The following is a 60,948-nucleotide window of genomic DNA, read 5'->3' on the forward strand; positions in this document are numbered from 1 at the left end:
GGTGCTGATGTTGTACTAGGAGTCCAATGGCTACAATCCTTGGGTACAATAGCTTTTAATTTTCAAGAAATTTTCATCAAATTTTCCGTGGAAGGAAAGGAAGTTGAATTAAGGGTATTGCAGGGAAACCAGGAAAGATAATCAGCTCTAATGGTATGACAAAGCTTCTAAAAAAGGAGCAAAGGGGTGTAATTGCACAATTATGTTCGCTAGATGTTTCCACATTAGAATCATCTATTTCTCCAGATCTCCAAAAAGTCCTGGACAATCATTCCAAGGTATTTGAGACTCCCAAAGGTCCCCACCTATGCGTGATCATGATCATGCTATTCATCTGATTCCAGGAAGTGTTCCTCCAAACATCAGGCCGTACAGATATCCCTATGTCCAAAAAAGTGAAATTGAATGTATGGTTGCAGAAATGCTAGAGGCTAGTATAATTCAACCAAGGCAAAGTTCTTTCTCTGCTCCAGTAGTATTGGTGCACAAGAAGGATGGATCATGGCGCATGTGTCCGGATTATAGGGAGCTCAACAAGTTCACTATTAAAGATAAGTTCCCCATTCCTGTCATTGATGAATTACTAGATGAATTGCATGGATCAATTTACTTCACCAAGTTGGATCTTCGTTCAGGATATCATCAAATCAGAATGAAGATTGAAGACATTCCGAAAACGGCATTTAGAACTCATGAGGGTCATTATGAATTTTTGGTCATGCCTTTTGGCCTTACCAATGCACCTTCAACATTTCAAGGTTTGATGAATTCAATTTTCAAGCCATTCCTTAGAAAATTTGTGTTAGTATTTTTTGATGATATACTTATCTACAGAAAGTCCTGGAAGGATCATGTTGAACATGTTGACAGGGTGCTACAACTATTGGAAGAGAAACAATTATATGCCAAAAGATCCAAATGTTTCTTTGGAGTCCAGGAGGTGGAATATTTGGGTCATATTGTATCTCATGAAGGAGTTAAGGTAGACCCTACCAAAATTAAAGCCATTAAGGAATGGAAAATCCCCACATCCATAAAGCATTTGCGCGGATTTCTTGGGTTGACAGGGTATTATCGCAAGTTTGTTAAGAATTATGGGAGAATAGCAGCACCTCTAACAACATTATTGAAGAAAGATGCATTTTCATGGACTCCGGAAGCAACAAAGGCCTTTGAACATCTTAAAGAGGAAATGTGCCAAGCACCGGTCTTAGCTACACCGGACTTCACAAAAACCTTTATTGTGGAATGTGATGCTTCAAGAAATGGAATTGGTGCTATTCTAATGCAAGATGAAAGACCCATTACTTTTGAAAGTCATCCAATCAAGGGAAAGTTTCTAAGCAAAGCTATTTATGAGAAGGAAATGTTGGCAATACTCCATGCACTTAAGAAATGGCGACCCTACCTAATGGGAAGACACTTCAAGGTAAAAACAGATCATGATAGCCTTAAATACTTTTTAGAACAAAGATTATCCTCTGAAGAGCAACAAAATTGGGTCACAAAGATGTTGGGTTATGACTTTGAAATCATCTACAAAAAAGGGAAGCAAAATGTGGTGGCAGATGCACTCTCAAGGAAGGATGAGGATGTGGAAGCATTGTTGTGCGCTATTTCTATCATCCAACCAGATTGGAGAAATGAAGCAAGGGAGGAATGGAAGAATGACGAAGAAGTGTGGGCACTTATTCGAAAGCTACAACAAGATTCCAGTACGTCTGATACATTTAGCTGGAAAAATGATTCGTTATGGTACAAATATCGCTTATAACTCTGTAAGAATTCCCAGCTAAAACAAAAGATTATTATGGAATTGCACACTTCTCCCTTAGGAGGGCACTCAGGATTTTTAAAAACTTACCACAGGGTTAAGAAGGAATTTTTTTTGGGATGGCCTTAAATCAGATATTCAAAAGTTTGTGGCAGAATGTTTGGTTTGCCAACAAAATAAAGTTGAAACAATTAAGACACGGGTCTATTACAACCTTTATCCATTCCAAGCCAACGTTGGGAGGAGGTATCAATGGATTTTATCACAGGTTTACCCAAGTCTGAGGGAAAGAGTGTCATCATGGTGGTAGTTGACAGACTTACCAAGTATGCACACTTTTGTGCATTATCACATCCATTTAAAGCCAGTACAGTTTCTACTGCATTTATGGAAACAATTCAAAAGCTACATGGAAACCCAAAGATTATTGTAAGTGACAAAGATCCCATTTTCACAGGAAATATTTGGACACAATTATTTTCTTGTCTTGGTACTCAGTTAGCTCATAGCTTATCTTATCATCCTCAATCTGATGGGCAAACTGAGATAGTAAACAAATGTTTGGAAGGATATCTTCGTTTCTTTGTATCTGATAAACAGACACAATGGGTCAAATGGTTGCCTCTGGCTGAATGGTGGTATAACACTTCCTTTCATACAGCAACAAAAATTACCCCATTTATGGCACTTTATGGGTATCAACCACCATCCATCACATCATATTTAAGAGAAAATTCTAAGGTTCATGCAGTGGAACATCACATCGAACATCAACAACAAGTCCTCCAACTCTTAAAGGATAACCTCGTGTTGGCACAAAATAGAATGAAACAACAGGCAGATCAACATCGCAGTGAAAGAAGTTTTGATGTAGGTGATTGGGTATTCCTACGGCTACAACCATATAAGCAAATGTCCCTCAAGAAAGCTAAGAAGTATAATAAATTATCACCAAAGTATTATGGTCCGTACAAGGTGTTGCAAAATATTGGTACTATGGCATACAAATTGGAGCTTCCTGTAGCTTCTCGATTGCACCCAGTTTTCCATGTTTCATGCTTAAAGAAGGTTATAGGCGACAAGCTCCCAGTTGAAACAATATTGCCAGAACTTGATGAGGAAGGAAAAATTATATTGGAACTGGAAGCAGTTATAGAAACAAGAACTCGACAGCTACGAAATCGATCAATTTCAGAGTACCTTATCAAGTGGAAGAACTTATCCGCTGAAGATTCCACATGGGAGGATGAGAATTTTATGTAGAAGTATCCTGAACTACTCAAGTGTTGAGTACAACACTTTTTTGAAGGAGAGGGGCATGTTGGGTCCCTATAATACTAGTGATTACCCCATTACTATTGTAGTTATACCCCTTATTTATATTGTTGTGCCCCCATTACCCCCATATTGTTATTAATGTGCCCATAGAATCCCCCTATTGTTATTTTTGTGGCTTTATATTATTATTGTTAGGTCGGCTGGATTATATTGTGACTCCATAGACTCCTATATATAGAAAGGAGGTTTTGTTATTTGAATCAGCCAAGAATTTTTCATTTATGTAATGTAAAGGAGGTTGCCCCCTCGAAGAGGCTGAATTCTAAGGTGTGGATCTCTCTTTTCTATCTTTTTGTGAGCTGGTTTCATAACATAATTGAACATTGAGGATACAATGCCACATAGCTGACCTGTGGCCAGGTAGAGTCTACCTGAACACCTGGAACATACCAAGGGGCATTATGTAGTAAATTCAAATTAGGGGGGTTATTATCAGATGCAAGTTGATAAATAGTGACAATATTTCCATTATGAGAAAAATGCATCACTCGAAAGAGTGAAGACACCACAACATTCATATCATAGAAAAATCACACCCAAGTAGCATATTAAAGTCTAAAGGCTGATCAACCACCATCATATCGATAAAGACAATCTTCCCACCTAAAGTAATAAGAAATTAAGGAAGAACACCCATAGATTCACTAGGTCTTCTATCATAGGCTAACAACTGACTATTAGATGCCAACAACTTTGGAGAACCCAAAGTTTTCCAAGTCAATGAGGATTAATACTTGCACAGGATCCTTTATCCACCATACATCGATAGAAATTTGTGGAATTAACTCTGACCCTTATTCGGAAAGGTGCAACAGAAGGAAGATGAGGCTCGACAAGATTATCTCAATCAAAGGAAAAACTCCTAGAACTTGGAGGGGGTGTTATCACCCCAAGAAACTCTCCTAGGTCGTATATCAAATATGCTCAGGAAACTATGATTAACCCCAGACATGGGTGAACACCCCTGACTACAGGGCTTTTAACCACCAACTACTCACAGTTTGAGGAGAATTTGATGATGGAGAATACTGATCACACCAGCATATGCACAGGACCTTGTGATGGTCAGCTACAACCAGTTAAGAGGTCTGTAAATCTGTTTCCTAATGCATAGACAGGATGACAACTCTCTGGCATTAAAATACAGAAACCTGCAAACAACTTCAATGATACATGCTAAATCCTAAAATAGAGGTGGGATCATAGCCCCTATAATGCTAAACATTAACAACACATGAATAAATGCAAAACATGCACAGCCTAGAACAAGAAGGAGAAGCCGAAAATGAGCAATCAATAGCAAAAGAAGCTTGTATTAGCTGGAAATGTAGACCAGAAGCTGCAAGTTACACAGTAGTTACAGTCTCCAGAAGTTGAAGCTTACAACAGAATAACTCTCATCAACCTGATTACATCTTTTTTCTGAGTATATATAGAGTTTGTTTACAAAAAATCTCTGCTAGCCTATGTGTGGAGGTGTCTTAACTGACCACCAACCGCATTTACAGTTAGATATGGGTCTTTTGCTACAATCTGAATGTTTTTAATGAAGAAAATGACTTTCTCTGTACTTTAATGTATTTATGAACAGTTGAAATATTATCTTCATGATTTTCAATAGCTGCTGCTATCATTGAACTGCTCAAGGTGGTCCTTGTTGTCCTTCGGAGGTACACTGTGTTGAATGCAGTAGCTCGGGGATTTAATGTGTAGGCTGCTAGATTGTGGCTTCCCTCTTTCTCTACATGAACAAGACAGACTGAAAACACTGAAATGCATGAAACTGGACGATGACCTGCAAATGAAAACTGATCGTTGAATAGCTCAGATGGACAACCATGATCACTTGGCGAGCAGCATTGGGAGCAAACAAGAGCATGATTAAATATTAGTTGTGGATTTAACAAATCGGATGGCGGAAATCAGCATATGGAAGCCATCGAGGGCAAACAGGAATGGAGGGATGAGGGTCATCCGATCGCAAGATTGATGATCGGACGGTTGACGGGCTGCAAAGGTAATGGGCAGTTAACGCGCGGGGAATCGGGTATGGTGGCGGGAAGTGGTTTCCCCACACTGCCTTTCGGGGAAGGCGGTAATAGTACATGGAGGAGTGATGCAACAATATATCGACGTGTGGCTGACAGGACGGCGGAGAGAACCACTTTCCCGGGGGCTAATGAACAAGCGATTAACAGGGTGAAGGCTTGCAAACACCGTCAGATGTTGACGCGGGCACGATCGGACGGTCGAGGTAAAGAACATGCACTCCGAGGTTGATGTGATAGGTAAGGGGCGGGCCTGGGCTTTTTTAAAGCTTAGGGTTGTGAAATTTGCGATATGCGCGGGTTATAATAATTTTATTATATGTGCGCGGGAATTAAACACAAAAATGTTTATACAAGGTTTTTTAGAAAACTTTCGGGCTTTATAAAGGGTTAATGGGGTTTGGAAGCAAAACAAAGAAAAACAGAGTGGCGGTTGTTACAAGGATATACAACAAATTAATGGGGAAAAGATTAAATTCACTGCTGCTAGCTCCTCCTTACCAAAAAAAAAAAAAAAAACACGGTCAAGCTGTCCTTGACCCTAAAAAATGCTCAAACAAGTAGCAAAGCTAACAGGGGGTACACTCGAAGATACTGGAATGCCCCCTAGAGAAAAAGACTCTGTACTAGAAATCAAGAAGACTTTGTTGTTAGGCACTCCACCCCCAAAAAGAAGAGTGGAATCAGCCAGATATTATGCTAGCTCAACCACATCATAAACCAATGGTTGATGAGGCTGTTGAGAAACCATAATAGACTTAGGAGTAGAAGAACCTTCAAACTCTGAACATATCCTTTGTACCAACTTAGGCACAAATGGTTAAGATGGTCTCCCTTACATATATTAGAAAGGAACTTAGGTTTAAACCTTATGCACCTAGGTTTCTGATCAACATCCATTTTGCCAACATGACTAGCAGTGGTTGTTGGAGAGTCCCCAACATGACTCATATAGGTTAGTGAATATAGGTTAGTGAATATTTTCTAGTATGAATTGTAGTGACTAGACTTATGCCCCCAACATGACTTGCAGTGGCTGAAATCTCATCTCCAACATGACCTACAGCGGTTGGTGATGCTTTGCTAGTATGACTTGCAGTGACTAGACTTGTGCCCCCAGCATGACTTGTAGTGGCTAAAAGCTCATATCCAACTTGACTTGTGGGGGTTGGTGATGCTTCAAGGATAGAACTATTAATCTTCTTCTTCTTCTTCTTTATCATATTTTTATATCTCTTATTACAATAGTGAGGAGAAAAAGGAATCCTAGATTTCTCTTTTGAAGAAGATGAACAATTAACACCCATTTGATGCCCTTGAAATAAAGCATTCATTTGAGAAGATTCAAGATCATTTGGAATATTTTGAGTAGATGACAACCAAATTGGTAGTCCAACATTCAATCCAGGAATATTCAAAGTGCCCATCAAGGGGGTACCAATATTTCCAAAGAAAGGAAAAGAACAAGGATCCCCTTTTGGAAGGGTACCTTGGTTGGTCTCCATAGGAATATTGGTCATACCCAACTTATACATAGATCCTTCCCTTATGGGATCGTACAAATGACTTTCCAAGGAAGAGAGGTGCACAGTCAAAACCTTTTCCCTTAAGGAGGCAACTCCACAACTTTCAAAAGAAATATAAAATGCCTTTCAAGACCAGTGGAGTGGTTGGTCAGTCACTGATAGTCTAAGTTCCAAAAGTGACAAGAAAAATCCACCTAAAGCCAACTAAATACAAAGATAAAAGAGAACTCCACTATAAATTCCCTAAAGATACAACCAATCAAGCAACTTCCAAGTATTTCTGCTCCGAGTGATGAGGGTCGGACACTAAAATAGAAGAAAGTGAAGTAAGGGACCTTTTGAATATAGTTTGGGATAATTACGGCCTAAGCCTACTAGCGAAGGTGACAGAAAAAGTGACACTAACCTCGAGACAAAATCATTTGTCAGTGCAAGTACTGAAGCTTCACAAGGATACCCTCCAGAAGTACTAATGAATGTGATGCAATGTCTGCCTCGGGTGCCACGGATTCCCCTCCGCAGTGACCTATGTGATCCCTAGGAATAGCAACAATGGAGACCAGTTCATGTCAAAAGTAGGGCAAAACATTCTTGGGGAAGGATCCAACAAGTAGGAGAGGGGGTATCTCTCTTTCCTTCTCTTCACTTTCCCTTGTGCTTGACTCCTAGTCACAGTGCTTTCTCGGTCTTTCTAACGATGCTGGATTTCACTCATTATTCAACATCTATGTTTAATAGTTTGAGTGGCCTTGGAGAGTTAAATCTCCACTCACCTATTCCGAGGCCCTAAAGAGCTAGACTTGTTGATGGAATTAATGACAAATCAAAAAATGTTCTAGTTCTTTTTAATTAAGCACTTGATTTTAAAGGGTTTTTCTTTAGGTCACGAGTAAAATGAGAGTGAAAATTATGGTGTTTTGACACAAAATAAAACAATAGAAACTTAGATATATGAAAATGAATCTATTTTCCTTCAATGAAAATATATTTCTTTAAGGTTCTACAAATAAAATTATAAAAGAAAAAAAATAAAAAAATTCAGGATCACGCTCCACACACTCAAAATCTAACAAAATGACTAAAATGCTTACAGTGCAAACTAACTTAATTCAAGTATAATGAGGATGCAAGATTCTATGGATGCTCATATAATAAGAAAATGTGTTCCTTTACAAGTTCAATAGGCCAACTTGAATACAAGGAGGGTGCAAATTCAATGACAAACATCCCTCGAAACCAAGAAAAACCAATCGAAGAAAGTTCACAATTTCTCAAAAATAATGAAGAAACCACAAAGAAAAACTGAAAAAGAAAAAGAAAGGCAAGAACTATGTTTTTGTCTTTTTATTTTTTAAAGGACCCAAAGAATTTTTTGAGAACACAAAGACTACTGAACTTCAAAGACCAAAAACAAGCATAAAGGGTCCCAAAATTCGCAAGTTATGCACATCATTAATATAATGAAACTAGAAATGACAAAGGACTACAGACTGGCATAGATTGATTTGAACAACAATATAAAAGAATTGAACAAATACAAAGAACATCAAAAAAGACTCTCAATATTGCCAAAGAGGCACTCAAAAAACCATGAAAAACAAAATAGGTCAACCAAAAAAAAGGAAAGCAAAGCAAAGCAATCTGAAAATTGGGTTATAAACAAAACTGCAACCAGTTTCTTGTTCTGAAAAGTTAGAACAACCAAGAACTTCTACAAGAAGCCTTGAACCTAAAGCCCACACTGAACTTTTACTCAAAAGGAAAATGCTTGGTTGATTATGTTTTTCAACAAGAAGAATATTAGAAATTGAAAACTTGCAAGAAAGCAGAGCTTCACTGATAGTGAACAACCAGAAAATAACAAAAACCACCAGGCAACAATCTTAACTAGGCAAAATATTTTGAAAAATTCATTCAAAATAAGGTATACGTGACTGTGCAAAAACACAAAAGTGTGTATACACGACTAAAACACAGAAAATTTGTGTATAGGCGAGTCTATTTGAAGAAACTAACGTGCATATGCTATTGTATCCTCTGAGAAGTGTGTATATAAAGGTCAATCAAGAAAAAAAAATCAGGCCTGATCCAAAAGATTAGACTTGATTTCCAGGAAGCAAACAGGTCACAGACACTACAAAATCAAGAAATGAATCAAGAACGCCCTGATCAAGAAGAAACAACCCAATCTAGGAAAAACAAGAATGCTTTCCCCAGTGGAGTCGCCAATTATGTTATGGTAGAGTCACCCTAGGGTCTTGGGTTGAGAATCCCAATAGAGCTGAGGGCATACAACATAAAGATACACACAAACAAGTAGTCCTAATACTTAAACCACTGAAGTAGGAAGAAGAGGTATTACTCGGAGGTCCTACATTTGAGGTCGTTCCTGTAGGGTCAAAATCCTCTGCTTCTTCCTGTTATCACTGTAAAACTTCCTTAAAAAATTTGGACAACTTACATGGTTTCTCAATTCTTGTATCAGTCATGGTCAAGTCATGGTGAAGTCATTTTTATGTTTTAGAGTCTAAGTCATAGGGTTAGAGTCTCATGTCCATATTCAAATAATGTTTGACAGCCTCATTCCATGTTTTAGAAGTCTTACCAGGTGTTTATAAGTCATATCTCACATAGCGCTACGAAAACTCCTGTAGCAGCCTGTTTTAGCATAAAAAACTTTGTTTTCTGCTTTTACTAGTCAACTTCTAGAAGGGTTCCGGAGCAGCTGCGAACTGAATTTTGAAAACTAAAAGAGGCGTTTCTTACTAACATACCAAAATACAAAAACCTCTTTCAGTTTCTTCAAATTCGTTCTGAGGTGGGAGACATTTATGGTTAAACTTGCGCTATGAAACTACTGAAAGTCAAGCTTTGTCTTCTGGTTTTAGCAGCCTTTTTCAAGATCAGTTTCTGGTCACATGAAAGGGTATTTTGGAATTCTGAAGGAGGTTTATCTTCATAAACTCCCCTACTACAATAACCTATCTCAATTTCTTCATAAGTGTTTTCAGTTGGGAGATAATAAGCTTTCTTTGAAACCCTAATTTCAGAAAACGGATTTTTCCTGTTTTCCACGTGTTTTTCAAGGACAGTTTCTGGACAGCTGGAGTAATGATTTCAAAAACCAGGAGAGATTTTTGTTCTGGACAACATGGGATACAAAAACCTCCTTCAGTGTCGTAAAATGTGTCATGGATGAAGAGATAAAGGCTCTGTCCCACGTGCCAATTTTCAAGGATCTAAACCTAAAAACAGGGAAACATGTTCCCTAATTTTTAGGGTTTGTCTTCAGCAGTCAGATGGCCACGTGGGAGGCTTCATCAAATTCGACTTCTTGAGGTTGCAAGTTGTCAAATAATGCTTTAAATACTTAGATAAGGTTGTTGAATCATGATAAGGAGTTACACTCCTAGTTGCATTAGGTCTCTAGGACTGCTAGTTAGGTGTCATTTGCATTTAATAATTAGTTTTATGTATCAATAGGTGTCATAGTAGGATGAATTCGAATTCCCCTCATGCTGGAGGAGGAATCTCAGTTATGTAAAGAGCTCTATATATAGAAGAAGATCTAATGTACAAAGGGTTGGAAAATTTATACAAAAGCTTGTATTTGGCTTATGTAAGACTCATTTTCAGTAATACATGCTTGACTTTACTTCTCAGGATTTTTTATGTTTCAGAATATGTGATGTTGTCCTTTTCTTAATTCTTACAATGGTATGGATGTATAATCACTCATAATTCACTGAATGTGCTCTGACTTCCTGTATACATCTATAAACTGTGTGGTCCCATATGAGTTTATGTTCTGAATGTTTAAATGATGAATGCCCTGACTTCCATGTAAGGTTGAGTTCATTGTTATATTGAGGTGTTGTTGACTCCATAAGCCCAATGGATGTTTACTGATCATGTTCAACCATTCATATTTTTCACTTGTTTCATAGAGTTAGCCATCTAATCTTTATCAAAATCATTAACCTTTGAGAGAGCCCTCTCAGGTTGAGGAGGCTAAGCCTCAGCCAAAAGTTGGTTTGAAAGAGTTACATAAGGTCTTCCTGATCAGCAGCCTATCAGGGGCATGATTTTGTGATAACACTTCCAATGCCTTAAAACCTACAACTAATTCAAGAAAAGCATGTATAACAACAATAATAGAAAGAATTTTCATGATATAAGTGATAAATCATATAAACATGTAAGAAAATAAGCATTAACATGAGATTTTATAAGCAAATCATAACATAAATTAATGCATAAAGACCATAATATTCAGGAACAAAACAACGCCTATTTACTGATGTAATCTAAAGAAAATACAGAAGAAATACAACCTAACTCATCTATCGGATCCAAGTGAAACCGTCCTCCTAATACATCCTTCCTAGGCCTCAACAATCCTCCTCCATAGCTTTAAGGACTTCATGTACTTACCTCGTAGACCTTTGAAAAATCAGTGCTCAACTTCACTGTAGGATACTGATGTGTCAATTGTGAATTCAGTAATAAAGTCTCCGATAATACTATCAATCCAGTAGTAAACAAATATTGTAACCTTATTTTTTGTCTCCTTAAGTCGCTTAATCAGTTCTAGGATCCACACAGGAGGATTGTCCTATTTCCAAAAGGGTTCATTTGCTGCTAGTTTTGAAAGCCACTCATGCATCTTGTTAGTGAACAATGTGAGAAAGATCTCATGTTGTAATGTATAGATATACCTGTGTAACCACCATTCTATCGATTAGCACATATTTATATTTTCCTATGATGAAAATTTGTGTAACTTCAAATCTACCCAATCTTCGATCTCTTTTATAGTCAGTCACCACATCACACATCACTCAGATAGATCCTAGTCTCACCAATGGAACCATTTTTTGGCTTCAAGGGCTTAGACCCAGGTTTAGAGTTAGTCTGCGCTAACCAACAAAACCCTGTACTACGGGCCCTTTCAGCAACGATTTGCATAGTGCAGATCACAATCTCACCCAAGGAAATATTGGGAGATGCTAGAACTAGGTTTCTGCATCCATAGGGGCTATGTAGTGTGGTTTTAAGGATTCTTCTAGTCCAGGGCTTAATCTAACCTTCGTGAATTGCTAAACTTATTTTTATAGTTGGATAGTGTTTCCTTACTTAACAGACTTCCGAGTTGCACGTAACTAGTCTAACATGCATTATTCATCATATAAAATAGTATTTGAACCTTCACGATGCAGTTATAGAAGAAATATACAAAAGCGAACCTTAATCAAGCAGAAATACAAAAACCATGCGAACATATCAAAATACACAGATATGTTCCAAATTCTTCTTTATTATTTCAAATCTTCATTGCTACAATCTTTTTTACCCTGCTCACGCATCTGCAGTGGTCTGTGCACACAACTGTAGACTTACCAAGGTCTCCACACACATAACTGAAGAGCCTTCCCCTAAACCTGAATACAGAAAGATATCACAATTACAGGCTCAAAATCATAACAGCAATTATTGCCTTTGAATCACAAAGGCAACCCTTTATATATCATTTTCCTTACAATACCATGGTCCACAAACGATCGATCGACCTCAAAATAGCTGAATTTGTTCCATCCCTTTATAAATTAAGGGGCTTTGACCCACCTTAAAGCCCCTTTGACTCCTAGAACTCTGCGCAAATCACACTCTACTCCTCAAAATTCAGGGACTTTACATGACTTCGAAAAAACTTGGACCCAGGGGATCACTACCCAACATGTCACGGGATAATTTCTTCCCATACCATGTAAACATTACAGTTTTAGGTACTTTGGGAACTTATTCCAGGAGGGCTCTGGTGTTGTTGGGAGGGTTCCTACTGAGTACTTACCGCTTCTTGATGGGGGAAGGGATGTTGCATTACTGCAGGTTGTTGGTTTTTCACCCCTTTCCCCCCACCGTATTTCATCCTTTTCAACTCAGGGAGTTGACGACAATTATGGGTGTAATGAACGTATTCTCCGCAAATGGAAAAAACATGATTAATCCAAAGACTCGAGTTCTTGTTTTTCCTCTATGGGTTGTTATTCGTTTATACATAATTTTTATTCTAGTTTGGATTGCCCCCAGCTTGTGTCAGTGGAGGTTGTTGCTGATTTATGCCCCCTATCTAGGCTCTCCCTTTGGCTTGCTCCATTTTTCTTAGTAGACTTAGGTGGGTTAACTATGTTAAACTATTCAACCGATTGTTGTTATTGAGTGAGAGAGCGTTGTACTATATTAACCCCTACATTAGCTTATGTTAATGGGTTATTCTGTTGAGGCACAGGGAAAGAGAAATACTCCTCTTTTCCTTGATTGGCATATGAGTTCTAGGAAGGGGGAATTTATTCCATGTTCCTAGGGGGGTATTGATTTCCTAATGCGGGAGGATATGGGCCATCTTATGTGGGAGGGTATTAGCTACCCTTCGTAGGTTGATATTGGTTGACCTGTATAGTAGGATTCTACATAGGCATAGGTTGACTAGGGTAATATCCTGTGTGGTGTGGTGGTGGTACTATAGTACCGAATGGTTGGCCAGTGGAAGTGTATCCAGGGCACTGGAAGATTTTGTTGGGTTTTTTTTGGGTTATGGTCCCAATCAATCCATCGGCCTCATTCGATGCGCCTAGTTTCTCTTATTCAAAAGTTTGCAGGCATGGGGCATCTAGAAGAATATGGTAAAGGTATCGAGACTGTGTGTATATGAGCTCTAATTGTTGAGCTTTGATTATTGCCTCTTCCTTATTTTTTAGGAATGAATTAGCCACATCTTTTAAGATTTCTGATGTGAGGGATCTCAAAAATAGGTTGACGAGTATTTTATATTCCAAACCTACTCTGCACAAGGTATTATGTTTTTTCCATTCATGGATCTGATCTGATATGTACATAGCAGTTGTTTGTTTGAAATGGGGAAGGAATTCCAGGCCCGAGTCCTCATGAACCAAGAGCTGGAAGAATGTAAGGAATGTTGTGACTAGGGAACTAAAGTTCCCATGTGACCCAAAAGGTTGGTCTATGTACCATTTTGTTGCAGGCCCTATGAGGCTGCATTGAAAGAGTCATAATCAAATAGTATCATCTGTAATACTATTGGATGAAGGTGAAAGGTCATGACATGATTTCCTGCCTCTTATCCTTGTTTCCCATAAAATTTTAGAATGTCTAACGGCAGCTTGGTGGGAATGGGTGGCCAATTTTGGTCATGTGAAATTGGGTCATTGGTTAACTTTCTTAAATAAGGAATATTTAAAGAAGATAAAAATGGGATTTGTAAGTTTTGTGTCATCACAAAATGATTTTGAACAGTTGTATTTAATGGGGTTCCCTGATGAAAATGGTTACCTTGGTGAGTACCGTGTGGACTCCCCAAAGGGGAGTTGTGTGGGCTCCCCTGCGGGATTGTGTGTGGGGTACCCTAAGGGGTAATGAATGAGGTTCTTTGATGAGGAGGGGTCCCGATCAAAGTTGCACCGATAAAGGAAGACCTTATAATAGTGGTTGTGTGGTGTCATATATGCCTAAATGGAGAGATACCTGTCACACCTACAGATAATGGGGGGAGGTTTTGCAAACATTTAGATTGATGGGGCAACGTGGGGTCCCCTAAGGTGTCGATTAGAGTGTGTGTTACATTGTGTGATTGAGGGAAGGAGATAAACCTCAAAGCATGTAAATCAAATACATAAAACAAAGTGAAAATAAAATGATTACTTTCCATTTAACTTAGACTATGTGATCAATCAAACAAAAAAATGGTTTTTGCTTGTTTTTTCATCTGATAAATGATCCTATAAAGACCTATCTGTCCTTTCCACTCACAAAATTACTGGGTCTTGCAGAGATATCTGTTGATGGGTACTAGGACAACATCCTGAAATAACTGGCAATGCTTTCTAAGAGCTAAAGGATCAACCGATGGAACATATGAGCTTTAATGATGCCCACACCTCCACCTATAGGGATGGATACCCTAGATTTTTTCCAGTAAATTACCTTCGTGCCACATGATAATTCTAGTCTTTATCTTATTGGTAATTAGTTACCAGTATCAGGCATTAGACAGGTCAGGTAGCCCTAAATAGTACCGCACACTCTCGACCTAAGTCGAACCCCCTCTAAATCGGGTCTTTGCCATGCTCAGGTATTCTATTCCGTGGGATTATTGAAGGATTTTAACCACCCTAAAATTCAAATTCTATGTTTCAAATATGTAACATGACCATGGCAGCTTATGGGATTGCTACCCCCAATTGTCCTAACCTGAACTATTAATTATTTTGTGGCCCCTGTGGGAATTTTGTTGGTTCAAGTTATGATTGCTTTTAAGAGCCTTGCTTTTCTTAGGGTGTGATATGTAAGCCAAAATAAGTTAGTACAAAAAACTTTGGAAACTGGATGACTTCTTATACAAAGAATATAGAAGCTTAGTGTGTGATGTGTAATTGTGTGCAAGTGCGCAAGTGAACATTCAAAGCGTGATAAGATGTGGATTTGCGATGATCCTTTTCAATATCCTCCTCATTACACTAATTTTTTATTGTTCCTTGCATGAAAAAGAAATAATGCGTGGATAATGGACCACTTACTCTTTTTCCTATTACACTATGTGAGTTTGAATAAGGGGAAATGGAAACTTAAGTGCTTTAAGAAAGTTTTCATATGCAAGCCCAGGTTCGTATATGAGACGCATGGGAAGAAGAGATTACTTACTTTTTGTAATAACACTTAATCCTAGTCCCAAAAATGAAGAAAAATAAATACTTTGGTTAGTAACATGATTTATGGATCATGGGCCACTTACTCCTTTACTAATTAAGCTATGTGAGAAATGTAAAAACACGCAAATATAATATAATTACCCTAATAATTATGATAAGTAAACAATTAAGTAATCTAAATCGATTCAAAAAAAAATTACAAAGGTGAAGGCAATTCACTAAATGCTGTGAATCACCTAAGAAAAGTCAAATTAGAATCATGTTTACGCTTTCTAGAAACTATGCAGGTTTTACTATGCATAGATGTGCCTACGCATCTTCTGAATGAAAGAAGCATATTCGACAAAAAATAATGAATAATCAAGTTTTTTGGCCGACAATAGGTCCCACAAGTCCTGCAAAAATTCCAGAAAGATGTTGCATGCCCAATGAGGTGATACAGAGAGAGGGTTCTGCAAACACAACCGTTATATTAAATAAAAGAAACTAGTGGAATCGCCAATTACTATAGTAGTGTTTTTGTACCAATAAGATACCAAAAGACACCTCCTTAGTAGTTGATTTTTCCCTACAAAGGAATACAAACAATTTGGTTGTTTTTAGTGGACAAGCATGAAGAAACAAAGCATTGCAAATGGTGAGAACAATGCATATACAAACATAAACTAAAACAAAGAGGTAAACACACAAATAATGCTTAATGAAGCAAACAAGTCAACAAAATTATGGAAAATGGTTTCGTTTATTGAATGTTGGTGGTAGAAGATGAATACAATAGATGAATACTAAACATTTGAAGAGAATTCTTTGAGCTATGGTGCTAAGAAATCCTCAGTAAGAAGGTTCCTTTCCTCAATATCTTTGAAAGCTTCTCCTCTCTATCAAATAAGTATCAAGGATCTCTCAATGGTGAAATCCTCTCCACACTAGAATGATGGATTTCTAAGAAGCAACTTTGCCAACATAATAGTGCTCTACTTTTTCTACTTCAATAATGAAATGAAGGATTGCTCTGATAGTAATTTTTCCAACATAGCATTGTCTTCTCTTTGGTTCTCCCATGGCTTGTTTATATATAAATTTTTGAATCTCTCTTCCCTCTCTTGGTTCATGAATGAAAGTGACTTATGAGTAGGACAAGATGATTCCTTTGAGCGTTGCATATCTTTAGGGCGACTCAAATTTGGTTGTCCTTGATTGGAACATGTCAAGGAATCATCTTCCATGTGTGGGAAGTGGTCCTAAATTTGTTGAGTCAACCTTTTCTTCGATCTCGTGGCTTTCAATGGAAATGCCCCACAATTGTAATTTATTCCTAAGGATAAGCCGCATTGTCCAATTTATACATAATACCTTACAAGAAATTATTTTTTTTGAACTTCATAATGTCTTCAGCTGGAAAATCTTAACTTTTACATTCTGCTAGACGACTTTGGGAGTATTTTGGATTGTGAAAATAAGTGTACGATTGTTTGGTATTAACACCCCTCTCTCTTTCTCTCCCCCCACTCTATATATCTTTACTTCCATTTACATATTTGTTTATTTATAAATCTCTTCTTCCCTTTATGTCTTTATCTCCTTCCCTTTTTCCTTCTCTCTCTCCCCCTTACTCTATCACTATGTGTCTCCTTCTCTCCCCCATTACTCTCTCTCTTGCTTCATCCCACTCTCTCTTTCTCTATCCCCCACTCTTTATCTCTCTATTTCCATATACATATTTATTTATTTCTCTTTATCTCTTCTTCCCTCTTTTTCTCTAGCTCCCTCCTTCTCTCTCTCTCTCTCTCTCTCTCTCTCTCTCTCTCTCTCTCTATATATATATATATATAGATATATATATATATATATATATATATATATATATATATAGATATATATAGATATATATATATATATCTAGATATATATATATATATATTCGTCTCCCCTCGTGCTGCTTTTGTACATCTCTCTCTCTCTCTCTCTCTCTCTCTCTCTCTCTCTCTCTCAATTTCTCAATCTCTACCTATATATCCTTCCCTATCTCTCCCTATCCCTTACTCCCTTGCTAGATATATCCCTCTCTCCCCCACACACACACTCTCTCTTCGCCTTTCCATCTTTATCTTTATCTCTCTCCTCCTAAATCCACATCCATCATATAGCTCTATTTCTTTGTCCCTCCTTGTATTATTTTAATGTCTTTATATCACTACCGCTCCCCCCCCTCTCTCTCATCTCTCAATCTCCCTCTCCTCCTTTCTCTCCTTCCTTTATCTCTTTCTCTCTCTTTTGCTCCACTCTCTATCTCTCTATTTCCATTTACATATTTGTTTGTGACTCTATATCTCCTCTTCCATATCTATCTCTATCTCCCACCCACTCTCAATATTTCTCTCTTTCCATATACATATTTGTCTATGTCTCTCTTTCTCTTCTTCTATATTTTTCTATAGCTACCTCCTTCTCTCCTTCTCTCTGTCACTGACTCCCTCACTATCTCTCTCTCTCTTCCCTGTCACTCTCTTTCTCTTCCTCTCTCTCTCACACTTTCTCTCTCCATCACTCTCTCTCTCTCTTTCATTTTTTCTCTCATCTTCCATCTCTCTACCCTCCTCTTTCTCTCACACTACTTATATTCCTCTATCTCTTCTTTCCTCGCTCTCTCTTCCCTCAATCTCTACCTCTATATCCTTCCCTCTCTCTCCCTCTCCCTCACTCCCTCACTATATCTATCCCTCTCTCCTCCAAACACACACACACTCTTCACCTTTTCCACTTTTTCCTTATCTCTCTCCTCCTTGCTCCATATCCAACCTATAGCTCAATCTCTCTTACCCTCGTATTGTTATCAATATCTTTGTATCACTACCTACCCTCTCTCTATCTCTCTCGCTCTCTCTCTTCTTCCCTATCTCTCTCTCTCCTCTATAAATCTCCCTCCCCTCCTTTCTCTCCTTCCTCCATCTCTTTCCCTCTCTTTATTTCTCTTTCCCCTCACTCTCTATCTCTCTATTTCCATTTACATATTTTTGTATGAATCTATATCTCTTCTCCCATCTATGTCTCTCTCTCTCCCCCCCCTATTTCCCCCTCACACCACTTCTCTACCTATCTATATTATTCTCCCTCTCACCCTCTCCCCTCCATCTTTATCTATATCTCCCTCCCTCTCTCTCTCTCCTCCATAATTGTCTCTCCCTCCCTCCCTTTCTCCCCCTCACACTCCTTCTCTACCTATCTATTTCCCCTCCCTCTTTGTCTCTATCTCCCTCGTTCTCTCTACCTCTCTCTCACTCTCTCACTATCTCTATCCCTCTCTTCCCATCACCCTCTCTATGTTTTCCACTACATCTTTGTCTCTCTATATCTCTTCTCCTCTCTTTGTCTCACCAATATAGCTCTATCTATATCACATCCAATCTTCTGATATGTCTATTTCTCTCACCACCTCTCTCTTTTTCTCCATAGTTAATTCTATGTCTCTCCTCTTCTCTTCCACTCATCCTATGACTCTCGATCTTTCCTCACTCAACCCCTTCTCTCCCCCTCTCTCTCCCTCCCTCCCTCAAGACCCCCTTCTTTCCCTCTTTCTCTCTTCATCCTCTCCTTCTTTCTCTCTTCCCTCCCTAGTGCTCCTACTCTTTCTCTCAATCTATCCCTCCCTCATCACTCACAAACACACAATCTCTCTCTTTTTTTCTCTCTTACTCCCTCCATTTTCCTCTATCTCCCCTCTCTAGTTTTGTTAATATCTCCCCTCTCTCTCCTTCTCTTGCCCCCTTGTCTTTCCATATCTATTTATCTCTCTCTCTCATTCTCCATCCCTTACCTGTCTCTCTCCACCTCCCTCCCCCTTCCTCTATTTCTCTATTCTTCCCTCCCTCACTCAATCTGTGCTTCAAAAAAAACCCCCTCCAACTCTTTATTTGTCCCTTCCTCCAACTATATGTCTATCTCTCTCACTATATCCTTCTCTATCTCACCCTCCCTCCCTTTCTCTCTTTCACTCCCTCTCATCTAGCTCTATTTATATCTCACCCCCCGCCCTCTCTTTCTGTGTTATGAAACCAGCTCAAGAAAAGATAGATCAACGCCTTAGAATTCAGCCTCTTCGAGGGGGCAACCTCCTTTACATTACATAAATGAACAATTCTTTGATGATTCAAATGACAAAACCTCCTTTCTATATATAGGAGTCTAAGGAGTCACAATATAATCCAGCCGAGCTAACAATAATAATATAAAGCCACAAAAATAACAATAGAGGGATTCTATGGGGCACAGTAATAACAATATGGGGGCAATAGGGGCACAACAATATTAATAAGGGGTATAACTACAATAGTAATGGGGTAATCACTAGTATTATAAGGACCCAACATGCCCCTCTCCTTCAAAAAAGTGTTGCCCTCAATGCTTAAGTAGTCCTGGATATTTCCGCATAAAATTTTGATCCTCCCATGTGGAATCTTCAGCGGATAAGTTCTTCCACTTGATAAGATACTCTGAAATTGATCGATTTCGTAGCTGTCGAGTTCTTGTTTCTGTGACTGCTTCCGGTTCCAATATAATTTTTCCTTCCTTGTCAAGTTCTGGCAATATTGTTTGAACTGGGAGCTTGTTGCATATAACCTTCTTTAAACATGAAACATGGAAAACTGAGTGCAATCGAGAAGCTACACGAAGCTCCAATTTGTATGTCATAGTACCAATCTTTTGCAACACCTTGTATGGACCATAATACTTTGGTGATAATTTATTATCCTTCTTAGCTTGCTTGAGGGACATTTGCTTATATGGTTGTAGCTGTAGGAATACCCAATCACCTACATCAAAACTTCTTTCACTGCGATGCTGATCTGCCTGTTGTTTCATTCTATTTTGTGCCAACATGAGGTTATCCTTTAAGAGTTGGAGGACTTGTTGTTGATGTTCAATGTGATGTTCCACTGCCTGAACCTTAGAATTTCTTCTTAAATATGATGTGATGGATGGTGGTTGATACCCATAAAGTGCCATAAATGGGTCATTTTTGTTGCTGTATGGAAGGAAGTGTTATACCACCATTCAGCCAGAGGCAACCATTTGACCCATTGTGTCTATTTATCAGATACAAAGCAACGAAGATATCCTTCCAAACATTTTTTTACTATCTCAGTTTGCCCATCAGATTGAGGATGATAAGATGAGCTATGAGCTAATTGAGTACCAAGACAAGAAAATAATTCTGTCCAAAAATTTCCAGTGAAAATGGGATCTCTATCACTTACAATAATCTTTGGGTTTCCATGTAGCTTTTGAATTGTTTCCATAAATGCAGTAGAAACTGTACTGGCTTTAAATGGATGTGATAATGCACAAAAGTGTGCATACTTGGTAAGTCTGTCAATTACCACCATGAAGACACTCTTTCCCTCAGACTTGGGTAAACCTGTGATAAAATCCATTGAAACCTCCTCCCAGCGTTGGCTTGGAATGGATAAATGTTGTAATAGACCCGGTGTCTTAATTGTTTCAATTTTATTTCGTTGGCAAACCAAACATTCTACCACAAACTTTTGAATATCTGATTTAAGGCCATCCCAAAAAAATTCCTTCTTAACCCTGTGGTAAGTTTTTAAAAATCCTGAGTGCCCTCCTAAGGGAGAAGTGTGCAATTCCATAAGAATCTTTTGTTTTAGCTAGGAATTCTTACAGAGGTATAAGCGATCTTTGTACCATAACAGATCATTTTGCCAACTAAATGTATCAGACGTATTAGAATCTTGTTGTAACTTTCGAATAAGTGCCCACACTTCTTTGTCATTCTTCCATTCTTCCCTTGCTTCGTTTATCCAATCTGGTTGGATAATGGAAATGGTGCACAACAATGCTTCCACATCCTCATCCTTTCTTGAGAGTGCATCTGCCACCACATTTTGCTTCCCTTTTTTGTAGATGACTTCAAAGTCATAACCCAACATCTTTGTGACCCACTTTGGTTGCTCTTCAGAGGATAATCTTTGTTCTAAAAAGTATTTAAGGCTATCATGATCCGTTTTTACATTGAAGTGTCTTCCCATTAGGTAGGGTCGCCATTTCTTAAGTGCATGGAGTATTGCCAACATTTCCTTCTCATAAATAGCTTTTCTTAAAAAATTTCCCTTGATTGGACGACTTTCAAAAGTAATGGGTCTTTCATCTTGCATTAGAACAACACCAATTCCATTTCCTGAAGCATAACATTCCACAATAAAGGTTTTTGTGAAGTCCAGTGTAGCTAAGACCGGTGCTTGGCACATTGCCTCTTTAAGATGTTCAAAGGCTTTTGTTGCTTCCGGAGTCCATGAAAATGCATATTTCTTCAATAACGTTGTTAGAGGTGCTGCTATTCTCCCATAATTCTTAACAAACTTGTGATAATACCCTGTCAACTCGAGAAATCCTCGCAGATGCTTTATGGATGTGGGGATTTTCCATTCCTTAATGGCTTTAATTTTGCTAGGGTCTACCTTAACTCCTTCATGAGATACAATATGACCCAGATATTCCACCTCCTGGACTCCAAAGAAACATTTGGATCTTTTTGCATATAATTGTTTCTCCTCCAATAGTTGTAGCACCCTGTCAACATGTTCAACATGATCCTTCCAAGACTTGCTATAGATTAGTATATCGTCAAAAAATACTAACACAAATTTTCTAAGGAATGGTTTGAAAATTGAATTCATCAAACCTTGAAATGTTGAATGTGCATTGGTAAGGCCAAAAGGCATGACCAAAAATTCATAATGATCCTCATGAGTTCTAAATGTTGTTTTCGGAATGTCTTCAGTCTTCATTCTGATTTGATGATATCCTGAACGAAGATCCAACTTGGTGAAGTAAATTGATCCATGCAATTCATCCAGTAATTCATCAATGACAGGAATGGGGAACTTATCTTTAATAGTGAGCTTGTTGAGCTCCCTATAATCTGGACACATGCGCCATGATTCATCCTTCTTGTGCACCAATGCTACTGGAGCAGAGAAAGAACTTTGACTCGGTTGAATTATACCAGCCTCTAGCATTTCTGCAACCATACGTTCAATTTCACTCTTTTGGACATAGGGATATCGGTATGGCCTGATGTTTGGAGGAACACTTCCTGGAATCAGATGAATAGCATGATCATGATCACGCATAGGTGGGAGACCTTTGGGAGTCTCAAATACCTTGGAATGATTGTCCAAGACTTTTTGGAGATCTGGAGAAATAGATGATTCAATGTGGAAACATCTAGTGAACATAATTGTGCAATTACACCTCTTTGCTCCTTTTTTAGAAGTTTTGTCATACCATTAGAGCTGATTATATTTCCTGGTTTCCCTGCAATACCCCTTAATTCAACTTCCTTTCCTTCCGTAGAAAATTTGATGAAAAGTTCTTGAAAATTAAAAGCTATTGTACCCAAGGATTGTAGCCATTGGACTCCTAGTACAACATCAGCACCTCCCATTGGAATGGAAAGCATTGGGCTAGTCAATACATATTCTTCCATGGATAGCTTGATATTATGGCACTTTCCAGAGAAATTTATTGTTCCTCCATTTGCAATCATCACTTGAAACTCTGGTGTTGGATATAGGAAGCAATTCAATTCTTTTACTACCTTACAATGAATAAAATTGTGAGTGCTTCCTGATTCAATCAACACTATTACCTTTTTCTTCTTGATTTGTCCTTCTATCTTGATGGTTTGAGGAGTGGTAATTCCTGCTAATGCATTACAAGATATGGTCGGATTTATTTTTTCTTCATATAGGCTTTGTTCCTGGAGTATATCCTCTTCTTTTGACCTTTCTTGCTCCTTTTCTTCTTCCTCTTCACAATCTATGTAGAATAATTTCTTCTCAGCACACTTAAGACCTTTAGTGTATTTGCTTTCACAACTGTAACAAAGCCCTTTTGCTCTTTTTTCTTCCAATTGTTGTGGTGTCAACCTTATAGGTTGTGGAAGACTAGGGGCAACAACACTTCCGTCTTTATAGTTGTGAGTGGTATGCTTCTTGGTTGCCATAATTTTGCTTTCCATTTTTCTTGCTAACCTGAATGCCTTCTCTAATGAATCAGGTTCCCAAAGGCAAACATCATGTTGGATATTATCCTTTAAAGACCCTATGAACACATCAATCGTATGCTCCTCTGGAATATCTTTTACCCTTATGTTCAATTTTTGGAACTCCTCAATGTGCTCCATTATTGAACCCTTTTGTTTGAAACTTATCAATTGGCTAACAAAAGTGTTGCTTTTTGTATCCTCATAATGTGCTATCAATTCTTCCGTAAAAATTGCCCAAGTGATAAATTGTTTACGAGAGCAAAGCCATTGATACCATATAAACTGATTTAGTTCCAAATATAAAGTTTTCATACATACCTTTTGTGTGTTTTGCACATTATTGAGATCGAAGAATTGCTCCATCTGTAATATCCATGTGGCAGGATCCTTGCCATCAAACTTCATCATATCGATTTTTGGAACATGGTGAGTCTTCAATCCAACATTAGAGTCTATGGAATCATGATTAACATTTCTTTTGTTCTCATCATGAGTTTCCTTTAGTACCCTTTCACCCTTAGTGACCATTTCTTGTAGCAAATTATTCATATTTATCTTCAATTCTTCCATCTTATCATCCATGCCATCAATTTTAGCATTCATGCCATTCACCTTAGCTTCCATGCCATCCATCTTAGCTTCTACACCTTTCTTTAAACCATCTATCTTAGCTTCTACATCTTTCCTTAAACCATCCATCTTAGATTCTGTTGCTTTTTTGTGCAAGTAACACTTGTTACACTTGTTCTTGTAATTTTGATATATCATATAGCATTTCTTCTTCTTCTTCATGAGTCATGCTAGAGCTTTCAGGTTCCTTACTAGGTGTTTGCATTTTCTTTCCTCGAGGCATCAGTTACCGATAATAATGCTCTATTATGCCATTTGAATTCCTTCAAAATAAATTTTCAAACCAAGCTTAAGAAAAAATTTAAGAAAATCTACACACCTTTTTTCACCGTGTAGGAGCTCAATATTGCCTTTGATGTATCTCTGTACTTTTCGATCATCTAGTTCTGAATTTGTGACCTGCAGTAGCCCTCTGTGTCCTCTTTCCAATGCCACAAGTCTGACCCAAATTGGATTCTCCAAGGAAGATTTATGCGAAATATCCCACAGTGACTTGATTATAGACTAGTTCAGTAGAGAAAAATTGTACAACGTGCCACGAGTCACTGTTTCGACCTTTGGATCTGAAAAATGTATACAAAAAACTACAGTCGTCCTATTTCTATACCTTCTTACAAAATTTCAATCTGATCCCCAGAGAGAAAGTTATGATGATTTTCCCCAGGTCACCTGTTTGGAATGTAATTCAGGAGTCTGCAAAAAGACCAACTTCCTTAGATCATATCTCCGCAAATATAGCACGAAAATCTCTAAAATTTGGACCCGAGGTTCAGCGCGATGTCTTCTCAAATGGGTTTTTTTTGCAACTTCTGAAATATCGCAGAAAAAAATTATAGCGAAAATTCCACGATGACCTGTTTGGAGCAGCGAAACCCTAGAATCCAAAGCTCTGATACCAAACGTTATGAAACCAGCTCAAGAAAAAATAGAAAAGATAGATCAACACCTTAGAATTCAGCCTCTTCGAGGGGGAAACCTCCTTTACATTACATAAATGAACAATTCTTTGATGATTCAAATGACAAAACCTCCTTTCTATATATAGGAGTCTAAGGAGTCACAATATAATCCAGCCAACCTAACAATAATAATATAAAGCCACAAAAATAACAATAGAGGGATTCTATGGGGCACAGTAATAACAATATGGGGGCAATAGGGGCACAACAATATTAATAAGGGGTATAACTACAATAGTAATGGGGTAATCACTAATATTATAGGGACCCAACACACTCTCTCTCTCTCTCTCTCTCTCTCTCTCTAAATATATATATATATATCCTCCTTCCTCTATCTTCCTTGTCTAGCTCTATCTCTATCCCTCCCTATCTTCTCTCTCTCTCTCTAGATCTATTTCTATCTCCCCAGTTCTCTCCTTATCCCCCCACCTGTCTCTCTTTCTTCCATGTCTATCTATCCATCTATCTCTCACTCCATCTTCCTCTCTCTCTATATTCACGTTCCCCCCCACCCCCCCCCCCCAAACCCTTTATCTCCCTTCCCCCCCATTTCTTTATTTCTCTATCCCTCCATCCCTCATTCAATCTATGCTTCACAACAACCCCACTCCAAATCTTCCTCTCTATGACTTAACTTTGTCTCCATCTCCCTTCATTTATCCTTCTCCATTTCTCCTTTAATCTCACTTTCTCCCTCACTCTGTCGCCCTTTCTCACCCTCTTTTTCCCAGCATCATCTCTCTATCTCTCACTCTTCCTCTCTCCCTCTCCCTTGCCCCAAAAATCTCTCTCTCTCTCTCTCTCTCTCTCTCTCTCCATGTCAAGCACAAATATCTCCCACCCTCTCCCTTCCCCAGGCTTTTTTCATATCTCTCTCACTTTTCAACTATAACTCACTCTCTCCCCTCACTAATCATCTCATTCTTCCCCACCATCCCCATTCTCTCTCTCTCTGTCGCCCCCCTTCTCCCTCCCCCTCTCACCCTCCCCACTCCCTCTAAATCCACCTCAAACATTTCCCACCAACTTTGTCTTCCCCACACCCCCTTTATCTCTATCTTTATCTTTCATTCTCTCTTTATCTCCCTTGGCCCCTCTCTCACCCTTCACACAGTCCTCCCCTAAACCCACCACAAGCATTTCCTTTTTGTTAAAGTCATTATTCACAAGACACATGTGTGTGTTCCTACCACTAGAAATACACATACAATTTTGGCACTAGGAATGCACACACGTTATTGGTACTAAAAATGTTCATGTGTTAGGGATGCACGCACTTTTCTTGATCTTAAATTTCTCCTAGAAAAAGTCTTATGTGCATAGTGACTTGGTGGCTTTAGATATAGGTTCGAGATCACGAACTCGATGGTTTGAGTCGCAAATGCATGAAAACATCAAATTTTGAGAAAACACATATGTATCTCTACCTTTGATTTTATTTTTCTATAAGCTAGACAATTTAGATTCCCATAAAACTACATATAAATATAAAGTCCATTGTGTAGATTCTTAATATATAATTAAAAAGAAAATTAATATCTTTTACTATTATTAATATACTTTTCTCCTGGCATATATCAAAATCTTAAAATACACGCCTTGTTTATTTTGGCCATAATTTTTTTGGGCCCTGACCATTTGGAAAAAAATTATATGGTGCACTAGATGGCATTAAGACCTATAGTCTAATATAAAAAAGATTGTTTGATAAGGGTAAGACCCTTTTAGGTTGCACTAATGGAAAGGTCTAATAATTTCAAGGATATAATCTATTTAATAATTACATACACACACACACATACATAATTAATATTATAAATTTTGGAAAAATAGTTGTCCAGGTGAACAATCTGTTCTCTACAACTCCATAGGTTTTTGTAAAAATATTCCATCATTTAGATAATCAAAGATTGCACTAACAAAAACATATGCATTATATTTTGCATGAATAAAAACATACCAATGTTAGAAAAATAAAAAATGCACATAGCTAGAGACAATTTTTCTACATAAAAATTATATATATTTCAAAAGTCAACTCATTTTCCTACATTTCATCTTTTCAAACAATCTTCAAATTCATTGCCTAAGTACCTCTAATCATCCTTCCAATTTAACATATTGTTATTTTTCCCAATTTGCATTGTCATAAATAAGTTATGAGAAGCCATCTTAAACTTACATCCACCCATTATCCAACTTTTTTTTATTTTTTTATTCTTGAATTATGATTTTTTAAGAGCATTTCCAGTGATGAAGCATATGTTTAGTGCAGTTTTTAAATTTGTTGGGTAAAATAAATACATATATTTATTTTAAAAATAATTAAAATGTTAATCAGCCCAAAGAGGAGGTGAAACAAAATCCATTTAGTTAAAATAGGTTCTAATATTTGTATTAAAATAATTAAAATGCAAATAAGTCCAAAAAGGAAGTCGCACAAATTCCCTGGATTATTGGACCAAACAATAAAAACAATAATCACTAATAAAAAGAGGTATTGGACAATGACAAAATAAAATCAAATAAAGAATTTGATGAAAGAAAATATGCAAAGTCCATATTCCAGTTATTCTCGATAAGTGTGATTTCATAGGACAATAAGTAGATTATTTAAAAATATATAAATTTAATCCTGGCTCCTAATTACATTTTTCAAAATTTGTATATCTAAACTTATATTATAAATTAATAATGGGCTTAGACAATAGTAACTATTAATTATTCAAACAAAAATTATATAACAACGTTCTTTGATTCAGAAAAATATATAAATTTAATCCTGGCTCCTAATTACATTTTTCAAAATTTGTATATCTAAACTTATATTATAAATTAATAATGGGCTCAGACAATAGTAACTAGTAATTATTCAACAAAAATTATATAACAACGTTCTTTGATTCAGTAACAGATGAGTGTTGCTCCATTGTATTGGCTCATCAAGCATGTCCATTATTTTGATAATAAAAAAATTAATAAACCATTTTCATCATTATGCATTTTCAACAATCAACAATGCCTCGCCTTTACAATTTTTAAATATTCTGTTCATTTTATATTTTCTAGGAATGTTTTTATTCATAAAATTACAGAAAGCGGGACAAAAATTGATGAAATTAATTTAAATATATTATAAATTTGAACTTATCAATAGATACACCATTTCAATCTCCCCGGTGTTTAAAAGTACAGACATCATTTCAATCTCCACGGAGTTTAAAAGTACAATCGTTTTAGCAGTTTAAAAAGGAGTTGTTTTTACTAGGATTTTTTGGAATTTCAAGTGTCTCAGGAGGTGAAATTTTGATTTGTGTTATTTAAATTGTTTTTTTAATTGTATATATGGATTCAACACCCTGAAAAATCTAATAAATTCTTACTGTATTTTAGAGAGAAATTAGATCAAAAACTCACTAAAAAACTTCCAAAACATCTCTCTAAAAACAACTTGATTTAAAAATAAAATAAATGTTCCAGAAAACCATAAATATTTTTAGCCATATTTAAAAATCTTAAACACTGTTATCGATCTTTACAAATTTAAATGCTTTTAGGTTTTTGACTATTCTAATCCATTTTCACTATTTGATAGTGCTAATTCATTTTCAGTATAAAAACGAGATTCAACACTTCTATCATCAAATAAGAAAGAGAAAAAAATAACCATTCAATCTCTGAACCAATTTACTCTGTCGATGGACAACTTCGTTCGTTAATAACATATAACGTACTTTTTCCGTTTATTCGTTTAAACTGTAATACAAGAGTTGTTTATTGAGTAAAAATTAATAACATACCATACAAAAATTAACATACAATACACTAAGAGTTATTTCCTCGTTTGAGTAAAGAATATTGAATAAGCTTTCTAGCTCTTTTCATGCCGTTGATCACCGTCCAGAGCTTAAAGATGTCGAACTGAGCCATCCGTTTGACCGGCTTGTGCTCCGAATTTCCTGGATAAGGCTCACCCCCGGATCAGCGGTAGCAGGACACACATTGACGCTTACGCTAGATTCATCCAGAACTTTCACCCACGAATCCATATGGACGTCAGGGAGAGGAGCTTCACCTTCCAGTATTTGACACACTTGCCGTATCCCCGGCCTTAACGTCGGCTCGGTATTGGAGCACAATAATCCCACTTTCAACACCTTCTCCATTTCGGCCTCCTCGTACTCGTTCCCCAGCTTCGGATCTGCCGCATCTAGCAGACGCGCTTTGGCGTACAGCGCCCAGACCCAGTCCACCAAGAACAGTCGTTCACAGTCCATAGACAGGTCCACGGGTTTCCTCCCGCACGCCACTTCCAACAGCAGAACGCCAAAGCTGAACATGTCAGAGCTGGGAGTGGCCTTTCCCGTCTGTGTGAGCTCCGGCGCTATGTATCCCAACGTTCCCACCACATGAGTCGTTCCAGGATTCTCGCTGTGTTCATAAAGCCGGGCGAGGCCGAAGTCCCCCAGCCGAGCGTTGAGATCTGAATCCAGCAGTACGTTGCTCGATTTGATGTCTCTGTGGATGACCCTCTTCTCCCATTCTTCGTGCAGATAAAGTAGCCCTGCTGCCACGCCCTTCAGGATCGCGTATCTCCGAGGCCATGGCAGGATGGTCATTGGCTTCCCGAATATGAGTCTATCCAGGCTGCCGTTGGGCATGTAGTCGTAAACTATGAATAGTTGCTTCCGTATCCTGCACCAGCCTCGGAGAGGAACCAGGTTCCTGTGCTGCGTGCGCCCCATGGTCGAGATCTCTGCCACGAACCCCTTCATTCCCTCCGTGAACTCCTTCATTAGAGATTTCACCGCAACTTCATGGCCGCTGCTAGGGAGAACGCCCTTGTAAACCTTGCCGAAACCCCCCTCCCCGAGAACGTTTTCTTCCCGGAATTCGTTCGTGGCGATGTTGAGCTCTCTGTAAGTGAATCTATGCGGCCAGAACTCATTCTCCCATTCCTCAACTGTTTCTCTCATGAACTTGCCTCTTTTGATCAAAACGGCAATGGCCGCAGCTACAACAGAGAAGACAACCAGAGTGGTCACTGTAACGCCGGCTATCCATCGGTGGTTGGGACGCTTGGAATACATTTTAGCAAACGAATGGAGACGCGAGATATCGAGTGCGGGCACCGTGCCTTCTGTGGTGAAGCTCCACGCCAACACGTAATGGTCTTCGATGAAATTCCCCGTAGCCGCTGAAAAGCCAACGAACATCTCCTCTTGCAGAACGCTCTGCAGATCGACTTTCTGAGATATGAGCGGCTTCTTCGGTCTGGGCAAGCCGGCCAACGTTATGGTAACGTTGACCTGGCTTTGCAGACTGTCGTAATCGATCCAGGCCTGTATGTTCTGTCCGCCCTTGAGGTTGATTCGGTTGAACTCCTCCCCATTCCAGTACCCGGCGGGCTCGGTCGTCAGCGAGATGAGGCTATTAATATCTACGCCCACATGATTGCCGTCAGGATCATCCAATTCCACACTCTGCACCGGATCGAATTCCACTGCGAACAAGTGATTGTATGATTTCCCGTTGCTCGTAATGTTAAGCAAACCCAGATACTCGGAAGCGAGACCGCCGATTATAGTTTTGAAGGGCGTGACCATGAAAGCCAGACCGTGCCCGCCTTCGTCAGAGGGGGGATGCACCATGCTGAAAACGAAAGTGGTGCTGAAGGAGGAAAGCGTCCCGTGGCTTTTCATCTGCACAGGAGTTGAATACAGCCCCCGGCCGAGCACCCAAGGCGTGTGATTTGTGAGGGCCAGTACCGATCGGGAGGGAATGAGTGAAGCAGCAGCCTCCAAGATCAAGTTGGTTCCATTGAAGCCATCGAAGACAAAAGTTGTAGGAAAAACTGGTATGACAAGGGAGATGAAGGCTATAACAGTGAGGCAACCCACACAGGGCCGTAAAAAATAGGAGAGATGCAATTCCTTCTCGATGATTCCATCTATTTTTTTCCAATGTTCATTACATATCTTATAAACTAGCTAATATAGATACCGTGGACAAATAACGAACGCATAATGTTATAACAATGGAGTGTGAAAATCGACCACAATTATTGTGGTATTCTCCGCTAAACCCGTGACACGCCGCCCGCCAAGCTATTCAATGAAGGAGGAGAAAAGTCAACGAATTCACACCAATATTCAACGGTCAGAGACTTAGGAACCATCTTCACTACCCACGCCTTGAAGTTTGAGTTCGTTTTATTCAATAATTGAGTAGTGTCGAAAACGATATTCGAGTTGAATAGTCAATAATTTTAGCTTCTTCTTTGTCAAATGAAAATTTAAACTTCATTTTCTTTCTCAAATAAATATATAATATCGCTAAAATTTGTAATACGTTTTTGCGAATATATAAAATGAAATGATTAAAAAAATTAATAATTTTTATTTAAATTAAATATCATTTTTAATTAAATTTATTGACAGTATTTTAGTTTGTTATTGAAATTTATTGAAAATAATTTAGAGACGTCTAATTAACAGAGCACTACTCTACTCAAATCTTTTACAAAAATGTCCAGCAAATGAACTCCAATGCGTGCGCCTTTTTTCAAAGATTATATGTTGGGTTTTGGTAAAAACTTTACACAAAATGCATGATAAGAATCTAAAGAAAAAGCTCAATGTTACCGTAATGTTGGTCAGCTTTTTGGAATTAGCATATATTTAATTGTACTTTATTGAGATTAATAATAGAATCATGTATGATAATCTAGTTATTAGTTATTCCACGTATGAGTATGAGTTTTATTAATGTCTTAATTTGTTTTATGCTTTGAAAGTTATAGAAATTCTGGTCATACTTTGAAAAAAATTCAGTAAGGATTTTTGTAAATCCAAGTAAAAGCTGTCAAATTTCATAAATTTGGGTGCTCTAGAAGATTTTGATGGTGCTGAATCCATTTCCACCATATAAATCATGATTCAAATGGTGCCGCTACAAAAAAAAAATTGAATTTTTTCTCCCCGGATTCTAGTGACTTTTGGCCATTCGGACAATTCCTCTACCTCCATAGAGGACTCCTTTATTAATTTCTATTTATATGAGATAATTATCTAATGATTAGATGGCTAGTTAGTTGGGATCATCTTCACACTAATTTAGATTCAGTGTTAGACTCACTATTATATTAGTTCAACCATGTAAAATATATTGCATTAAATTGTATTATCTCATAATTCTATTTTTCATTCATGAACAGAATTTATAAATTATTTTCTCTATCAATTTCCTTTCTTCTTTCCTTGTCATTTTTGCTCATGGTTTTCTAGCTAAATCCAATTTGTGTAGGTTCAGCTACAACTTCACTTGGTATCAGAGCCAACGAGTGCTAAGAAGAAGGGGCATAAACAATCTATTTGCAGGAATGGAAGATTGGAGATATTGAAAAGAATGGAGTTTCCACCTTTCACAATTCTTGTGTCATATAACTATTTCGAATGGGAACCAAAGATTCTACTTCAACTCAAAAGTAAAGGCTTGTATCACAGAACCATGAAAACAAATATTGAATCAAAATCCACAATTGAAAAATACAAATATTTCAAGCACATGGACAATGCCTTGAATCTCCTATGCTTATTAATTTCTCCATAATTGTTGTTTCATGTTGAAGAATGCACCACTCCAAATCAAGTTTGTACCACTTTGGAGAAACTCTTTGGGAAGCAAGATGATATGTGGGTTCACATCCTTGAAAATGAGCTTATCTCATTAGATCAAATTAGTTTCGAAATTTTTAATTATTTCTTCACGGGGTTCAAAACCTTGTTACTCGAGTTGAAAGAATGCAAAATCGACAAATCCAAGCAAGATCTCCAATTAATTCTTACAATATTGTCAAAATTGTGTCCAATGTATGTTTTATTTGTCTCCACTTTTCAAGTAGTTGGGATTGCAATAGGCACAACCTAGAGGATGTTCAAACATGAAGCTTTTATTGAGTCCTTGATACATGAGCAAGATAAGCTCATAAACATGGGCATATTGAAAAGTTTCAAAGCCCATGCACTCGCTATGCATGATGGGGGCAAGGCCAACATCAAATCCAAGCAAAAATCTAAATGAAAAGGAAAGCGAATGAACCAAATCCAAGAAAGGGAGGAAATCCCATAACTCCAGATAAATCTACCAGCTTGAAGAAAAAGAAGGAAAAGAAGAATGAGATGGGGAAAACAAAATGCAACTATGATGACTGTGGTTACCATCTAGATTCATCATGTATGAATATGACAATTGACGTCATGGCACAGACTCTTCAAAAAAACATTCTTGGTGATTGCGTTTTAGAGGGTGCCAAGAAGGAGCAAGGAGAAAGAACACCCAAAACAAGAGAGAATTCACATGCATTAATTGATATTCATTCTTCTCTTAATGCATTCATCATAGATTTTGGAGCTTCACATCACATGTAAGGCAAAAAATATGTTCTCTCATCTTTGAAAACATATGTTGGTCCTATTCTCATGGGATATGATTCTCTGATAGAGGAAACTAGACAACGGAGGGTCGATCTTTGAGATGGAAGTTTGAGAATGTCCTACATACTCCAAATCTTTCACTAAATATTCTATCTATATATCAAATGATAAACGCCAACATTCAAAGTAGAGTTGAATTCACCCTATATTCACTGAGCATATATGACATGCAAAATAACTCCAAAATCACAATTGGCAAGGTAAAACATTAGTCTCATTTGTACACATTTCCTTAATTTTTTTCCTCAATTAAATTCCACTTACTACTCATGCATGAGAATGATGAAAGTAGAATTTTGCATGAAAGGTTTGGAAACTTCGATTTCAAATACATGCAACAACTTAGCAAACAAGGCATGGTGAAAGGCTTTCTTATCATAGAATTTTCTTATTGATTTTGTAAAGGATGTGCTCTTAGAAAGAATCCACAAGAAAATTTTGGGAAAGGGCATGCAAGGAGGGGGTCCTCTCTATTAGATCTTGTTCATAGTGATCTTATCTGGCCATTTCTAAACAATTCCATAGGAAAATATAAATATGTAATCACACTCATAGATGATTGCATGAGATACATGGGTGTATATTTTTAAACTCAAATATAAAGTGTTTGAGCATATGCATATTTTCAAAGTGTATTGTTAGAGCATAGAGGGCATCCCTATCTTTCGAGTGAATTAGCCAACAAGGCCCCTCAAACAATTGCCCTTTCAACATCACCCATGAGCGAGTGATGTGTCACGTAAGGCACTTATAAGGGACTGCAGGAACCTGGAAAATTTTGTATTAATGAAGGAGATTTAGATTTGACATTTACCATCAATGTGTATCCAAAAATTAGTCATTTAGAACAAATAAAAAAAGTATATCTATGTCTAAACATCTGCACTGGCCTATTCTTCTACATATGTTTCTCTATTACATCACAACTTTATCTATTTATAGATTTACATTAGGGTGAAAAGCCAACAAAAAATCCTATTTTATTATGGGCAGTGACTATTACCATGGGAAAAACCCCATAACCTAAGCATAACAACTATCCATATTTCTGCATTATGTGTGTTTATCCTTAGGTGACTTTCCTACACAATATCCTTCTCCATAGTGCCCCTTTACACAGTTTCCAAAATCCTTCCTCAAAATGTTGCTCCAATAGGTCCCCAACACTCACTTGTGCTTCATCCCTATCCACTCAATCCTTCTTTTATTACAAATTGATCTGAATTGGATCCATGAAAAATAATTAAGATGCCATGACTGTACCAAAACAGGATAGACTTCGAACTTGTGAACAAAGAGTGATCAGGAAGACCTCTGATAGTGGCAGTTTGCAGCCAGAGAGGAACGACGAGGACCTCAGTCAAAGCGCACTGACCAAGGCCCATGGAGACCGCGCAGGAGGCAAAACTGGCACTTGGGAAGCACAGATCAGGAAACAACGAGCATTAACGCTTAGCGCTAATCGCGCATCGCTGGACAAAACCCTTCGAAAAGGAAAGAGCCTCAAAGCACTCGATCGCAACGTGAGAGGTTAATTGAGATTAGTAGAGGGACCCCGCACTCGATATCAGCCACTAATTACGGTGGAATGATCAGAGTTGTTAAACATAGTTTTGAAAACCTTTCATCTATGAATATTGTGAACCATTAACTTTGCAACTATTGTTTTAAATGATCCCATATAGTATTTTAGGCCCTACATAGTCAGCTCAAAAACATTTGGCTCTACATTGTAGCAAAAGTCACCTAACATGCATAATGCTATTCAAGCCTCGCCTCATTTGGGTCCCACACATTGTTGTATGGCCCCAGATAGTTAGATAGATTACAATCATCTTCAACCCCACATGTGCAGAAGGTCACTGGAGGTGTGAAAGTGCGAACACACCCTCCACCCATAGGGTGAAGATGTGAAAGTGAAAATGTCCTCGTGTTGCCACCCTCACTTACGTAAAGGACTTCGGAAAAGATTTAATAGTGTCAAACTAACAGTGTGAGTGTGAGGCTAAAAATGTCAATGTTAGTATTTGGGCACTCACTGATGGAATTACCATTTAGAAAATTAGTGTCTTTTTCATTTTAAAATTATTTCTCAGATACTGACAAATACTGAAATGAAATCACCCTCCACAAGGGGAATAATGTCACATCAAGGATCACTCGGCCAATAGAAAATTAGAAAAATGATTTTCAAAAATTAAGAAAATATTTTTCAATTTATGGAAAATTGGATAAATTCAACATTTTATGAAAAATTTGCTCGAAGCTACAAAAAAGTTACAAAAACTTAGCAAACTAATCGAGTGTCAAGAGACTTTTCCTGTAAGACGATTATGGAAAAGCGAAAAATAAAAAAATATAAAGTAAAATTAAAAAAAAAAAAAATTTCATTATAATTGTATAACATAACAAAAATTAAAACATAATGGACTTATAAGAGTTATTTAATAATGTAAAGCAAATAGAATATATTCCTTCTTTTATGGTCTTGTTGATTGCAATGACAATAGTACCTTTAGGGATCCATTTGTATAATTCATATAATGCACCAATATATTGGATGAGGTGAAAAGGATCTCATGGTCTTGTTGATTGCAATGACAATAGTACCTTTAGGGATCCATTTGTATAATTCATATAATGCACCAAAATATTGGATGAGGTGAAAAGGATCTCATGATCAAATAGACGGTGGAAGATTTTTTAAATAAAAATACTATTCTTAAATATCAACCAGCTTTCGGAAGAACATGTTTAGTAAAACTACATTAAAGCCATCTGAATACAAAAATATTGAAGATAATAAATTTGGATGTCAGGGAAAGGAAGAGTACAAAATGTTATCGGTTGTAATAAGGATTTAATATAAAGTTAATATGAAGGATTTCAGAATTTGTCCAATGAAACCATGGATAAGTAATTTGATATCATGCATGCCTATGAATACATCAGTGTTAAATGATGGAGCCATATTATCGACCGTGAATTGAAGGACACGATGAGATTAATCTATTATTATATTCATTTTTTCAAATCCCATTTTTCAAGAAGAGGTTTAATTTCCATTAAGATGTGAATAGATTAGTTAAGAGTTTTTAAAATTTATTTTAGTGCTAAAAAAGATATCAAAAGATTTTAAAAGATTAGAGAAATTGATATTGTAACAAATATTGAAGTTGTAATTAATTCTTGAATATATTTACAAATATTATATGAAAAAGCATATTTTAATTTTTAATGTTTTTAATCCATTTAAATCTTACTTAAAATTATAATCTCAAAATTATAATAAATATTTTTGATTGGATAATATATTTTATCATATTAATAAAGTATTTTGACATATAAAAAAATTTAAATAATAGTAACTAATACTTTAATTTAAAATATAAATAATATTTTAATACTAAACTATATTTTATTTTTTTATTAATTAGAATATTTAATTTTAATACTAAACTATATTTTATTTTTTTATTAATTAGAATATTTAATATCAATTTTTTCAAAAGACATTAATATTAAATTAATTGTTAATTATATGTTTTTTTTTTTCCCCTGTGGTTCATGGAGGCACTATCTGGGTTGATTGACCCAGAAGGGAATCTAGCCCCAGGGCCCACGAGCTAGGCCCAACCCCAAGGACTTCGAGGAAAATGGACCCTGTGACCTCCCTACTAACTAGGCCTAACCCCAAGACTTTGGAGAGAATGGATTTTGTAACAACTGAACTAACCCTTAAAACTTATTGTTAATTATATATTAAATGAACTATTAATTATATTAATTTAATAGTAAATCATAAACATTTTAAATTGAAGAAGCATTGAATCAATAATCAATATAATGAATATAAATATAGTGATAACCTTTCCTACGTTAACCCAAATTCAATAATAAATATATAATTTAATAGAATGAGTGCAGACAACAATAACATTCCATATCTTATAAATAAATAAAATAAATGAAACTAGGGTACATAGAATATATATCTCATATTATAAATGAAATGAAATTAAGGTCCAACAAATGGAATGAAAATTAGAAATGTATATTTCAGTGGTTTCTGTTAGGAATCCATTGACTTTGTTGAGCACGAGATTTCCAGGGTCTTTGTTCTCTGCAGGCCGCTGCTTTGTCATTTCCGGGCCTCTTTTGTCTGCAGGTTTTTGTTTTGTCATTTCTTTGTTTCATGTTATCATGCATTTTGATTTTGATTAATTTATGATATTATGAACCTTTATAGTTTTTAAGTACTAAGAATAATTTGATTAATTTATGATATTATGAACATTATAGTTTTTAAGTATTATGAATAATACATTTTTTTTCTCAACCTTGTTACTTTATAATTGAATATTTAACAACTTAATCAAATATTAAGTTTAGAGAGTGTGGTTTTGATTTTTGTATCTTTTGAAATTGGTATAGATTTATTTTAAATACTGAATTGATATGAGCTGAGAGGGATCTAGTCTCTTCAGGTGTAAATATTTTTTTATGAACTGATATTATTTAAATATTTGTATAGTTATTTAATTTTTAATTTTTTTTTATTAATTTTTTTAAGTGGACATGAGCAAAATTTTAATTTTGATGATGGATTTTTTTTAGATAAACATAGCAAAATTTCAACTTTGATGACTGATGAACAGAGTTACACATCATACTGGACTATAGAATAAGCCTAGCCTCTCAATTCAATATCACTGGACTATAGAATAAGCCTAGCCTCTCAATTCAATATCATTTTACTAATACTGAAAAATCTTCGAAAAAAAATACTAAGATCAAAAAATGCCGTATTGACCTTTGTCACCTGGTCAATAATATCTCACTGAAAATGAGAGAATGGAGATTTCGGTCGCGCATAAAGAGGAAAAATTGCAAATAATTGAACTTGTCGGGCATAAGTTTTGACCTTTGTAACTCTACCAATAACAATTAATTGAGTGGGAAAGAGTGCCTAATATGGTTCCTCCACAAGCAGACTAAGGAAGATATTGTGAATAATGAAGTCGTTGGTTGTAGCTTTTGATCTATGAAACTTTGCCAATAACTATTAAATGAGAGTGAAATAGTCAAGAAAGGCGAAATTGCAAATAACGGGGTTCGCTCAAAGTTCGGGCCTTAATAATAATTGATTGTGGAAAGCCTTATTTCCAACCCCATAATAAAGTAAATGTATTTTGATATGGGTCCAATATAACACGAGTGAAATAGTCAAGAAAGGCGAAATTGCAAATAACGGGGTTCGCTCAAAGTTCGGGCCTTAATAATAATTGATTGTGGAAAGCCTTATTTCCAACCCCATAATAAAGTAAATGTATTTTGATATGGGTCCAATATAACACGATATAACATGTAGTTTGGTGATAAAAGGAAAAAAATAGGACATATTATATCAGGGACATATCAAAGCACATTTACTTTACTATGAGGTTGGAAATAAAGCTTTTCATTGATTATTGGGTTCCGTTGTGTGTAAGTTTTGACTTTGATTATTGGGTTCCGTTGTGTGTAAGTTTTGACTTTGATTATTGGGGTCCGTTGTGTGTAAGTTTTGACTTTGATATCAACGCCGGGAACAGTTTATTGAAAGTGAAAGAATGTGATGAACATTGTACATTCTTTACACGAAGAAAAAATCATAAACATGTGGATGAAAGAAATGCCGATAATGATGAAATCCGTTGAGCTGGAAGTAAGTTTTGACTTTCATAACATTGCAAAAGAAAAACAACGAGTTGCTTATTGAGGCTACAATGACTTTTGATTGATTTTTATAACTTTGCAAAAAAGGGTAAAAACAGTTTGTCTGGATAGTTATTTATCATTGGAATTTAGTTTTTTTTTGTTAATCTGATTATGAGTATCTAAATTGTTTGTTCCTGAAAATTTATTCATTGTTATCAAAAAAATGTTTGAGGCATCCAAAATCTTAAAAATACTTATACACTTATAATCTTGAAAATAAATATCTTTAATCTAAATTTCCTAAATTTTATGCTAAATTTTATACTTTTATTATAAATTTCTTTTATATTTAATTATATATTTTGGAAATCTTTTAAACTTTAATAAATAGTAACAATGCCCATTGTTGTTTTATGTATAATTCCAAAATATTTCTGTAATTTATAATCGAATTAAGTTCAATCCATGAGAAATGAACAAAGTGATTCCAAAATATTTTTGAAATGAACAACTAAAGGAAAACTGAAGAATGGAGATTCTTCACAAAATGAATGGTGGATAAAAATGGACTCCGTGGGCTTTGTTAATGATATTTAATTAATCCAATCCAACGCAGAACTTAATTCATCCAATTTAGGGCACAACTATGTTTGCCTGAAAGCTGCTTCTTTAATTAAAAAAAAATTGAAAATAGGTTATTCCCTTCTTCTTTAATTAAAAAAAAATTGAAAATAGGTTATTCAATTGAAAAGGGAAGAATGGAGATTGACATTTTAACTATTTGAGGGTTTTGTCACTAAGACGTTTTTTAACGACTTGTACTTATAGTAGGGTGTTGATCTCATGCAATTTTGCAACCTAAATTTTAATTTTGAAAAATTAATTGAAAATGGATTCTTTAATAATAATAATAAAAAATTAATTGAAAATGGAAGAATGGAGATTGAGAGATCGATTCCGAGCTAAGATTACGATGGTATTTTAACAATTGCGTTTTTTAATTATTTATATTTTTTGATATGTTAATGTTATGCAATTTTACAATTCAAATGTTGATTGAGGATAGTGAAAATTTGAATGATAGAAATTTATTTTAAAGTTTAGAAATTTTGGTCAATTTTACTAGTTACTAATATGTAAATTATTTGGTGATATTTCTTTAAAAAAATCAAATACTTTTATACTATAAAATTTAGGCAAATCTTTCTTTTAGAAAAAAAGCAACTTAGTAAAAAAAAATTAGAAAAAAATATAGAAAATTAACCCACTTGCTAATATTAGCCACTAAAATTTTTTCCCTCACCCAAAAGTTTTCAAAAAATTTCAACCATGATAATAATATAATATGTAATGAAATCCAATCTAATATGTAATGGAATCCAACAGTGTTCAAAAACAAAATATGAGCTAGTTGCAATTTAAAGTAAATTTTGTATAAGTTTTAAAAACAACTCCTATCTTTTGTGAACTCTAGTTATGAGGTTGATGGCAAGCAAAGTTCAAAATTGAACACATCACAGGCTCTCAAGAGGGCTCTAGCATGTCAGAGAAGTGTTGATCTAAAATTACAAGTCAATTTTATTTTTGTTCTACAAGTTTTTTTTTTAATTTTTAAATATTATTTTAAAATTACCTAGGAAGGGTGGCCTCCAAACACTTCTGAGAATTTAAATTATTGAAGGTCGGTATGTCAAACTGTTAGTCCACAATGTTATCTAGTGACTTTAAATTCCATTGTGTAGATTGTTAATATAAAGTCCATTGTGTAGATTGTTAATATATAATTAAAAAGAAAATTAATATCTTTTACTATTTTTAATATACTTTTCTCCTGGCATATATCAAAATCTTAAAATACACGCCTTGTTTATTTTGGCTATAATTTTTTTGGGCCCTGACCATTTGGAAAAAAATTATATGGTGCACTAGATGGCATTAAGACCTGTAGTCTAATAGAAAAAAGATTGTTTGATAAGGGTAAGACCCTTTTAGGTTGCACTAATGGAAAGGTCTAATAATTTCAAGGATATAATCTATTTAATAATTACACACACACATACATAATTAAGATTATAAATTTTGGAAAAATAGTTGTCCACATGCGCAATCTGTTCTCTACAACTCCATAGGTTTTTGTAGAAATATTCCATCATTTAGATAATCAAAGATTGCACTAACAAAAATATATGCATTATATTTTGCATGAATAAAAACATACCAATGTTAGAAAAATTAAAAATGCACATGCTAGAGACAATTTTTCTACATAAAAATTATATATATTTCAAAAGTCAACTCATTTTCCTACATTTCATCTTTTCAATCAATCTTCAAATTCATTGCCTAAGTACCTCTAATCATCCTTCCAATTTAACATACTGTTATTTTTCCCAATTTGATTGTCATAAATAAGTTATGAGAAGCGATCTTAAACTTACATCCACCCATGATCCAGCTTTATTTTTTTTTTTATTCTTGAATTATGATTTTTAAGAGCATTTGCAGTGATGAAGCATATGTTTAGTGCAGTTTTTAAATTTTTTAGGTAAAATAAATACATATTTATATTTTAAAAATAATTGAAATGTTAATCAGCCCAAAGAGGAGGTGAAACAAAATCCATTTAGTTAAACTAGATTCTAATATTTGTATTAAAATAATTAAAATGCAAATAAGTCCAAAAAGGAAGTCGAACAAATCCCCTGGATTATTGGACCAAACATAAAAACAATAATCACTAATTAAAAAAGGTATTGAACGATGAAAAAAAATATGCAAAGTCCATATTCCAGTTATTCTCGATAAGTGTAATTTCATAGGACAATAAGTAGATTATTTAAAAATATATAAATTTAATCCTGGCTCCTAATTACATTTTTCAAAATTTGTATATCTAAACTTATATTATAAATTAATATTGGACTTAGGCAATAGTAACTATTACTTATTCAACAAAAATTATATCACAAGGTTCTTTGATTCTGTAACAAATGAGTGTTGTTCCATTGTATTTGCTCATCAAGCATGTCCATTATTTTGATAATAAAAAATTATTACACCATTTTTATCATTAATCATTTTCAACAATCAACAATGCCTCGCCTTTACAATTTTTAAATATTCTGTTAATTTTATATTTTCTAGAAATGTTTTTATTCACAAATATTCTGTTAATTTTATATTTTCTAGAAATGCTTTTATTCATAAAATTACACGAAGCGGGAAAAAAATTTGATGAAATTAATCTAAATAAATTTCAAATAAATTATAAATGTGAACTTATCAATAGATACATCATTTCAATCTCCACGGAATTTAAAAGTACAACCGTTTCAGCCTAGTTTAAAAAAGGTGTTGTTTTTATGTGTTTTTTGGAATTTCAAGTGTTGGTAGAAAGTTTTGAGGTGAAATTTTGATTTGTGTTATTTAAACTTATTTTTTAATTGTATATATGGATTAAACACCCTGAAAAATCTAGAGCACTTCAATTGTGCAGGAGTTATTCATCAAACTTATCATTTCAATAAATTCTTACCGTATTTTAGAGAAATTAGATAAAAACACACTAAAAAAACTTCCAAAAAATTTCTAAAAACAACTTAATAAAATAAATTGATCCAGAAAACCATAAATATTTTTAGCTATATTTAAAAATCTTAATCACTGTCATCTATCTTTAAAAATTTAAATGCTTTTAGGTTTTTGACCATTCTAATCCATTTTCACTATTTAATAGTGCTAATCCATTTTCAGTATAAAAACAAGATTCAACACTTCTATCATCAAATAAGAAAGAGAAAAAAATAACCCTTCAATCTCTGAACCAATTTACTCTGTCGATAGACAACTTCGTTCGTTAATAACATATAACGTACCTTTTACGTTTATTCGTTTAAACTGCAATACAAGAGTTGTTTATTGAGTAAACATAAATAACATACAATACAAAAATTTACATACAATACACTAAGAGTTATTTCCTCGTTTAACATACAATACAAAACTTATTTATTGAGTAAAGAATATTGAATAAGCTTTCTAGCTCTTTTCATGCCGTCGATCACCGTCCAGAGCTTAAAGATGTCGAACTGAGCCATCCGTTTCCGTTTGATCGGCTTGTGCTCCGAATTTCCTGGATAAGGCTCACCTCCGGATCAGCGGTAGCAGGACACACATTGACGCTTACGCTAGATTCATCAAGAACTTTCACCCACGAATCCATATGGACGTCAGGGAGAGGAGCTTCACCTTCCAGTATTTGACACACTTGCCGTATCCCCGGCCTTAACGTCGGCTCGGTATTGGAGCACAATAATCCCACTTTCAACACCTTCTCCATTTCGGCCTTCTCGTACTCGTTCCCCAGCTTCGGATCTGCCGCGTCTAGCAGACGCGCTTTGGCGTACAGCGCCCAGACCCAGTCCACCAAGAACAGTCGTTCACAGTCCATAGACAGGTCCACGGGTTTCCTCCCGCACGCCACTTCCAACAGCAGAACGCCAAAGCTGAAGATGTCAGAGCTGGGAGTGGCCTTTCCCGTCTGTATGAGCTCCGGCGCTATGTATCCCAACGTTCCCACCACATGAGTCGTTCCAGGATTCTCGCTGTGTTCATAAAGCCGGGCGAGGCCGAAGTCCCCCAGCCGAGCGTTGAGATCTGAATCCAGCAGTACGTTGCTCGATTTGATGTCTCTGTGGATGACCCTCTTCTCCCATTCTTCGTGCAGATAAAGTAGCCCTGCTGCCACGCCCTTCAGAATCGCGTATCTCCGAGGCCATGGCAGGATGGTCATTGGCTTCCCGAATATGAGTCTATCCAGGCTGCCGTTGGGCATGTAGTCGTAAACTATGAATAGTTGCTTCCGTATCCTGCACCAGCCTCGGAGAGGAACCAGGTTCCTGTGCTGCGTGCGCCCCATGGTGGAGATCTCTGCCACGAACCCCTTCATTCCCTCCGTGAACTCCTTCATTAGAGATTTCACCGCAACTTCATGGCCGCTGCTAGGGAGAACGCCCTTGTAAACCTTGCCGAAACCCCCCTCCCCGAGAACGTTTTCTTCCCGGAATTCGTTCGTGGCGATGTTGAGCTCTCTGTAAGTGAATCTATGCGGCCAGAACTCATTCTCCCATTCCTCAACTGTTTCTCTCATGAACTTGCCTCTTTTGATCAAAACGGCAATGGCCGCAGCTACAACAGAGAAGACAACCAGAGTGGTCACTGTAACGCCGGCTATCCATCGGTGGTTGGGACGCTTGGAATACATTTTAGCAAACGAAGGGAGACGCGAGATATCGAGTGCGGGCGCCGTGCCTTCTGTGGTGAAGCTCCACGCCAACACGTAATGGTCTTCGATGAAATTCCCTGTAGCCGCTGAAAAGCCAACGAACATCTCCTCTTGCAGAACGCTCTGCAGATCGACTTTCTGAGATATGAGCGGCTTCTTCGGTCTGGGCAAGCCGGCCAACGTTATGGTAACGTTGACCTGGCTTTGCAGACTGTCGTAATCGATCCAGGCCTGTATGTTCTGTCCGCCCTTGAGATTGATTCGATTGAACTCCTCCCCAATCCAGTACCCGGCGGGCTCGGTCTTCAGCGAGATGAGGTTATTAATATCTACGCCCACGTGATTGCCGTCCGGATCATCCAATTCCACACTCTGCACCGGATCGAATTCCACTGCGAACAAGTGATTGTATGATTTGCCGTTGCTAGTAATGTTAAGCAAACCCAGATACTCGGAAGCCAGACCGCCGATTATAGTTTTGAAGGGCGTGACCATGAAGGCCAGACCGTGCCCGCCTTCGTCAGAGGGGGGATGCACCATGCTGAAAACGAAAGTGGTGCTGAAGGAGGAAAGCGTCCCGTGGCTTTTCATCTGCACAGGAGTTGAATACAGCCCCCGGCCGAGCACCCAAGGCGTGGGATTTGTGAGGGCCAGTACCGATCGGGAGGGAATGAGTGAAGCAGCAGCCTCCAAGATCAAGTTGGTTCCATTGAAGCCATCGAAGACAAAAGTTGTAGGAAAAACTGGTATGACAAGGGAGATGAAGGCTATAACAGTGAGGCAGCCCACACAGGGCCGTAAAAAATAGGAGAGATGCAATTCCTTCTCCATGATTCCATCTATTTTTTTCCTATGTTCATTACATATCTTATAAACTAGCTAATATAGATACCGTGGACAAATAACGAACGCATAATCTTATAACAATGGAGTCTGAAAATCGACCACAATTATTGTGGTATTATCCGCTAAACCCGGGACACGCCGCCCGCCAAGCTATTCAATGGAGGAGAGACTTAACAACCATCTTCACTATCCACGCCTTGAATTTGAGTTCGTTTTATTCAATAATTGAATAGTCTCGACAACGATATTCGAGTTGAATAGTCAATAATTTTAACTTCTGTGTCAAATGAAAATTTAAACTTCATTTTCTTTCTCAAATAAATATAAAATATCGCTAAAATTTGTAATACGTTTTTGCGAATATATAAAATGAAATGATTTGAAAAAATTAATAATTTTTATTTAAATTAAATATCATTTTTAAGTAAATTTATTAAAAGTATTTTAGTTTGTTATTGAAAATAATTTAGAGACGTCTAATTAAGAGAGCACTACTCTACTCGAATCTTTTTTCAGAAACCACTCTACTCAAATCTTTACAAAAATGTCCAGCAAATGAACTCCAATGTGTGCGCCTTTTTTCAAAGATTATATATTGGGTTTTGGTAAAAACTTTACACAAAATGCTTGATAAGAATCTAAAGAAAAAGCTCAATGTTACCGCAATGTTGGTCAGCTTTTTGGAATTAGCATATATTTAATTGTACTTTATTGAGATTAATAACAGAATCACGTATGATAATCTAGTTTTATTAATGTCTTAATCTAATGATATTGTTTTTTGCTTTGAAAGTTATAGAAATTCTGGTCATACTTTGAAAAAAATTCGGTAAGGATTTTTGTAAATCCAAGTAAAAGCTGTCAAATTTCATAAATTTAGGTGCTCTAGAAGTTTTTGATGGCGCTGAATCCATTTCCACCATCAAAATCATGATTCAAATAGTGCCGTTACAAAAAAATTTGAATTTTTTCTCGCCGGATTCCAGCGACTTTTGGCCGTTCAGGCAATTCCTCTACCTCCATAGACGACTCCTTTATTAATTTCTGTTTATATGAGATAACTATCTAATGATTATATGGCTAGTTAATTAGGATCATCTTGACACTAATTTAGATTCACTGCTAGACTCATTATTATATTAGTTCAACCATGTAAAATATATTGCATTGAATTGTATTATCTCATAATTCTATTTTTCATGAGTGAATAGAATTCATAAATTATTTTCTCTATCAATTTCCTTTCTTCTTTCCTTGTCATTTTTGCTCATGGTTTTCTAGCTAGATCCAATTTGTGTAGGTTCAGCTACAACTTCACATGGTATCAGAGCCAACCGGTGCTAAGAAGAAGGGGCATAAACAATCTATTTGCAGGAATTGAAGATTGGATATATCCAAAGGAATGGAGTTTCCACCTTTCACAATTCTTGTGTCATATAACTATTTCGAATGGAAGCCAAAGATTCTACTTCAAATCAAAAGTAAAGGCTTGTATCACAGAACCATGAAAAAAGATATTGAATCAAAATCCACAATTAACAAATACAAATATTTCAACCACATGGACAATGCCTTCAATCTCCTATGCTTATTAATTTCTCCATAATTGTTGTTTCATGTTGAAGCATGCATCACTCCAAATCAAGTTTGTACCACTTTGGAGAAAGTCTTTGGGAAGCAAGATGATATGTAGGTTCACATCCTTCAAAATGAGCTTATCACATTAGATCAAATTAGTTTCAAAATTTTTAATTATTTCTTCACAAGGTTCAAAGCCTTGTTACTCGAGTTGAAAGAATGAAAAATCAACAAATCCAAGCAAGAAATCCAATTAATTCTTACAATATTGTCAAATTTGCATCCAATGTATGTTATATTTGTCTCCACTTTTCAAGTAGTCAGGATTGCACTAGGCGCAACCTAGAGGATGTCCAAACATGAAGCTTTTATTGAGTCCTTGATACATGAGCAAGATAAGCTCATAAACATGGGCATATTGAAAAGTTTCAAATCCCATGCACTCGCTATGCATGATAGGGGAAAGGCCAACATGAAATCCAATCAAAAATCTAAATGAAAAGGAAAGCTAATGAACCAAATCCAAGAAAGGGAGGAAATCCCATAACTCCAAATAAATCTACCAGCTTGAAGAAAAAGAAGGAAAAGAAGAATGAGCTGGGGAAATCAAAATGCAACTATTATGACTGTGGTTACCATCTGGATTCATCATGTATGAATATGATAATTGACCTCATGGCACAGACTCTTCAAAAAAAAATCTTGGTGACTGTGTTTTAGAGGGTGCCAAGAAGGAGCAAGGAGAAAGAACACCCAAAACAAGAGAGAATTCACATGCATTAATTGGTATTCATTCTTATCCTAATGCATTCATCATAGATTTTGGAGCTTCACATCACATGTAAGGCAAAAAATATGTTCTCTCATCTTTGAAAACATATGTTGGTCCTATTCTCATGGGATATGATTCTCTGATACAGGAAACTAGACAACGGAGGGTCGATCTTTGAGATGGAAGTTTGAGAATGTCCTACATACTCCAAATCTTTCACTAAATATTCTATCTATATATCAAATGATAAACACCAACATTCAAAGTAGAGTTGAATTCACCCTATATTCACTGAGCATATATGACATGCAAAATAACTCCAAAATTACAATTGGCAAGGTAAAACATTAGTCTCATTTGTACACATTTCCTTAATTTTTTCCTCAATTGAATTCCACTTACTACTCATGCATGAGAATGATGAAAGTAGAATTTTTCATGCAAGGTTTGGAAACTTCGATTTCAAATACATGCAACAACTTAGCAAACAAGGCATGGTGAAAGGCTTTCTTATCATAGAATTTTCTTATTGATTTTGCAAAGGATGTGCTCTTAGAAAGAATCCACAAGAAAATTTTGGGAAAGGGCATGCAAGGAGGGGGTCCTCTCTATTAGATCTTGTTCATAGTGATCTTATCTGTCCATTTCCAAACAATTCCATAGGAAAATATAAATATGTAATCACACTCATAGATGATTGCATGAGATACATGGGTGTATATTTTGAAACTCAAATATAAAGTGTTTGAGCATATGCATATTTTCAAAGTGTATTGGTAGAGCGTAGAGGGCATCCCTATCTTTCGAGTGAATTAGCCAACAAGTCCCCTCAAACAATTGCCCTTTCAACATCACCCATGAGCGAGTGATGTGTCACGTAAGGCACTTATAAGGGACTGCAGGAACCTGGACAATTTTGTATTGATGAAGGAGATTTAGATTCGACATTTATCATCAATGTGTATCCAAAAATTAGTCATTTAGAACAAATAAAAAAAGTATATCGCTATTCTATGCACATTGCCTAAATTTTTACGTCATTCAAATTCCACTTTACTAACCACACATGAAAATGATAAAAGTAGAATTTTGCATGAAAGGTTGGGACACTTAAATTTCAGATACATGCAACAACTTAGCAAATAGGGCATGGTGAAAGGCTCGCCTATCATATAAATTCCTGATGGATTTTGTAAAGGATGTGCTCTTAGAAAGCATCCATAAGAAAATTTTGGGAAGGGGCATGCATGGAGGTCCTCATCTTCCCTGGAGCTTGTATATAGTGATATTATCAGACCATTTCTAGATTGTTCCATAGGAGAATCTAAATATGTACTCACATTCATAGATGATTGCATGAGGTACGCATGGGTGTATTTTGTCAAACACAAATCTAAAGTGTTTGAGATTATGAATATTTCAAAATGTATTGTTGGCGCACAAACGGTAGACTTGAGTTTGGAGTGAATTAGCTAGCAAAACCCCTTAAACTCCGAGCCTTTCAACATAAGTTGTGAGCAAGTGATGTGTCACCTGAGGAATCTATAAGGCTTTGTAGGAACTTGGAAAATTTTGTAGTGATGAAGGAGATGTAGATTCTACACTTGTCATTAGTCCTTATCAAACACTTAGTCATTTAGAACAAAAAAATTGAAGTATACCCTTATTCTACATAGTAAACCCATTTTATGTTCAAGAGGTCTATAAAAGAAATACAAAAATAGTTCAACACATTATGCATGGCACATGAATTATCCCAAAATAGATCTTTATTAATATTGTAAAGACTCAATGAAATTCCAATTGTCATGGCTCACCAACCTAATAGATCCACTGTTACAGCATGAAATACTTATAAAATATCATCAAAAGACATACGTATCTATGGCTAAACATCTGCACTAGCCTATTCTTCTACATATGTTTCTCTATTACATCACAACTTTATCTATTTATAGATTTACATTAGGGTGAAAAGCCAACAAAAATTCCTATTTTATTATGGGCGGTGACTATTACCATGGGAAAAACCCCATAACCTAAGCATAACAACTATCCATATTTCTGCATTATGTGTGTTTATCCTTAGGTGACTTTCCTACACAATATCCTTCTCCATAGTGCCCCTTTACACAGTTTCCAAAATCCTTCCTCAAAATGTTGCTCCAATAGGTCCCCAACACTCACCTGTGCTTCATCCCTATCCACTCAATCCTTCTTCCATTACAAATTGATCTGAATTGGATCCATGAAAAATAATCAAGATGCCATGACTATACCAAAACAGGATAGAATTCGAATTTGTGAAGAAAGAGTGATCAGGAAGACCTCTGACAGTGGCAGTTTGCAGCCAACGAGGAACGATGAGGACCTCTGTCAAAGCGCACTGACCAAGGCCCATGGAGACCGCGCAAGAGGCAAAACTGGCACTTGGGAAGCACAGATCAGGAAACAGCGAGCATTAGCGCTTAGCGCTAATCGCGCATCGCTGGAGAAAACCCTTCGAAAAGGAAAGAGCCTTGAAGTGCTCGATCGCAACATGAGAGGTTAATTGAGATTAGGAGAGGGACACCACACTCGATATCAGCCACTGATTACGGTGGAATGATCAGAGTTGTTTAACATAGTTTTGGAAACCTTTCATCTATGAATATTGTGAACCATTAACTTTGCAACTATTGTTTTTAAATGATACCATATAGTATTTTAGGCCCTGCATAGTCAGCTCGAAAACATTTGGCTCTACATTGTAGCGAAAGTCACCTAACATGCATAATGCTATTCAAGCCTCGCCACATTTGGGTCCCACACATTGTTGTATGGCCCCACATAGTTAGATAGATTACAATCATCTTCAACCCCACATGTGGAGAAGGTCACTGGAGGTGTGAAAGTGTGAACACACCCTCCACCCATAGGGTGAAGATGTGAAAGTGAAAATGTCCTCGTGTTGTCACTCTCACTTACGTAAAGGACTTCGGCAAAGATTTAATAGTGTCAAACTAACAGTGTGAGTGTGAGGCTAAAAATGTCAATGTTAGTGTTTGGGCACTCACTGTTGGAATTACCATTTAGAAAATTAGTGTCTTTTTCATTTTAAAATTATTTCTCAGATACTGACAAATACTGAAATGAAATCATCCTCTACAAGGGGAATTATGTCACATCAAGGATCACTCGACTAATAGAAAATTAGAAAAATGATTTTTAAAAATTAAGAAAATATTTTTGAATTTATGAAAAATTAGATAAATTCAACATTTTATATAAAATTTGCTCGAAGCTACAAAAAAAAAAGGTCACAAAAACTTAGCAAACTAATCGAGTGTCAAGAGACTTTTCCTGTGAGACGATTATGGAAAAGCGAAAAATAAAAATAATGTAAAGTAAAATTTTAAAACAAAAATAAATATTCATTATAATTGTATAACATAAAAAAAAATTAAAACATAATGGACTTATAAGAGTTATTTAATAACGTAAAGCAAATAGAATATAATCCTTCTTTTATGGTCTTGTTGATTGCAATGACAATAGTACCTTTAGGGATCCATTTGTATAATTCATATAATGCACCAAAATATTGGATGAGGTGAAAAGGATCTCATGATCAAATAGACGGTGGAAGATTTTTTAAATAAAAATACTATTCTTAAATATCAACCAGCTTTCGGAAGAACATGTTTAGTAAAACTACATTAAAGCAATATGAATACAAAAATATTGAGGATAATAAATTTGGATGTCACGGAAAGGAAGAGTACAAAATGTTATCGGTTGTAATAAGGATTTAATATAAAGTTAATATGAAGGATTTCAGAATTTGTCCAATGAAACCATGGATAAGTAATTTGATATCCTGCATGCCTATGTAATGCTTGCATATACATCAGTGCTAAATGATGGAGCCATATTATGACCGTGAATTGAATGACACAATGAGATTAATCTATTATTATATTCATTTTTTCAAATCCCATTTTTCAAGAAGATGTTTAATTTCCATTAAGATGTGAATAGATTAGTTAAAAGTTTTTAAAATTTATTTGAATGCTAAAAAATATCAAAAGAAATGTGATAAGATTTTAAAAGATTAGAGAAATTGATATTGTAACAAATATTTTGAAGTTGTAATTAATTCTTGAATATGTTAATAAACATTATATGAAAAAGCATATTTTAATTTTTAATATTTTTAATCCATCTAAATTTTACTCAAAATTATAATTTCAAAATTCTAATAAATATTGTTGATTAGATAATATATTTTATCATATTGATAAAGTATTTTGACATATAAATTTTTTTAATAATAGTAACTAATACTTTAATTTAAAATATAAATAATATTTTAATACTAAACTATATTTTATTTTTTTATTAATTAGAATATTTAATATCAAATTTTTCAAAAGACATCAATATTAAATTAATTGTTAATTATATGTTTTGTTTTGTTTTGTTTTTTTTTTTTTCTGTGGTTCAGGGACACTTTGGTCAACGGGTGGCACTACGTCCAAAAAAAATCTAGGGACTCTAGCCCGGGAGCCCACTAGCTAGGCTCAACCCCAAAGACTTCGAGGGGAATGGACCCTGTGACCTCCCTACTAACTAGGCCTAACCCCAAGACTTTGGAGAAAATAGACCTTGTAACAACTGAGTTAACCCTTAAAACTTATTGTTTTTTTTTTTGTAAGCTACGGTAGAACCCATTCTATTACTCGGTAGAAATAAACAGTTTACAAACCATCAGGATAGTGCAGAGAACCCGCCCACATGGGGAAACCGGGTGATAAACCACCTATAGTTTCTGGTGGCTGCCCAGAAATAAAAAGCCCAAAGTCTCAAAATTTTAGCCAAAATTACAAGACAGTCCTTAGATTTTCTAAAACTAATCATCTGTAATATGCAAATATCAGCCTCTACATAACCCAAAAAACTACAGTTAAAAAGGTATTGAAGATTTTCCAGCATATCTTAGCTCAGGCGGTATCCAGGTCCGGTTGCTGTCGCGTTCCTCCAACATCAGCTCCTTGCATGCTCCTCAGCATTTGATGCAGGGCCTCCATCTTCTCCTCCTGACGTTCCATAGCAATTCGAATGAAACTCAGCTCCCTGCGCAGGTCCGGGTCGCCCTTGGCCAACTTCACCATCTCTTGAGCCACCTGCTCAAGCGCCTTCGCCAGGAGACCTTTCATCACCCAGTAAATGTGTAATGACTGTTTGAAGAGCGTCATTCGCCCCCTAGTATGGCCGGGGTCATGCAGCAAGGATTCCCATTCTTCCATCTCGTCCGCAGACTGGTTCTGGAGGGACTCCTCCTCCAAAAACTCCATCACTCTCCGGACCGCAGGGTTAGACTCCTTCTTGAACGCCCTTTCCGCCCGTTTAAGTCTGTAATTCACCGTCAGCCGAGTCTTTTTCTCCGGATTCGGCACCCTTCCCGTCCTCTCACTTTCCCTCTGCACCCTCTTCCTCGGGCCCCAACCTCTTTTTCTGCTTCCCTCCTTTTCCTCGACAGGGGTGGTAGCACTGTCCCGCAACCCCGGGCGTCGCCCCTTCTTCCCGCTTGGCTCAGAGCACCCATCACCCTGCTGGTGCTGGCCCTCAGCAGCCATCCTTTTCAACGGAACCGACCACCCTCCTTCTCCGTCTAGAGGAATTTCCTCCTCCGACTCGTCTTCAATTTCCCAAATTTCTGTCGAAGGGCTGTCCTGGGCAAGTCCTTTCCCTTTCTGCTTCTGCGCCTCTGTCGCCATCCTTTGGTGTTCTTCGGCCTCCTTAGTCCGCTGTCTCGTCTCCATCTCTCCCTGTCTCCCTTTGCTGGGCAACCCCTGGTACTCTGCGCTCTCCGTCCCAGCCAGATATCTTACCAGCTCCCTACTCTCTCCTCTCCTAATTTGGAAACAAACAGGAGTCCGAGCCTCTTCCCCGATCTTAATATAAGTGGAGGTGTTTACCTCATGGTCCCGATTATCACCGTCTGTCGAATGCCGCCAGTTACCAGCACGGTTAGCATAATTAATGGTAGTTATTGTATGATTTATGTGTGTTATCGAGGCTTCTGACAGCCCACCATTCCCTCCACTAAAAATACACAGGTTAATGCTCGCACTTTGGGCAAAATCAAGTGCCATTACCTTCTCACACTGCCGCAGTACATCTCTGCACTCAGTCATTATGACATTCCACTTCCTCGAGTGATCATTGATCAGACATCGGGATCTCCACGGCCTTAGTTCATGCCAGCTCATTGATCCGACCGGGTGCTTATGTGGCTTGGTCATAATCCAATTTGATGATCCCGGCTAACTCTTGCCACTCGCTACGGCCACTCACAGCCTTCCATTGTTGGTCCATCCTGTTACCCCTCCCTCTGCTGCCCCAATTGGCCAGGTAATCAGCTGCCTGGTTACCTTTCCTGCGTACATGATTAACTACCTTATATTCAATCTTTTTTAAGAGAACAGCAATGTCCTGAACGATCCCCGCAGTACACCAACTGCTGGTGACTTTTTCCCAGCTCTTACCATTATTTAGTTTCTTTACCATGTCCACGGCAATCTGGGAATCACCTGTGATTTCCAGGTTAGAGTAACCATTTCTAACTGCAATCGTGAGTCCTTGATGGAGGGCCCAAAATTCAGCTTCGTTGTTGGTCATCTCCCCTCCTCCTTCTGCAAATATCCATCTGACCTGTTTATTACTGTCCCTGAATATGCCTCCGAATCCTGCCTCTCCTGGGTTTCCTTTTGAAGCCCCATCGAAATTTAATTTAACGAAGGGGTCCCTGGGAAAACTGAATTTGTCAGGGCTCGGGTTCCTCATGTCCTGAGGGACAGTGAGCTTATGCTGGACCATCTCTAGTTTTAAGTTTAGCTTAATCAAAATTTCTTGTTCTTCTTGATTTGTCTTCCAATCGTCCTCGTACCACCTTTCCACTAGGACTGTTTCCCGCATGAGTTCAACCGCTTTTATCCATGTAGTCTCTGGGTCCTTGGACAGATTCTGGAAGATCCTCCGGTTTCTCTCCTTCCAGAGCATCCACATGACAAACCCCGACATAAGGCTCCAGGCCCTTTTCACAACCTTGCATTGAAAAACCTCCTTGTTCCAGTTGAAGACCACTTCATTGAAATCACTGATAACGAATCCAAGTTTATTGAAGGTTCGCTTGATGTTCACCCACAGATTTTTGGAATACTGACATTTAATTAGGAGATGATCTCTGGTTTCCCCCTCCTTCTTGCATAGACAGCATATCGATGGCCCATTAAAACCCTTCTTCTGGATTCTATCCCAGGTGAGAATCTTATTTTTTGCAGCCAACCATATGAACATGGATACCTTTGGCCACCAATTGTTTTCCCAGACAACTTTCCAGTCAAGGTGTCCCATATCCCCATTCTGAGAATCGCTTAAATAATAGGCTTCTTTTGTGGTAAACAGGCCTTTCATGGTGTTTCCCCACCTTAGGATATCTTGGCCTTCACGAGCTCTGATTTTCCTGGATCCAACTTCTTTTTTGTAATTGTCTTGCGTATCTTGATCAATCTCTCTGTCCCATTCCATTGGATCGATCCAGACTCGCCACCCTTCTTCCGCCGGCTGAGCTTTCCAATAATCTCTAACACAAGTTTTGTTTCCTTCTATTCTGTTTCGGATTTGATAAAGATCAGGGATTCTGCTCAGTCTTTCCCTCTGCTGCCACCGATCTTCCCAAAAGTTTGCCTCTGCTCCTCCACGGATTTCCCAGAAAGCTTGTTGTTCCACCAGGTCCCGGTTCTGGCGAGCCAGGTCCCAAATGGAGGATCCTTTAGGCATTATCTGTTGTCTTAGGATCTCTAACGTTGAATCAGGCATGTTATATTTAGTCCTCCATATTTTCTTCCACAGATCATTGCCTCCCCGGAGCCACCTCCACCACAACTTGGCTCCCAGGACCCTGTTGAGAGTTTCAAGGTCTCTCAGCCCCAAGCCTCCTCTCTCCTTCCTCTTTGTTAACTGCTCCCAGGAAACAAGAGCCCACTTATTTTTTTGATCAGACCCTCTCTAGATGAAATTCCTGATAATCTCTCTGATTTTAGCACAAACCCCCAGAGGAGCAGCCATTATCGAGAGAGAATAAATAGGGATAGCTTGCAGTACAGATTTCACCAAGACTATTCTACCTGCAATATTTAGAGCTCTGAAGGCCCAATTTGATATCTTAGCATGCAGTTTATCCAAAATCCCCTGCCAGTTTTTCACCTTTTTTGAGGTAAGGTCTAAAAGATTGCCTAAATATCTCGTAGGAAGCTCCCCTCTTCGAAAACCCAATAGTCTGATAAGATGATTTCTAACCTGGTCTGTCGTATTGAAGATGAAGATACATGATTTGTCTCTGTTGATTTCCAAGCCTGATGCCTCCGCGAATAAATCCAGAATTTTCCTGATCTGTCTGACTTCTTTGGCGGTTGGTTCTCCAAACAGCATAATGTCATCTACAAATTGTTGGTGGGTTAAGGGCAAATTGTTCCCCCATAGCTTGAGACCCTTCAACCTGTTTGTCTCTCTTTCTTGTTTAATGTACCGACCCAAACCTTCAGCCGCAAGTATGAACAGAAAAGGGGATAGAGGGTCCCCTTGTCTAATCCCCCGGGAGGCATTAAAAGTTTTTGTTGGAGTGCCATTAACTAAGATAGAAAAATTTGGGGATGAGATCAAGCTATGGATCCAAGCAATCCATCTCTTATTGAACCCAAAGCTCTCTAGGACTTTGCCCAAATAGTTCCAATTTAACCTGTCATAAGCCTTAGACAAGTCCAGCTTGATCAGCATACCCTTTTGCTTTCTAACTTTGAGAGAATGCAAAACTTCCTGGGTTACAACAAGCCCATCAAGGATTTGTCTTCCTTCAACAAAACCAGTTTGTTCTGTGGATATTAGCTGGTTGAGAAGGGATTTTAATCTCCTGGCTATCAGGGACGTTATAATCTTGTAAATTACATTACACAATGCTATTGGTCTAAAACCATTAGCATCCTCTAGATTTTCACCTTTGGGAATTAAAGCAAAAAAAGTAGAGTTGAGAGCTGGCCATACCTTTTGATTCCTTCTTGATTCTTCCACCAGATCAAGGATCTCTCCCCCCAGGAAATGCCAACCCGCCTGGTAAAAGTCTACTGTGAAGCCATCTGGTCCCGGGGCAGTCCCCTTTTTCATTGCTTTCACGGTCTCCTCTACCTCCTCGAGGGTCGCCGCTCGCATTAAGGCCTTGTTTTGATCTTCAGTGACTATGCTGGGGATGGCCGAGCAGATTTCCTGTATAGCTCTAGATCTATCAGCCTGCGGTTCAGATAGGATCTCTTTGTGGTGGTCCACCAGAATCTGTTCGATCTCTTCTTGCTCCACAGCTCTCCTTCCATTCTTATCTTTGATGGAGTGGATTCTATTCCTCTGTCTATGTTTAATCATTGCCTGGTGGAAGAATTTAGTTTTGTGTTCTCCCTCTCTTAACCATTTTATCCGAGATTTCTGATGCCATAGCACCTCCTCCTGTTTTCGTCTTTCTTCCAATTTCCCAAGGATGATCCCTTCTTTGTTAATGCTATCCTCTGTCCTGCCTTCTAATATCATCTTCTGCTGAATGCTTTCCATTTCTCCTTCTAATTTTTGCTTCTCCTCAAAGATGTTACCAAACTCTTCTTTGTTCCACTTTTTGATTTTGCCCTTCAGCTCCTTTAGTTTTAATTAGAACGTTTGCATTTGTCCCCTACCCTGCACAGAGGATTGACACCACCACTCCTCGATTTTCTTGATAAATTCTGGGTCTATCAACCAGAAGGATTCAAACCGGAAAGGTCTCTTCCCACGATTTTTTTTATATCAATTTCGAGTCTAATCGGCCAGTGATCCGATCCCAGGGAAGGTATAATCTTCGCCTCTACAAAAATGTCTTTGTTCATGACAGCTTCTGTAACTAGGAATCTGTCCAGCCTGGAAGCTATTTGTTTTTTGCCTCCTCTCCTGTTATTCCAGGTGAATATCCCATTGATAGTTTGAATGTCAACTAGTCTCAATTCCTCTATCATCTCATTGAATCTATCCATGATTTGATCCACCTTCCTCACTCCTCCTTTTTTCTCATCCAAGGATCTGATTAAATTAAAATCTCCCCCTATGATCCAGGCAGCTTCAGGATATAATCTGCGGATGACTTTCATGCTTGCTATGAAGTTTTCTTTTTCCCCTATGGAGGGGGGGCCGTAAACCCCTGAAACAACAACCTGCTCCTTGGTTCCCACTATCCTACCCTGACCAGTAAGGATTCTACTCATACTAGTCCACCGATCCATGATAATATCATTGGGGTTCCACAGAATTGCTAAACCTCCTGCAGACCCAATAGCATCCAACCCCATCACCTCGTAATGAAGATTACTTTTTCCTAAAATACCCTCAAGCTGTTGCACCGATATTTTAGTCTCCTGCAGAATCATAATGCTAGGTTTTTCTCTTTTTAACTTGTCCTTCATATACCTTTGTTTACCCTTACTGTTTAAACCCCTAATATTCCAACTTATGACAATCATTTATAACTTTTGATAAGAGGGGAAAAAAACCTCTGACAGAGGTATCACCTTACCTGAATTGATCAACTCTTCACCCACCGTCTGTATTGTTTCGCTCATTGTTTTATGGCCCCTCTTCCGACTGTTCTTGCCAGAGCTGTCCATTCCCACCGTTCCTGTCCCCTGATCATTTCCGGTCATCATCTGCTGGACTATATTCTCTCCCATTTTCTCCTTATATTTCTGGAATACTTCCTTATATAGCTGTTTCTGTTTTTCCGGGATGAATCTGCTGTCAAGGTATTTCCATTCTTGAAGAAGTCTTCTCATTATTCTCTCCTCTTCAACCGCATTTGCTGTCTGGTGCTCCACTTCCATGTGTGATTGCATTGTGGTATCTTCCCCCTGCTCTTCCGGTCGTTCTCTCTCGATTTTCCTTGGGTCCTTTTCCTTTTCTTTGTCTTCCCCTGTGATTTCCATTGGGTTGTTCCCAGGATCCTCATCATCTTCTAGATTGATTTCATAATCCTCCTCATCATCCTGTAATACCTGAAATTTGTTCGGGCTTGTCATTGGAGCAGGTTTCCCTTGAGATTGCGATCTAGGGCCTTCTTTATTTTGCCTTCGTTTTCTTGTAACCTGCTGGAAACCCCCAGCCACTGCCTCCTGACTTTTCTTCGGTTCCTCCTCATTATTTAACGGGCATTGCCTGTATAGATGACTGTATTCGTGACAGTTTCGGCATCTAAAAGGGATGTGCTCATAATCTACTGGCTGTTGCCAAACCTCATCATGATATTCAACCTCAACGGTATCAGGAATGGGTTCCGCCAGATTCATGTAGACACAAATTCTTGCAAAGGAGTTATATTTGCCCCATTTTGTAGCCTCTGCAATTTTAACAAACTTCCCGATTGTATTACCTATGCCTTCTAATGTTTCAGGGTCCCAGAATTCGTCGGGCAAGCCAAAGAGTCTGACCCAGATTGGTGCCTCCAGCAGTTTTTCCTTATCTGGGCTATATCGTTCCTCCCAATATTTCATGAACAGTCCTGCATTGTTCAAAAAATAGGGCCCTTCTTCGAATATCCTGTTCTTGTCTTCCACGTTTGTGAAGATTGCTGTAAAAAACCCCTTGGCCCCCAGTTTGAGGTCTATATGACCTCGAGGTTTCCATTTCTGGTCGATCCATCGAAGTAACTCCCTTTCCGAAGGCCAATAGCCAATGAATTTACATATCAGGGCGTGGTCTTTCATATAGCAGTTGTATTCCTCCAGCTTATTACAAGGAATGACATATCTCGGTTTTTTTTGAGCTCGCGGTACACATTTCCCTTTCATCCTTTTCTGCCAGAGATTCCCCATGACTGGGGCCTGGCTGTCCGTCTGGTTATTCCTCATTCCATTCCCGCTGCTCTCCCCAGTTACCACATTCTTGAAGGAGGGGATCTCTCCCCCCCCGTCTGCTCTGCCATTTCCTCTCAGCGCTTGACTCTCTGTTGATATCCTAGTCCAATAGTTTAAGAAAACTCAGCTATCGGGTCTGACCCTCCTGGCCGGATCTCTTTCCTGTTCTGCTGTCTTCAGCCTTGTCCGCGCCGTCCCGTGCCGTGCAGCGATCGCTGGTCAAGTCCTGCTGTGGCAGCGTCTGCAAACCCTAGCAGAGCCCATTCTCCCTCCTACTTCGATCCCATTGATTTTCATAGATCAACCCTTAAAACTTATTGTTAATTATATGTTAAATGAACTATTAATTATATTAGTTTAATAGTAAATCATAAACATTTTAACTCGAAGAAGCATTGAATCAATAATCAATATAATGAATATAAATATAGTGATAACCTTTCCTACGTTAACCAAATGCAATAATAAATATATAATTTAATAGAATGAGTGCAGACAACAATAACATTCTATATCTTATAAATAAATGAAATAAATGAAACTAGGGTACATAGAGTATATATCTCATATTATAAATGAAATGAAATTAAGGTCCAACAAATGGAATGAAAATTAGAAATGTATATCTCATTGGTTTCTGTTAGGAATCCATTGACTTTGTTGAGCACGAGATTTCCAGGGTCTTTGTTCTCTGCAGGCCGCTGCTTTGTCATTTCCGGGCCTCTTTTGTCGGCAGGTTTTTGTTTTGTCATCTTCTTTGTTTCATGTTATCATGCATTTTGATTTTGATTAATTTATGATATTTGTTTCATGTTATCATGCATTTTGATTTTGATTAATTTATGATATTATGAACATTTATAGTTTTTAAGTACTAAGAATAATTTGATTAATTTATGATATTATGGACATTATAGTTTTTAAGTATTACCAATAATATTTTTTTTTTCTCAACCTTGTTACTGTATAATTGAATATTTAACAACTTAATCAAATAGTAAGTTTAGAGAGTGTGGTTTTGATTTTTGTATCTTTTGAAATTAGTATAGATTTATTTTAAATACAGAATTGATATGAGCTGAGAGGGATCTAATCTCTTCACGTGTAGATATTTTTTTATCAACTGATATTATTTAAATATTTTGTATAGTTATTTAATTTTCTAATTTTTTTTTTATTAATTTTGTTTAAATGGACATGAGCAAAATTTTAATTTTGATGATGGATTTTTTTTTTTAAAT

General features: G+C 37.1%; 1 protein-coding gene and 2 pseudogenes across 1 annotated transcript; all 3 read right to left on the minus strand.

Moving 5' to 3' along the window:
* Positions 1-28,837: 28,837 nt before the first annotated feature.
* Positions 28,838-30,919, minus strand: LOC149161514 (L-type lectin-domain containing receptor kinase IV.1 pseudogene; annotated as a pseudogene).
* A 12,213-nt stretch (positions 30,920-43,132) lies between these two features.
* LOC149161515 (L-type lectin-domain containing receptor kinase IV.4 pseudogene) lies at positions 43,133-45,438 on the minus strand (annotated as a pseudogene).
* An 8,579-nt stretch (positions 45,439-54,017) lies between these two features.
* Positions 54,018-57,386, minus strand: LOC149161516 (uncharacterized). Its single transcript, XM_089434904.1, has 2 exons — positions 55,842-57,386; positions 54,018-55,751 (listed from the first exon to the last, which is right to left on the minus strand). The coding sequence occupies exons 1-2, from the start codon at positions 57,384-57,386 to the stop codon at positions 54,018-54,020; spliced, it is 3,279 nt and encodes a 1,092-aa protein (XP_089291030.1).
* Positions 57,387-60,948: the final 3,562 nt, after the last annotated feature.

The sequence above is a fragment of the Pinus tabuliformis genome, chromosome 5_2, assembly GCF_031772625.1.
Source record: "Pinus tabuliformis cultivar Carrire ecotype Pingquan chromosome 5_2, CPIR1, whole genome shotgun sequence".
Classification (NCBI taxonomy): Eukaryota; Viridiplantae; Streptophyta; class Pinopsida; order Pinales; family Pinaceae; genus Pinus; species Pinus tabuliformis.

Coding starts and splice junctions, on each gene's coding strand:
- LOC149161516 (XM_089434904.1), bottom strand. CDS start 57,386: ATGGAAAGCATTCAGCAGAAGATGATATTAGAAGGCAGGACAGAGGAT. Junction 55,752..55,841: donor TAATGGCTGCTCCTCTGGGG/GTTTGTGCTAAA, acceptor TCCTGGGAGCAG/TTAACAAAGAGGAAGGAGAG.